This window comes from Eurytemora carolleeae, unplaced genomic scaffold (assembly GCF_000591075.1).
Source record: "Eurytemora carolleeae unplaced genomic scaffold, Eaff_2.0 scaffold238, whole genome shotgun sequence".
Lineage (NCBI taxonomy): Eukaryota > Metazoa > Arthropoda > Copepoda > Calanoida > Temoridae > Eurytemora > Eurytemora carolleeae.
Genome location: NW_019396256.1, coordinates 226089 through 298107, shown reverse-complemented (window position 1 = coordinate 298107; position 72019 = coordinate 226089). Strand labels below are relative to the sequence as shown.

The following is a 72019-nucleotide window of genomic DNA, read 5'->3' as shown; positions in this document are numbered from 1 at the left end:
TAGATCAACCCGCCACAAACTATAGATTAACCCGCCACAAACTATAGATCAACCCGCCACAAACTATAGATTAACCCGCCACAAACTATGGATTAACCCGCCACAAACTATAGAGTAACCCGCCACAAACTATAGATCAACCCTCCACAAACTATAGATTAACCCGCCAATCTGATAGTGTAAAACTTGGATTTTTCAAACTTTGACTGTTTGATTCAAAGCCTGCAACATTAAAGGTTTTAATACGAGTTACAACAACAGGTTTTAAAGATATAAGTGTTTGAAATGTAAATAAGGATAAAAGTAACCAGTTCCTTACATATTAAATCAAAAATATATTTACCTCATCTCTAGATGGGGTCTAAACTGCCAGGCGCCGAATTTGTGTTGTTCTCTACAAAAGAACTATGAGCCCGAGCAATCGTTTTTTCCTGCAAACTTTTCCTGTCTTCGGTTTTCTAAAGTGAAAAGAGGAAAAATAAGAAATCCAAGCTACCCCCACCCCCCACAAATCCCCTTAAACATTCTTGTTAAAAATAAGTAACTTAAAAGGTATATTAAAAATATGCAAATTAACTGAATAACTACATTGTGAAAACAGTAAGCTGTATCATCAGACAAATTAAAACCAATGGAGTTTAAAACATTCAATGATATACCCGAGACCGTAGCCAGCTTTTTATAAAGAAATCCCTTTTTTATCTTCTTAAACTATATTTTGTTTTCTTCTGTTGTATTGTTGGTTGGGGGGTTGTTAAATATAACGAGGGGAAGATATTGGCATTTTCCTTAAATTTTCAAATAGACATTTTAAAAGGTAAAAAGGGGAAGCCTTGCAGATGGAAATTACATTATATTCCAAGAATAAATTCATTCCAGTTCAGATTTTACTTATTCTTTTACAAATTTATTCCCAAAACATCATCGAAATTTATATTGAATAAAACCGTGCACCCCCGTCCCCCACCACCATTTTATCAAGATCAAAAATATTCTTGCGCGGAATATTAATTGATTGGTTTTTTAGGATTATGAAACAATCTTAAACAGGTAATTTTTAATATTATAATCAGTTTTATGCTGTTTAGTAATTTCACAAGGGCATTTTAATTTAGCAAGGACGACTTCCCAAATGTGCAATTCCCCAAGGAGTAACTTCCCAAAGGTTAGGTTAGACCCTTTGGGGCGCGCAGGCTACAATGAAGAGGCCGAGGGTTGCGACTGGAACAGGCTGGGGACCAAGCGCTGTGATTATTATTATTTTTAATACTATTATCATCATTAATTTGAGTATTAGTTTGCAATATCCATACCTATTACTTCTTCCAATTTCTGAACAATCCCTTTAATTTAGAATTTAATATCCGGCACCGGACACCTCGTCTTTTATCCCCCTATGCAGTATATTATTAATCTTAAACTTTCCAGCTTTTTTTTTCAGTGATGATTTTTCACAATATTCTTTTAAAAGATATATTATTATTTTGTAATGAATATGAAAATAATATTTTTATAATCTCTTCTAGGCTGTATGAAAGACTGGAGGAGGAGAAAGGAATATCCTTTGAAGAATTTAAGGAAATTCCAAAGTTGAAAAAGTTTAAAATTTTGTTAAATCTATCTTAAAATATTTCTAATGGGGAAAGAAGCTTATTTTTTCTAACCTTGGTTTGGTTTGGTTCAGGATTTCTGCCAGTTTCTGAATAATCTCGAGGATTTTCAGATTGCTATGCGTATGTACACTTTAGCAGATAAAGCTATTACCCAGGTACAATTGTACAATTATACAGCACTAAGGAAAAATGATTATCGCAAAATATTATTTCTGCAGTCAACTCTCTTCAAGGAATTGTACACGTTTTTGAAAATTACACATAATATTAATATACTAACTTTTGGAATTAGGAACAATACTAAAATATTAAGATAATAAAACCTAATAAATCAATTAAAGATATACGGCAAATACTTCCCGGAATTAACAATGGTGTTATTTGTAAGATTGTCTTACCCCATTCATGAGCATTGGTTTCTGATACTCAGATTTACAATGATTAAATTTCAGTTATTTGTAATTGTACTGTACTGTGTACTGTTCTAGGAAGAGTTTTCACGTGCAGTGTACATATGTACAGGAAAACAGCTGAGTTCTCATATTGTACAGACAGGTAAGTGAAGAACTTGAAAGAAAATAACTAAATCAGAACATGGGAACTTTTGTGTTTGATGCTCATGCATAATCCAGATCCCTGGATGAGGATCTATAAAAAACTATCTTTTCTTTATCTTCAGTTTAGTTATTTCTCTTCTGATCATAGCTTTCTTCAACCCTTGACATGGGTACTATATTACCATGCAGGATCTCGAAAAATAATTGATCTCGATATCTACAAGAGTTCTCAGTTCAGAATCCAATTTAAAAGCGCTCCTTACCCACAACAAAATTTATGAAATTATTAGTGTGACTTAATTTATCTTGCATTCGACTTGAGGCATTTTGAACCAAATCATGTACGAATTATTTCTATTTTAAAGGGACTGTAAACATAATTTAATTCTCAAATGACTCTTCATATATAGGCTGGCATTTGCGACCCTACAGCTTTTTCTAATCAAAATGAACGAGAAAAATTGTCAGAATTTAACACTTTTTAAGTTCGAAAAAGTACAAGCTTTTTGTTAACTTGATTAAAGACATTCCTTCTTATACGGAATGCTAGTTGAAATTACATCCAAAATCTCTTTAAGTAAAATCATTATTCAAGATCTTAAAGCTAAATTATGAAAAGTATTTTTTTAATCTAAATTGTGAAAGCATTTTTTAAGTTCAATTGAGAGAAAAAGTGTTATCCCGAAACTAACTCCATAGTGTACAGTAAATAGATTGATGTCTGGTATTCAGGTTTAGTTTGTTCACAATATACCCCATTAAACAGGTTTTACCTCGATCCTCTATTTGATATTTCCATCCAGGAATTAATTTCTTCCCTTGTTTATAAGAGTTGGTTAAACAAATACTTGCATAGAAGGAATTGTCTTTTTTTACGATTTTACAGGTTGAGTCAAAATAAAATGTGATTAGCTAAACCTTTTCCATAAACATAATGTGTATGTATTGTATTGTTGCTATGTTTTCCATAAACATAATGTGTGTAACATGTGTATGTATTGTATTGTTGCTATGTTTTCTTGTGACTTACATGGCCCCTAACAAATCCGCGAAACTTTTTAAAAACAAATGAGCAGAAAAACATACACGTGAAAAAAGATCTTTGCTATCCAATTCTAAAACTTTATGAAGGTTGGGTTGACCAATCGGAAATAGATTCAATGTTTATTTCTTTATTCAAATGACAGCAGCATATGGTTCACAGGTTGAAAAATCAAGGCCCAGGAAGATTAAATTAGTCCTCCAATACAGACAGCTACATATGACAGCTTGCAGACTTCTTGGCAACATATGTTTGTGGGGGGAGCATCTAAGAAAGGCAAGCGTGAGAAATGGGTCATAAAATATGATCTAATGGTAAAACTGAGGATATCCTCAAGGAAGCCTATCAATAGTTGCTGGAGGAAACAGGCTGTAGAGGGAACGGGGGGCTGGATACCATGCTGAATTCATAGATATTTAAACGTTAAATACTCATGTTACTGAAATATGCTATTTTTTTTTTGCAAATATGGAAGACTATTTTATGGCTACAGGCGCCTAAATCTCCCTCTAAGCCAATGTATTGTTAAGTAGAAGAACAGAATTCCATCACTATCCGCACTGTAAGAAAATCATTCTTCTTTAAACTTTAAACAATGAATGCTTACATAAAAAACTTTTAATCTTTGTCTACGGATATTATAAACCGTGGAAATTCCGTAATTTTGTATGACCCTCCAAACAATGGCATCTAATAAACATTTGTCTGAAAAAAATTATAAGTTTTCTCCGGCTTTTTCTATTTCTATTCAATGCTTTACTAGACAGACCTATTACACTCAATAAACGATGGGTTAGTTGAAAAGCTTCTAGTTACATATTATTCAAAATATCCGGGTTTTTTTTTGAGAAATTTCAAAGCTCATAGAAATAATATATATTAATACTGTTTGTTTTTCTTTTTCAACTTGTCCTAATTGTAGATTTTAAGCATTAATTAACCATAGCATTTTATCATAAAAATTATCGTTTTTATTTTTCGATTTGTTCTATGCACAATTTTGTATTTAGACTTTTTAGCATTAATATAAAACGGATTTTATTTTAGTATTTCAAATATTTGATGATGATGGGGATGGACTGCTGAGCTATCAGGAGTTTGTGGCGATCATGAAGGATCGGATACACAGAGGGCTTAAATCCTACGCCAGGTAATCATGAAGGATCGGATACACAGAGGGCTTAAATCCTACGCCAGGTAATCATGAAGGATCGGATTCACAGAGGGCTTAAATCCTACGCCAGGTAATCTTGAAGGATCAGATTCACGGGGGGTTTAAATCCTACGTCAACTAATCTTAAAGGATTGGATACACAGGGGGTTTAAATCCTACGTCATCTAATCTTCAAGGATTGGATACACAGGGGGTTTAAATCCTACGTCAACTAATCTTGAAGGATCAGATTCACGGGGGGTTTAAATCCTACGCAAGGTAATCATGAAGGATTGGATACACAGGGGGTTTAAATCCTACGTCATCTAATCTTATTGATTGGATACACAGGGGGTTTAAATCCTACGTCAACTAATCTTAACGGATTGGATACACAGGGGGTTTAAATCCTACGTCAACTAATCTTAACGGATTGAATACACAGGGGGTTTAAATCCTACATCCTATATCTGAATTTTTTTTGTTCCGAAATTAATCTGCACTTAAATCCTGTATCCGCCCCTGAGAAAAAATACTATCATGAAGGATCTTAGAATACTTAGGAGGTATCTCACAAAGTTTTTTTTTTAAAATAAAGAAAACTAAATACAAAAATACTACAATTGTTTTGGTGTGTTCCAATGAAACTCGATATCTTTGAGATTGATAATAAATGTCATATTCGATATTAAGTTGTGTCTGACGGTAATAATGAAAACATATTGCAAGTTCTTGTGTAATGTGTATTGTCCAGGGTCCTGGCTTTTTAAGATTAAATATTAAAGCTTCAAAGATTTATGTTTACTGCAGTATTCCACACAGTGAGCCCACCTATACATAAGACTTAGGCTGGTCGGGATTCAAACATTGTATAAAACAAGAAATGAAGAACTAGGCAAACCTGTACAGTATACACTACAAACAACACGTACACTATGTACACAATGTTGGTTCTGTTGTACACTTCAAACCTTATTGCACAAAAAAGGAAAGTAATATTTTGTCCTTTAAATGTGTACGTAAAGTTACTCTGTACAGCAGCGTTATTATTTCAAATATTTTAACATTATGAATAAGTAACTCATCTACGAACATGTTCATGGTAATTCGTAAAACCTAATATTGTATTTTTTCGAAATTTCTCGTTATGAAACCGTATCAACTTTCAGATCATGAACATCATGAACAAGAGATCATTTAATCTCTCTAAATTGACAGTAAATAGAATCTAGTCTTTTTAAAATCTTTAGTATAGTTGTATTGATGATAACAATAAACATGTTTCATGTACTACAGCAGCACATTTAATCAACATTTCAACCGAGGTTGGTTTGTGAACATATTTTACCGTTGCATCTTAGGCCTGCTAAGAAGTAAGAAATAGTTTTATTTAAACAATAACAAATATGGTGAATAAAGATTGGAGTTTTCGCACCTCTGACCCTTCAGTAAAAGTAAATTCAACCTTAAGTCTGACAGCGTCAACCTTGTTCCACCGGCTAGTCCTATTGAGTGTCTGCTTCATTTACCCTATGTCCGGGCGATACAGTACAAACTGGGACCGGAAAAGTTGACCCATCTCGGAAATTCAAATGTACTTCGGCTGCCCGTGGCAGGCATAAATGCCTAGCTTGGAATGGTTATTCAAATTAAATCCGGGTTTATTCTTAACACGTTATAGTTAAATAAACAAACCTTACCCCCCTCTTCTTGGATTTTTCATTTTTTTAATAAGGACTCTTAAAGTCGGGAGCTGTCATTTTCAGCCCTCATTCATCCTTGCTCTACTTCTTGAAATCCCTTTTCAGTAGAAATTTTCATCAAAATTAAAAATTTCCTCATCTCAATGTGTTTCTCTCACTTTGAAGTTTAAATTATCATGAAGGAATATAGTTTATACATAGAAAAAAATTAAAAAAAAAATTCTTTGATTTAAAATTGAATTTATGCCGAAAAATAAAAACAATTTTTAAACCTTGATTGCATCATACATGCAGTTACTCAGGCAGCAAGTGTTGTGTTAAACTATTTAATATAGTTGAAGTTCTAATGAGTCTAATATATTTAATAGGTCTGATCAGAGACAACTCAAGACTTCTCAAAGTTTTAGAATTCTAGAATTCTTCCTATGGGCCACCTTATAGAGCCAATAATTACTAGATATAACTTACCTAAAATGGTACATCAAAGCCACTAAAACTATGTATGAACTAGAATACACATCAACTATACTAAAATGTATACATTTTTTGCCTCATATACAGTGATAGGCATTTATATCAATACAATGAAGACTACTTTTTTCTTCATCAAAGAGAAGCTTTTTTGATTGACGGCTTCTCTTGACTTATATATCTTAATGAGTATACAATATACATGCTGTTTACAGCTTGATAAAAATCAATATTGAAAACCAAAATCGTCTTCATTGTTTTGGTATAATCGCCAACCACTGTAAGTGTGTGTTGTCTATGGTTCTACTTGTTGTATAGTTGCTCTAATATGCTTCAATGCAGCTAATTGCAGAAACTTGGGGATTCTTGTGCACTTCACATTTAGTTCCAAAGTTTCAATGTATTCGGAACAGTGTACATACATGCAAGTTACTGTACATAAATACAGGTTACTGTACATAACTGAGGTTACTATTCATAACTGAAGTAACTGTACTGTGAGGTTACTGTACATATCTGAGGCTACTGTGCATAACTGAGGTTACTGCACATAAATACAGTTCACTATACATAATAAAAGTTACTGTACATAAATACAGCTTACAATACAGAACTCCAGGTCACTGTACATAGAGGTAATTGTATATCCATGCTTAAGTGCAGGTTACTGAACGTAAGTACAGTTTACTGTACAGTACATCCATGCGTATATGCAGGTTATTCTACAGTTCTACAGATTACTTAACAAAAAACAGGTAACCGTACAGTGTTCATTGCGTGCATTGATTCAATTTAAATTGTACACCATTTGGAAGTAAAAAAGACACTGTAAAAACTCAACAACAAGCTTTTTTTCCAAAATCCATTTTTGTCTTAATCTTTTTCTCACTTTATTAATCTCTGAATGTTTGTTAAATATGTTAATGTTTTTCATCACATTTATTGTTATTCTTAATATGTTTATGTTCCAAATCTCTAATGAATAAACTTTCTTAACTCAACTTTATTTAATTGTTCATTTCTTTCAGAAAATAGTTCAGAACTTTGTTACACGAGTTTCACTAAAAACTAATAAGATATTTAAACACTGAAAGGACTACATCTGCAACGTAATTTTTTTAAGAAAGTGAATTTTAAAAACAAAAAGTATTAATAGAAAAGAAAAGCAATTCAACAGTGTTTCAGTATTACAACTTCTTTTAGCCCCTAACCCTTAATTCTATTTTTTTCTTCAGAATTATAGTTTTACTGAAAAACGAAAACTGTTGAATGACTTCATGCAAAGATTGAAATTCACGATTCACAAGGTTACCCTGATAAGCTTGTCAGGAGGGCTCTGCCCGATTCCAAACAGTACCCTTAAACAGTACCCTTAAAAGCTTTAAAAAGTGAATATTTGCAAATTATTTTTTTTCCATCTCATGATCTGAGTTCGTTTCCCTTATGTCCATTTGACAGCCCAAATCTTTGTTTTGAATAATCTTTTTTGTTTGTTTATTTTCTTGTGATTTTTAACAATTTAAAAATTTTTTTTTTTAACGATTTTGATGGTTATTATATCGTTAGAACTGACGAGGGTCAACTGAGACCGAAATATATTTTCAATAAATGTGGAACTAACATCTACTTTTTTTAATCTACAGAGTTTTGGTCCCTCACCATCACCGAATTTTAAATATGAATTAGTGTTTACATTTTTAAAACTGATTACTTTTAATTGTGGTTTTTCTGTAAACATGACTTTCTCGTTTCTCCTGCCGGGAATCTGGGGGAAATTTGGGCCTGGAAAACCTAGAAAAAATGTATTAGCTTCCAGACTATTGATCAAACAAAGGTTTCAAATATAGCATAGTAAATCGCGTAGTGTCACATTCGTGCGTGGCACGCGCATTAAACAGTCCGTTGCTTCGTGTTTTCTCTTTTATTGTTTTATTTTGTCGGCATATGCGTTTTAAGCGGAAAAGTTAAAAAAGACAATTCTTCGTAAGTATACAGGTTGTTGAATTATAGCAACACGCTGATTGAATTCAATTTTAAAAAACTGAATGCATCCCTCGCTGGTTAGTCCAGGTGCTAAAGGTTCACTTGAAATTACGCTTACAGTCTCTTTGTGTTTCTAATTAAAATATTCTTTTGTCTGTGTAGAGACTTCCCAACAGGATTATTTTACCTTTTCTAGGCTTAATGTTGTCACTGTAAACTAAGAGTAATGGTTGAATAAGAGTCTGTATCATTTATCTTCATATAAAGGTAGAACTTACCACTAATCAGAATACAGTATATTGTCTATACAGTATACACACAGAGTTTCATATACACAATATCATGGAAGTTCATGGTTCTTTTAATAATAATATTGTTTAGTCAAATTGTGTAATTAACTGTGTTTATAAAGAGAGTTGTGTAATTAACTGTGTTTATAAAGGGAGTTGTGTGATTAACTGTGTTTATAAAGGGAGTTGTGTAATTAACTGTGTTTATAAAGAGAGTTGTGTAATTAACTGTGTTTATAAAGAGATTTGTGTAATTAACTGTGTTTATAAAGAGAATTATGTAATTAACTGTGTTTATAAAGGAGATGTGTTATTTCCTGTGTTTACGTTAACTTGAGTATATATATTATGTATATATTTCCATATATAATAGTCTGTACTCTGTGGTTTTGTGTTAAGTTTACTTTGGAACACAGATATTATGAAAACAATAGATGAGACAAAACAGGCGTCCCAATCATAACGTACCTTCTTTGTATCTTTAAAATTGACGGAGACAATTGAACAGTTTTGTTGATTTTAATTTAACTGGAATCTGGACAAATTTCCTAATATCTCCGTCAATTTTGAAAGTAAAAAATGGGAGTCCACATTTTGAATAACCCGTGATTAGTAGTTTTCGGTGTTAAATGTTTGAATTGTGATATTAGAAAATCTTATTTACGAATAATGTCTATTGGGACACCCTGTGCAAAATTAACGTCATGAGCGATGATCAAATCAGGGATGAAAATTATCTCAAAAAACATTTTCCCCCTACGATTTAAATATGCTTACACGAAGCGCAACAAAATATTATGTTTGTTTTTTATTTTTAGGGGAAAATGAAAATAAATTTGGGTAAAAAGTATCAAAAGAATATAATAATTTGCAGTTTGATGTCCAATTTTTCATCCCCCTAAAATCAACCCCCCCCCCCGGGGGTAATGCTGAAAAATTACCATAGAACAGTATCTACGCATTTAAATGTATTGTAGATTGTTCTTGCCAATTAACAATGGTACCTACGATTGATAGGGTCTTTGAAATTACTTGTGGATAATGTTTCTTGTCTCCTCTGTTATTATCTCTGGTTAGTCTCCTGTGAGTATATATATAAGTTTGTAAGTGTGGAAGAAGAATAACAATAACATGTTTATTGTTTACACAATACTCCTTCTAAATGGGTTGGCTCCGTGTTCAGAACATTGTTGTAATAATAAAGGATAAAACCAAGATTTAAGAAACTGTAAAGTGCAGAAATTCTCTTTTCCTAAAACCTTGTAAAGCCTGTAAAACTTATAATTTTCTTTATAATTTTAAAATTTCTACAATGACTGAATATGTTCTGTTAAGTATAGGGCTTAGCAAAGTTCTGTTAACGAAAAGAATTTGTTTTTGAAAAATAATTGCAAAAAAGGGAACCCTGTCTAGATATTGTTAAATAAAAGGAGCCCTGTCTAGATATTTATAAATAAAGGGAACCCTGTCTAGATATTTATTTTAAGATCTAGATATTTATTTATGTATCGAGGTTGTTACGAGTTTACAAAATTGTTAATATGGATTTAACACAAAATTTTTTGCGATGTTATCGTGCACATACAATTATAAATTGATAAGGTCAAAATCCAGAATTTTACAGATACATTTTTTTCTCGTTTTTTCATGTCTTGATTGCTGGTAAATTTATATTCAAGTATTGACAGAGCAGCAGTTCAAGAGAAAAAACTACACTATATATTAAAGGATACTTTTTTGAAGTATGACTGGGAGATACTAGAAACACAGTGTGTTTTATCTCTTATTGGAATATGCTACAATTAACAGTGTGCATGCTTTCACATAAACATGCACGGGAACAAGTTTATATTAAAGAAAATTATTGTTAGCTTCATAACAAGGAACATTGACCGTTCCTAGTTAAAAATAAGGCTGCAAAATCTAAGTTTAAGAATAGGGCATAATGATTTAGAGATTTGAAAAATAATATGTGTTATCTCTTGTTATAAAATGCCACAAATAACCTTGTTACATGTTTTAACATAAACATGCTGGGGAGCGAGTTTTTTTTTTTAATATTACAGAACATTGAAAATAGCCTCATGACGAGAAACATTGACCGTTCTTTGATAATATTGAGGCTACATAATTTTGTATAAAATAAAGAGCAGCATAATTTACATCTTTAATAACAAGGAACATTGACGGCTCCTTGTTGAAATTTTGGAAATATATCAACTAGGATAGGGGAAAGAGACAAGATTTTAGTCTCTTCTTGTTCATCGTATCTTGTGAGATCATGGTTCCTCTGCGCTTGTTGCGGTGAAGTTTATCTCCGTTAACTACGAACTCGGGAGGCGTATCAGTTCGGCTCATACTGAATTAATAAAAAGACCTATTAGTTTATTCAAAATCTTCGGTAGTTCTTACATTGAACTCAAAGGATGTCAATTTTTAAAACATAGAATCTCTACTTAGAGACGTATTGAGGAAAGTATCTATATAAAGGTGTTTATAAAAAAATTTCAAATTGGATAAAAATGAACTTTGAAAAAACTTAGAAGACTTCATTTTTTCATTTTTGGATGCAAACAAGCTCAATTCCTGAATTAGAGAACCATACTTAAAAATTTCGTTAGAGGGAAAAGTACAAATTTTTTTCGTTGGAAAAATTTGACGAAAAATCGCCAATTTGGAGTTTGAAAATCTTATCTTGGTTATAATTTAGACAAAATGTGCCACCTTTCGCTAGAAAGTATACTGTACGGTCTTTAATTTTTATTTAGGTTAAACCTTTGCAGTCCTATGTGATCCGTGTTCACAACATTCACCCTCTATATAAAATAATTATAGTATTCGTCAAATTTGAGTAAGTTCCGCCATGCTCAAAGAGATCCCATAAATATTTAAAAATAAAGGGAACCCTGTCTAGATATTTTAAAATAAAGGGAACCCTGTCTAGATATTTAAAAAATAAAGGGAACCCTTTCTAGATATTTAAAAATAAAGGGAACCCTGTCTAGATATTTAAAAATAAAGGGAACCCTGTCTAGATATTTAAAAATAAAGGGAACCCTGTCTAGATGTTTAAAAATAAAAGGAAACCCTGACTAGATATTTAAAAATAAAGGAAACCCTGTCTAGATATTTAAAAATAAAGGAAACCCTTTCTAGATGTTTAAAATTAAAAGGGAACCCTGTCTAGATATTTAAAAATAAAGGAAACCCTGTCTAGATGTTTAAAATTAAAAGGGAACCCTGTCTAGATATTTAAAAATAAAGGGAACCCTGTCTAGATGTTTAAAATTAAAAGGAAACCCTGACTAGATATTTAAAAATAAAGGAAACCCTGTCTAGATATTTAAAAATAAAGAGAACCCTGTCTAGATATTTATAAATAAAGGGAACCCTGTATAGAATTTAAAAATAAAGGGAACCCTGATATAGATATACCTAAATGAAAGAGAAGCATGTACAGTGTAAAAGGATGATATATCAAATGACAGGAAACATGTAAAGGGAGGATGTATTAATTATTCAGTTAGAGCATAGACAGGTAGCAATAGAGGATACAGGATACAAGGACTCCTAGAATACAGGATACAAGGACTCCTAGAATACAGGATACAGGATCTCCTAGAAAAAAGGATACAGTAAATCCTGGAATATAATATAAAGTTTATCAAAAATATTGGAAACACATAGTGTCCAAGATACCAGGATATGTACTTGTGTTCTCACGGTACATCAGGTATTAAACCAGGATATGTACTTGTGTTCTCACGGTACATCAGTATATATAAACCTTCCCTGGGGTCATGTTATTGTGAAGTGCCACACAAAATTTGGGCCCGAACAGATAAGCAAAGTGATTACGAGATAATAATAAAATAGGTTTGAAAGTGATTAAAGCCCAGAAAATCTTAATCAACTTGTACGATCAGTAATACTGTGAACCAAACTATGCACTGTCACTCTCTCGCAAAATTTAATGATGAATTAATTAATTTCTCTGTGCTCAATAAAGCTAAAAACAAGCGCTTGCAGTTTATAAAAAGAATAGCATAAGGAAATCGATGAGGTAACACCAAAGGTGACTCGACACTGTAAAATCGACACGGTCTTGAAACTATTCCTTATCATACGACATAGCACATCGTAAATAATCTAAAAATTGTTAAAAAAGGTTTTATTTATTCTTTATATTTGCTGATAACAAAAAATGTTTTCACATACAATTTGTTTTTTGTTCCAATTATACTTTTTATTAGAAATGACATATGTTTCCTATTGCTCCCAATTATTTAGAAAAGAAATATAAAATCTCTATTTATTTTAAGAAAAAATTCCATTGATTTTATAAAATATTATTACAGGGGGAACAATTAATAGTAAAATTTAAGAGCACAGTGTGAACGTATTTAGAGTACATTTCTTACAATTTATACAATGTTAAAATAAAAACAATAATTTTTTTGCATAAATTGATAATCAGCTTGGAATGATTTTAAAGAATGGTGCGATATGTTATTCTTTTTAAAATTAAATTATAAGAGTCTGAATGTGCCACTTAAAGTTTGTTTTAATAAAAACAAAAGCGAAAACACTTTCCGTTTTTTTTTAATACAATAGATTTTTTTTTAGCATGTTTTGATAATCTACCTGAAAACATTTAAAAACGGAAAAATTCTTAAAAATCGGTTAAAGGATAAAATAAAGTGCTATCAAATCATCATAAAAAACGACGATGAAAAAAATGTCATAAAACTATTATAAAATATGAAATTATTTAGTACAATGAGAACCAGGAAACGTGGAATAGTAAGACGACATTAAAGCAATAATCAGGTGTATTTGATGTTGTTCTATAAGGAAAATAGTTTTACTAATTAATTCACTTATTAAGTGAAAATGGTCCCTTCACACTACACAATTGCTGTGTCTCATGTTCAATAGTCTTTCAAAGACTTAACTTGAGTCTAAAAGTCGTCCTCCTATTCCAGAGTTTTCTAGTTATCACTGTACAAAAAAAATTATCTAAAATTAGTCACAGACTCATAGATCCATATATTGTCGAATTAGCACAAACATTTTTTTTTTTCAATAGATATTAAAAAATGTCCATTTTATCTTGCTTTTATTGGATTCCACTAGACAAGAACCTCTTTTTCATCTAGAGTTAAAGACTCAACATCTCTCACCTACGAATAAAATATATTTATTTGGTTGATATATTTAAATAAAATTGACCTTTAAAGGAACTGTAGTCGTATTTTCAATTAACTCACTATGTAAAAAAAGGCATGTCCGATTTACAGCGGTACCCTGTAAACCTTTGCTTGATCGTTAAAAGGACTGTAAAGGAAAAATGAAAGGGGGTATAGGCTGAAAGCTAATCACTTTAGCTTTTCATCGAGACCCTTGAGACGCCTATCTGAAGTTCCTGACTCGAGAATTTCGACGATCCAACACTAAATCAATTATATCTATTAAAATCAAAATAAAAGTTATGAAATTATAATTGAAGAAAATCAAAGTAAAGATTAGCTTCCTCTGGGATATCTTCGTTTTCAGATTGGTTGCTGTTTTTCTGAACATGGTCTGTTTAAACCTACTATTTCTATACGAAATTGTATATATATGCATTTTCGTACAAGTTTGAAACAGCTTTATATCAATTCTCGAGTCAGGAACTTCAGATAGGCTTCTCAAGGGTCTCTATGAAAAGCTAAAGTGATTAGCTTTCAACCTATACCCCCTTTCATTTTTCCTTTACAGTCCCTTTAAAGTGGAAGAAATTTTCATATCTCTAGCTCTGTAGTTGTTATATGAGTGATTGTAAGTATTGCGGGTCAGAATTATATTTCAAACTATCTTGGAAACCAAACCTTGGCTGAATTGTCCCGTATAAAAGTCCACCCACTCAACTTAGAATTTTAAAACCAAACTAAGAAAATTCCAGTGATTCTCCCAAGTTCCTTAATTTATTGATTCGGTCATGGGAGTCATGAGTTATGATCAATAAAAATTAACCAACATGTTTTCATCAATAAAAAAAATTGACGATAACACAAATTAAGAGTAAATAAGAATAGTATTTGAACATTTTTTTATGAAAAAAAAACTAAAACTCTATATTTCTATACATCTTTAAATGTTAAAATCTCGGTAGTTTTGACTAAAAATAGCTAAGTTTAGCTCATTTGACTCTGTTCATCTATTCAAAAATTTTCCAACTCTCAATTTCAGGCCAAAATAAATGAACTTTTATATTTCTATCTCAACCCCGTGGCAAGTTAAATCAATCCTGAATTACCAGAAGTAAAATTGAGAATATTTTCCAACTCTTTAATTAAAGTTATTCTTCAACAAATCCCTATGGTCAGAAACTTTTAAATTCAGTTTTGTTAACGGAGCCAGACAGTTTTTCAGAGAGCATGTAAAATTTTTCTCAGAAGCCTTTTATTATTTTTCATCTCTCGGAAATAAATCTGTAGAAGCCTATCTTCAGTTCTTTTGGTTCTCCACCAAAGCCAGTTTCGTAGATTTTTTCCGTCTAAAGTTTTCGTCTCTGGTCTGTAGAAACCTGAGGCTTAAAATATTAATCTACTCGAACTAGATTTACAGTTTCAGTATTTTCTTGGAGAACTTAGAAATTCGGATTTTAATGAACAGAACCCTAAACAACTCTTTTCAAACCTGATCTAACTTTTTCAAAAGTTGGGGTTTTAAACTTTAGACATAACTGGGATTTCTTTTTTAGATTCAAAGTTTTTTTTTGAATTTCAGAAACTTCACAAAAATCTAAGAAGTTTTCCTCATTGCAGAATTGTTCAATGTCCAATGTGCATTCTTAAAGTATTTCTTGATAAAATGCAAAAAAAAAACTTACCGATGATATAAGATATAAGATATAAGATATAAGATATAAGATATAAGATATAAGATGTAAGATATAAGATATAAGATATAAGATATAAGATATAAGATATAAGATATAAGATATAAGATATATTTTACCTCTCAAAGAGAATATTTTGCTTAGATTGATAACAAAATTAGAGTTTGTTTGTTTGCATTTCCGATCATAACTCATGAACCCTTTGACCGATTTGTCTTAAATTTTGATTGGGGAACTCGACAGAAAATGTTCTTAGTTTGGTTTTTAGAGTCTAAGTTGAGTGGATCGTCTTAACTAGTAAAAATTTTGCGGTAAACGGCAATTTTAGGTTACCAAACTTTTTTTTTCTAAAATTGCTCAAAAATAATCTTAAGGGTGTATTTTGTATTTTTTTCATTTTAAATTTTAAATTAAAAAATAATTATTTAAAGGGTTTGTTATGCTGAGCTTTTAAAATTATTAAGTTCCATTAATATTAAAGGGACTGTAGTGGAAATTTCAAGAAACCCTTGAATTAAAGTGACGCATTGTCAAGGCAGAAGACTCAATTAAACCCTGGGAAAGTCGAATTCAAGAGTTTCAGGTCGTCTTTTCCAGTCTCATGCTTTGTGGGTAAGCCTGTACGTTCGTTTTCAAAAGTTCAAAAGGCCAAACAGAAAAATTTGAGAAAATTCTGGTCGAAAATGGGTCCAAACTGACATTTCAGACTCTCTGAATGACCGAACAATATTTCAGAATATTTATACAGAAAATCAATGATATATCAATCATCGTTTTTAAAGTTTAAAAGATATCCATTGTGTATCACTTACGGCACTCGTTGATTTTGTCGAGTAACCCTTTAAAATCTCCTTGCAGTAAGATAATGATAAATATGTTTGTATATAAATTACTCTCGGAGCCTAATGCAGTTTTCTTGTAAAACCTAAAAATATGTTTTATGTCTAGTATGCATGCATTTAACAAGGTTATAAATAAACAAGAAATTTAGAGTGCATCACACCTTTCTTTATGAAGTAAGAAAATATCGTAAAAAAAATAATTGGACAGGAGCAACCATTGGACAGGAGCAACCATTGGACAGGAGCAACCATTGGACATGAGCAACCATTGGAGAGGAGCAACCATTGGAGAGGAGCAACCATTGGACAGAAGCAACCATTGGACAGGAGCAACCATTGAACAGGAGCAACCATTGGACAGGAGCAACCATTGGACAGGAGCAACCATTGGACAGGAGCAACCATTGGACAGGTGCAACCATTGGACAGGAGCAACCATTGTAAAACCTAAAAATATGTTTTATGTCAAGTATGCATGCATTTAACAAGGTTATAAATAAACAAGAAATTTAGAGTGCATCACACCTTTCTTTATAAAGTACGAAAAGATCGTAAAAAAAAATAATTGGACAGGAGCAACCATTGGACAGGAGCAACCATTTGTCAGGAGCAACCATTGAACAGGAGCAAACATTGAACAGGAGCAAACATTGGACAGGAGCAACCATTGGACAGGAGCAAACATTTGACAGAAGCAACCATTGGTCAGGAGCAACCATTGAACAGGGACAATCATTGAACAGGAGCAAACATTGGACAGGAGAAACCATTGAACAGGGACAATCATTGAACAGGAGCAAACATTGGACAGGAGCAACCATTGAACAGGAGCAACCATTGGACAGGAGCAACCATTGAACAGGAGCAAACATTGGACAGGAGCAACCATTGGACAGGAGCAAACATTGGACAGGAGCAACCATTGGACAGGAGCAACCATTGGACAGGAGCAACCATTGGACAGAAGCAACCATTGAACAGGAGAAACCATTGAACAAGAGCAACCATTGGACAGGAGGAACCATTGGACAGGAGCAACCATGGGACAGGAGCAAGCAACCATATAAACGTAAATTTTGTGATTGGACTATTTTGTAATAAATACATTTTTTGATGCAATACATTTTTACATATATTAAGTCTGGAGTGGATACATTTTCTAAAGAACACATTTTGTGATGCAATACATTTTGTGATGCAATACATTTTGTCTTGTATATATCAAAGTCTTGAGTGGATACATTTTGTAAAGAATACATTTTGTGATGCAATACATTTTGTGATGCAGTAAATTTTGTCTTGCATATATTTAAAGTCTTGAGTGAATACATTTTGTAAAGAATACATTTTGTGATGGGATACATTTTGTGTTGTATAAATTATGTAAGGAGTGGATACATGTAGTGCTGGGATACATTTAGTAATGAAAAAATTTTGTGTTATATATATATATATATATATAAAGTCTGGAGAGGATACATTTAATGCTGGGATACATTTTGTAAAGAATACATTTTGGTAAAGAATACATTTTGGGATGCAATACATTTTGTGTTATATATATTAAGTGTGGAGTAGATACATTTAGTGACCTGTGATACATTTTGTGAAGAAAATATTTTTTAATGGAATACATTTTGTTTTGAGATATTACGTGTGAAGTGGATACAATTTGTAATGAATACATCTTGTGATGGGATATACATTTTGTGGTGGGATATACATCTTGTGATGGGATATACATCTTGTGATGGGATATACATTTTGCGTGGAGTGGATAAAATTTGTATTGGGGTACATTTCTTTTGGGTACATATTGTTTTATATATATATTATTTGTGGATACATTTTGTTATGAAAAACATAACTCTCGACTACATTTTGAAATGAGATACATTCGTAATGGGAAACATTTATACTAGGATACATGGTTGTGCTGGCTAAAGCATGGTGTGGATACATTTTGTAGTGGGATACATAACTGTGCTGGCTAAAGCATGATGTGGATACATTTTATACTAAGATACATGATTGTGCTGGCTAAAGCATGATGTGGATACATTTTGTACTGGGATACATAATTGTGCTGGCTAAAGCATGATGTGGATACATTTTGTACTGGGATACATAATTGTGCTGGCTAAAGTATGATGTGGATACATTTTATACTAGGATACATGATTGTGCTGGCTAAAGCATGATGTGGATACATTTTGTACTAGGATACATAATTGTGCTGGCTAAAGTATGATGTGGATACATTTTATACTAGGATACATGATTGTGCTGGCTAAAGCATGATGTGGATACATGTGTTGTACTGGGATACCTAATTGTGCTGGCTAAAGCATGATGTGGATACATTTTGTACTGGAATACATAATTGTGCTGGCTAAAACATGATGTGGATACATGATTATGTTGGATATGGCATGATGTGGATACATTTTGTGAAATATGAGTATCTCCGATATCCTTTGTTATCACAAGAAACCCGTGTAAGTAATGGCGAGGTCTCAGTATAGGTTTTCAATAATTAAATCCTATAAATCTCAACAAAAACCGTTAAAACCTTCACATTTTCTATTTTTCCCTCAAGCTTTGCAATATTTCTAGAATATTAATTAATATTATTTATAGTTATTTAACTAGGCATTGAAAACAACTGGATTCTTTAATTAATCAACTAAATCATTATTTAAACAATTATGAACACTCAAACCGCCCATTTAAAGGGACTGTAAGCGTTATTCCATGTGACCCTCCATGCAAGGTTGACAATACATGATTCCCAATAGTACTCTCTGGAAATATTTATCAGTTATATAGTGTGCAAGATATTGTTGTTTTCTGCGGTTAAGAAGTGTTTAATTATGATCATTTCTATTTGTTTCCTGCAGTAGAAATGCTCAAGTCACTACATTTTAAAATAATTAGTTTTTTTTGAAATTCTAAACATAAATATGTATTTCCAATTGATTAGACAAAGCTTTCAAGGATATTTTTGCTAGTCGGGCTTTGCACGGAGAGTCACTTGAAATTGCACATACAGTCCCTTTAATGACATGCCTAGCAACGACTTCGATGTAATCCGTTGGATGTAGATTCATCATCTTCTGGTATTAATTGTAAACAAACAAATGTTGAATAAGGATAAACAATAATATCATGAAACACAACGAAATATCAATAAACACTGCGAAATATCAATAAACACAACGAAATATCAATAAACACTGCGAAATATCAATAAACACAACCAAATATCAATAAACACAACGCAATATCAATAAACACAACGAAATATCAATAAACACAACGAAATATTAATAAACACAATGAAATATCAATAAACACAACGAAATATTAATAAACACAATGAAATATCAATAAACACAACGAAATATCAATAAACACAACGAAATATCAGTAAACACAATGAAATATCAATAAACACAACGAAATATTAATAAACACAACGAAATATCAGTAAACACAACGAAATATCTATAAACACAATGAAATATCAATTATACCTAAAAATGTAAAATTCAAATAAGTTCATGTTCATTTTACATATTTGACATCTCAATGTACGTTTGAGGTATTTAAAACTTGGCTTGTGTTTAGTCCGAACTAAACTAATCCATGAAATCTGCAAAAAAATATTTTCTGCTGAATTAATTATTTGAAATATAAATCCACATGTTGAAGGATCAGAAAGACAACAATTCATAGAAACTGACTAACTAACTAACTAACTAACTAACTAACTAACTAACTAACGAAGGAAATGATTTTTTAGCCAAATTCCAGAAACTCTTATGGATTCAAATTCTACCTTGTTCCAAATGAAAATAAAATGAACTTTCAAGTGAACCACCATCTGATTCTTTGACAATTATCAAGGATGAACTAGTTATCTTACTTATCTACAAATACGCTTGTAATTTACATGTCAGCTGATTGATATTTAGAATATTATTATTTATCCTCTGGAAGTCTCGAAAAATGAAGATTTTCATTCTTAAAAAACGCGATCGGAAATTAAAAATGTGCAAAAGAAAGTGTACATTCCAGTTTCCTGTAATAGGTTTCACACAATTTAATTATGAGGGTAACAAAGACATTCATAAATATGTCAGTTTTTTTCGAAAAATGTCAATTTCAATTAACAAATCATTATTTTTTTCTCCGTATACTTTAATAAGAAAAATAATTATAAATACTTACTTTAGTTTTTCCCTTCTTAGATATAACCAGCAGGGTGGGTTCCTAGACAATTTAATAAAATAACCAGCAGGATAGGTTCCTAGACACTTTAATAAAATAACCAGCAGGGTGGGTTCCTAGACAATATCAATAAAAAACCAACAAGGTGGGTTCCTAGACAATTTAAGAAAATAACCAGCAGGGTGGGTTCTTAGACAATTTAATAAAAAAAACCAGATGGGTGGGTTCCTAAACAATTTAATAAAAACCAAGCAGGGTGGGTTCCTAGACAATTTAATAAAATAACCAGCAGGGTGGGTTCCTAGACAATTTTATAAAATAACCAGCAGGGTGGGTTCCTAGACATTTTAATAATAAAACCAGAAGGATGGGTTCCTAGACAATTTAATAATAAAACCAGCAGGATGGGTTCTTAGACAATTTAATAATAAAACCAGCAGGATGGGTTCCTAGACAATTTAATAAAATAACCAGCAGGGTGGGTTCCTAGACAATTTAATAATAAAACCAGTAGGATGGGTTCCTAGACAATTTAATAATAAAACCAGCAGGATGGGTTCCTAGACAATTTAATAAAAAACCAGCAGGGTGGGTTCCTAGACAATTTAATAAAAAAAACCAGCAGGGTGGGTTCCTAGATATTTTAATAAAAAAAAACCAGATGGGTGGGTTCCTAAACAATTTAATAAAAACCCAGCAGGGTGGGTTCCTAGACAATTATATAAAAAAACCAGATGGGTGGGTTCCTAGACAATTTAATATAAAAACCATCAGGATGGGTTCCTAGACAATTTAATGAAAAAAAACATCAGGGTGGGTTCCTAGACAATTTAAAAAAAAAACCAGCAGGGTGGGTTCCTAGACAATTTAATAAAATATCCAGCAGGGTGGGTTCCTAGACAATTTAATAAAAAACCAACAAGGTGGGTTCCTAGACAATTTAAGAAAATAACCAGCAGGGTGGGTTCCTAGACAATTTAATAAAAAAAACCAGATGGGTGGGTTCCTAAACAATTTAATAAAAACCAAGCAGGGTGGGTTCCTAGACAATTTAATAAAAAAACCAGCAGGGTGGGTTCCTAGACAATTTTATAAAATAACCAGCAGGGTGGGTTCCTAGACAATTTAATTTTTAAAAAAATTTAGCTGTTATTAGAAGCTGAATGAAACTGCTTATACCATGGATTGTAACTTTTCTTCAAAAAGGATTTGGAAAATTAAATCTTTTTAAAGGAACTGTCGACAAAATTTCAATAGACTCTCAATTTGAAGAAGCGTTTCGTGTCTGATTCACACCACTACCCTTTAGCCTTTTAACAGATTAACAGTAAGGAAAATAATGTCGTTTTTCTGTCATAAAAATATATTTTTTTTTATTTTTTAGACGCTTTTTTTTACAAAATATATATTAAGCTACTTTTTAGTAAATATAAATTAAAATAATAAATTTTCATAATAAATTATAAAACAGGGATAAGTTTATACTTTTTTGCTCTTTAAAAAGTCTAAATATTGTGAATCGGATATGCTACTTTTCAAATGGAGGGTCACATGAATTTCGTTAACAGTCCGTTTTTTATACTTACCTCCCTATCAATCAGATTTCTGAACTGCCTTCTAATAAAATAAAATTTGACATCATTATTTCTTATCCGGAAAGTTTAGGAAAATATATTTTAAAATAAAATAAAATTCCACAATGCATCTTTTATTGAATGGTTTTGGGAGGAAAGAGGAGTGGGGGTTGGATCTATTGAGTATAATTTTATTGTATTCAATAATAAATCATGGGCAAAGAAGAAGGAGCGGGAAAACAGAAAGAGGAAACATTGTGATAGATAGATAGATAGATAGATAGATAGATAGATAGATAGATAGATAGATAGATAGATAGATAGATAGATAGATAGATAGATAGATAGATAGATCAAGAAGAATGATCCTATTCTAGGTTAATCGATCTCGTATAAACTCAGAAAATGTGAAACTGAAGGTTTTCGTTGTTTTTTTTCTAATTTCTTCAATTTTCCTTTAAATGTTACATTTCCTGCAGGGCTATATTTTCATTTAAGCCTCGAGCTGCATAATTTTTCCTTACAATCTGCCATTCTATATATAATGTAGAGCTATATTTTTTAAACAAATTTGGTTTTTGGCACTTTTGGCACTCATAAAAAAAATGTGCAGAGCTTTTGTATCTTAACAGTCCTCTTTTTCCGCGTCCCTTTTCTACTTTTTCTCAAATTATCATCGTTGATTTTTTACGGAGTATGTTTCTTTGGAAATGAAAATTCTCAATGTTGTCCTTCATTAATAAAATCCTTATTGAACTTTTGTCGTTGAGAAATCTTTTGTTGTCTTTAAAGAGATAGTAGGGAGGATGGGGGGGGGGTTGAAAATAAAAAATTTGCATAATTGATTTTAAATCCATTTTCCTAATGACAACCAGGACTACAACAAGATAAACCATCAGACAAACACTAAAAATAAAAATAAATAGTTTTTTTTCTTTGTTTTTATTTGTAAACGTTTTGTCTCATTATTTTTTCTTGTTATTTTGTAATGTACTTATTTCACTTTTATTATGTTTTTTTTACGATTATTATCAGTCTTGCTAAGGTGGTAGGCGATTATATCAATATAATGAAGACGAATTTCGATTTAAATTTGATTTATATCTAGCTTTAAACAACATGATTAAACAAAAAATGGAAACAAAGAGATGCTGTCAATTAAAAAATCTCCTCTTGAATTACTTGTAAACTCGTAATTCGCAAAAAGCTTGCTAAAAATTAAAACTTGTTGTTACTCTAAGTATTGTTGTTGACGATCAATTGTTTAATTTGTTCCAACATTTTGAGAGGACTTGAATCTTATGGAGGAAAACATGATGGCAGCTTTCGAACTAATGTTTACATAACGTCTGTATGCCTGTTAGTTAAGTTAGTGTTAGGAAAAAGACGCGCCTGATCGTTCTTTTTTTCAGGAAAGGTTTTTTTGTTTTCTTGTTGGTTAATGGTTAACAATATCAAAATTAATTCCGTCAATTTTCAAAATCAGCCGGTTGTTGAAGGTACGTTGCCCAGCTTTAGTGAAATCACTTTTTTAGCCTATAACATCCCCCGGCCACCCATGAGTGTCCACAAAAAAATTCAGCCCAATCGGTCCAGCAGTTTGGCCGGCCATAGGCAACATATATATAGGAATGTCTTGTTTTATTATTATAGAAATTATTATAAATATGTATTCACACACAAAGATATAAATACATATATAAATGGTGTAGTTTAAATTTGTTTAAATAATTTGAATATATAGTTTTACAAAAGAAAAAAGAAAAATATGCAAAATTATGCACAATTAGGCGACATTTATCATTACTCATTACTCATTACATATTAATCATTTCGTTTATTACTGTAAAGATTTTAGTTGCAGAGAATTGTAAATAGTAAAGAATAGTAAAAAAGCAGACAGTATTCGATATATTCCGTGCAATCGTCTCTGAAGTCTCCCTATATTGGTGCGAAATAATGATAAAAACTCTTTAGTACATATTGAAAATATATTATATCCTATTGTTTGCTCCTATGTTCTTGTGTTTAAGAGTCTGGTTTGAGGATTGAGGATTACAAATTTCAGAAAATTATTTTTCCTCGCAATTTTGAAAAAAAAATTACTCCCGAAAAAAAAACGAAAACCATGTGAAGAGGTGGCACGGATAGCCCGGAATATTCCTTATTGTATAAGTGAAGAAAACTGAATATAATCTTGAATGGATAAATATGTAAAATAATGAAAACAAAGCCATATCATTTCTCTGTATATAAATATATTATATACAGGGAGGAAAGGCTGAGCTTCATCTTTAAATATAAAATAGTAATCTTTGTTTGTCTGTTTGTCTGTTTGTCTGTTTGTCTGTTTGTTTGTTTGAATGTATGATCATAACACACTGATGTGTCTCAAATTTTGATTACTATTACTTGATTTAGAACGCTTCGCGCCCATCTTTATATTTAAAATTTTAGCTGTTTGTTTCTGAGGATTTGTTTCTGAGGATGATGATGAGTATGAGGATGGGTAATGAGGATGAGGATATATGCGGATGATGATGAGGATAAAGATGAGAATGAGGATGAGGATGAAGATGAGAATGAGGATGAGGATGAGAATGAGTATGAGGATGAGGATGAGGATGAGGATGAGGATGAGGATGAGGATGAGGATGAGGATGAGGATGAGGATGAGGATGAGGATATATACCTGATGTAGAAAAGTCTGAGGTCTGAGTATTTAGTTGCTGCATGATGAGGATGAGGATGAGGGTAGGATGAATGAACCAAGGATGCATCAGATATACTCCGCAGAACCAGACAATCACTTCGGAAACAACATTAATACAGAGGTCTCCAAAATAAAGTGGAATACAAAGACAACTATTAAAGAAACTAAAGGGTTCCAATTTTACTTAAAAACTGAAAAAAACTGGCTTTGCCTCATAACTTGATCTGTGCATTTTTCAATCAAATGGATTATCAGAAAATTTATCTAACTTTCGTTTTTTTTAAAGATAAAAAGCTTTAAAAGTTCCTGCATTTAGGGGAGAAAAAAACCAATATATTTAGAATTAAGTTAAAAACAATGCAAAAGTAATATTTAAAATATTGATCTGAAATCCTGATTGAAAATTTAAAAAATGTAAATTATGTATAAAAATTTAAATTATATTTCTCTAAAAATTATTGGCACAAGAAATAAGAGTTAAAAGTAATAATTACGTGTCCAAGCAAGATTGAATTGGAGCCATTTTTAGAACTTCATTTTTCCTCTGAAACAAGAGAAAATTATTTGACAAGAGCACGCTTCAGCATTTCTGTTAAGATTTAAATAAGTCAATGTCAATATGCAATCCCTTTCACTGCAAAGTATAGTTCGACCAGTTTTTTATGTTTATCAATTTGATAGATAATGTTTTTAAACGTTCATTATTGATAACAATTTTTAGCTATTGACGTCAATTTTTTTGAGAACATAACAAAGTGATATTTGTGGCTAAACTTGAGTTTTACAAAGTCAAATTATTTTCTAGTTTTATATATATGTACATAAGATTTTTTGAACGATGATTTTGGTATTATTATATGTTATTCATTTCCATGTTTTCTTTGCAGTGGAAGTGGCAGAACTGTTTGAACCAGAATTGAACCTTTGGAATTATTTTTGGAAAACCAATTTTAAGAAACCATTTCAGAGAACAAATTTTAATGAACCAATTTAAAGGAACTAATTTTAAGTTTTTAAGTTTAATTGCTTCCGTAGAAACCTGAACCTTTAATAACTTCCTCAATAATCCCTTTAATTGGTTTAGAAATCCTTCCTTTTCCTGAGAATTGTATTTTGTTTTTTTTTCTGTTTCCAAGAAAACTATTTCAGAACTTTAATGGTTAAAAAATTAGACTGAGATTTCAATTTTTTAGTTTATTTTACGCGTTTTTAAATTAAGTTTTTTATTGCTGCCTTTTTATTTGTGTTAAAGGACAACTTTAGAAAAAATTTAAACCCAAACAGTTTTTGAATTTATAGAAATCAATGAGAATTTTGCCAATTACTTCTTAAAAACTAAAGCTAGAAACGAATGGTTTTAGAATTCTAAAAAGTAAACGTGAGCTAGTTAGCGCACAGGTAAGACGTCGCGACACTTTTAATTCGACACAACTTTTCATAACATATGGGTTTACCTTAAAGAGTTGATTTTGATCTTTTGTCTTGAATAAAGTGGAATACTTATATTTATATATTAAAGGTTTTCAGTTGTAGAGAACTAAAAAAATAAGTCTGCATAAATTGCGTACATAAATTACGAACAGTGGCCTCTGACGTCTTTTAAGTAATCCTAATATAAAAAGTTTATTTTCGAATCATATTTTGTAATCAATTGTATTTATTTATTTCCATAAAGAAAGATATCAATTTTCAATTAAAAGAATTAACATTATTTTTCATGAATGTGGAAACGAAAGTAATATCTAATTTAGAGGAACGATTGTCCTCTTTGCTTGCTTTTTTATATGTTAATATTTGCAAACAAACGAAGATATAACGCTTTCCATTTGTTGACACTGCATTTTCTTCTTAATTTAAAACTTGTTTCTCGTATACCACTTTTGACCACAGCCTCCCAATAAAAAAAAATTTTAAAATTATTTTAAAAAAAATATCTAAGTCAAATAAGTAATATTTGAATCTTTTGAGTCTTTGCCACAAAATCTGATTTTCTGATTACTATATCTTTACTATGGAGGCTATGGCATTGACCTTAGATATTTCAAATCAAGGATGTAAGGCAAGGAAAGTCATTTCAGAAGTGTACACACCTTTAGTACTGCAGTGTACTGTCTCTGGGCGCTAATGTAAACACAAGACGGATGTCGAATCCTGACATGGGATCCATCATTCACATAAAAAATCAATGAAATATTCTGGTCATAGGAAATTATTATGTGAATTTTCAAAATTATCAAAATTTAATGCTTTTAACCTCCTCGGATACTAAACGAACACTGATGCATCTATTATTGTTTACAAATTCCGCCCAAAGAGAACTGGTTTCAATATGTACGCAGAGTATACACGACCGCAATTGACTTTCCTTGCATTACATTCTTGTTTCAAATTATGAATTCTGTTGGATCAAATAATTTTAGTTTGAAACATCTTTGCCAAATCATTAAATAACCCAGTGAAAGAATATACATTCGCGAAAGAAGACTTTATTTAAACTTGGGATCGTCATATTTGAAGAGTTTCAAGTCTCATCCTTTGTGGGTAAACTGTATGTACTCAATTGTACAGGGTTACCTTAAAGAATGACACTTCATAGACGACTGTACGGAAATCATTTGGCCATTTTTCTTACCTCTGTACTTTATATTTTTTTGTTCCAATTTAACTTAAAAAAGTTAAAAAAGAGATTATTTAACGACGATATTTAAGACAGTAGAGACAATTCGGCCGATAATGACATTAAAAGATTTTTTTGTCTCCATAAAAGTCTTATTCTTCGCAGATAACCCTGCATACTGCATACTGTTATAGTGTATATGCAATGTTGAATAAAAAATGCTTAAATTAAGCACGCTGCAGTATGAGGGAAAATATTAGAACTTCTTGTTGCTAATTGATATAACAAGGAGTTCTGACATAATTCCAGATTAAATTATCCTCCACTGAAAACATAAAATATAAAACACAAATGTTAAGAAATGATTTTTTTGCAAAACGGATATTTTCATTTAAAATCAACAGTGAAGCTTAAAGGGACTGTAAGCGTAATTTCAAGTGACCCTTACTGCCAAGGCAATTTCCGATAAACAACGGTACCTTTTATAGCTTTGCCTGTTTAGGCATAGTTTACATATTAATGCTCTTAATTTTAAAAATTATTTATTTTCAACACTGTGGTTTCTTTATAAAATCTTTCCAATTGTGCATCAGATAAAGGTTTCAAGGGTACCGTTGTGAATCGAGCAATGCTGGTTTTGCATGGAGGGTCACTTAAAATTACGCTTACAGTCCCTTTAATATAAAAAAGTGTCAAGCCAATTTTCCTTTTCTAGTCGCAGAGCTTGGCNATGAGCCCAGGGAAGGTTTATTAATGATCAAAATTTCAAATATTTGTCTCTATCAAAATTCGATCGTCATTAAATTTTTAAAAATTTTGAAAATCCGCGAATTTTTTTGTAAAAATCCGCGAATTATTTTTGTTTTGTTTTACGATGTACACAAAGAGAACATGTTCACAACTAATTTAGACGATGGGCGCGAAGCGCCCTCTAAGGCTAGAAAGAAGGGCGCGAAGCGCCTTGAATTTCTAGTTACTCTAAATTAAAAGAAAAACACAACATAAAGGTCTAAACCTTAAACCTAAGACCTTCTCTTCTTCATGTATGAGATATTAGGCTATCAGAGCGCTTCGCGCCCATCTTTCATTGCAGTTTAACTCTGCGGTAAAAAATTAATACACACATTTGGAAATTTACAATTTTATTCGTTGATTTTCAAAATTTTACGAAAATCGAAATATCTTGAGACAACTTTTTGTAATTCTCAGTATCTATAAAAATTCCCTAGCGCTAAAATGTGAGGTCCCACAAAAAATGTGTCCCGATCGGTTCAGCCGTTTTGACGTTTATCGGTTACAGACAAACAAACACTCAGACAAGACCTTTGACATTTCTCAAATTATGAAGTCTGCTAGAAGTAAAACCAAGAGACTGAAAGACCAACAAAATCAGGTTTCAAAGATGTATACATTAGAAAATTATTGTTCAAGGCAAATGTTGAGTTGTTCTCCAGTGCACGTTTGCTGATTATATACAGTAATAACCAGAAAACAATGGAATTCCAGAGTTTTCTGGTTATCACTGAAGTCATTTCCTGAAAATTGTATATATGCATTATGCATAATGAACCACTGTACTATCTGAACTTTTTTGTCTCTGGTAAAAATATTATGAATGATAATAACAATATTGGTTAATTATGTGGTATAGGGCAAACAAAATTACTAGTAATAAATTGTTATACTTAATATATCTCAAGGGACCATCACAACAAGTCCTTTACTACATAGGGGACACTTCAGCTCTTAGACATTGTTGTGTTGTCCAGGGTTTAGTAATTTGTTAAAGAATTGTGAAAACAAAGAAATGAGCTCTAACGAAAACAACATCAAACTAGCTTCAGAACCCAACATTGCTCAGGCCAGGTACTCGTAGATACTCTCGCTATTTACCCGGGGTTGGTCAAAAATTATGATTTAGCTATTTTCCCGTATAAAATGATCCCACTCAAGTTAGAATCTGTAAACCTCAGAACATTCCCATGGTTCTCCCGAGTTCCCAATCAAAATTCGAGGCAAATCGTTTAAGTGGTTAATGAGTTGTGGTCGGACATACAAACAAACAGAGATTACAACTAATTATATCTATAGAAGACACTGATCATTCATATCCAAATGTCAAGAGTTCGGATTTAATGAAAAGTATTAAGAAGTTGAGCTAGGTATTGCTAGTTCAACTACATTAACTCTTTTCCTTACAAAAGAAGTAGTTCAACTATCGGTGTGTAGTTCAATTACTATTAAAGAATAATAACTTTTAGTCTGAAACTTAGATATGCTTATCTCTAGCCAGTGTTTGCCCATCTGTAGGATTCGAGATGTGCAATTAAACGCAACGCTTCCCCAAACTGTACAGCCGGGACTGCTATATGAGAGGTCCGTTCTCTTCCAAGGGCGGTAAGCAACTGAGGAACACTCAAATAAGGCTAAAAAAGTTGGTTCACTATTTAGTCTAAAATGCACGAAATATACTTGAAACCATGCAGTTTTTTCCCAGTCACTGCACTGCTAGGAATAAGGATGTCAAAGACTTTTCCCCTAGGGTATTTTCCCAAAATTGCAATTATTTGGGAGTTTTTATTTCTATCCTGCCTTGTGAGATAAAAGGGGTTAAATTATTTGTTTTTGTATTTTGAGTGACTTATCCTTTTCCCTTCTTTTATTAGATGAATGATTCTAATGAATTTAAAAAGTGAAAGGAAAAGAAGAAGCTGTTTGTACTCATCCTCAAGATTGCAGGGGAGTTTTTTCGAATTTTAATTTTTAGAAAACTGCAGCCTTTCATGCTTGAGCTTTTTTATCTTTACAGGACTTTACGTCATTTATTTCCCTGTAATAAGAATAAGTATTGGCTATTCCTGATTAAAAAATTTTAGTATTACATTTATTTATAGTTTAACTCAAATCTCTACATCGTATAGCTCCATTTTTTTGTTTTGATGCAAATAGCTTCTCATTTATTCTATCGTAATTAGGAATTGAAGGAACGAAAACAGGCAAAATATCTATATTAATAAACTATAAAGTGTCATAAGTTAAAAATCTAGTTTTTGTCTACATTCATTAATTTTACCCTTATTGAGTTTTTCAGGTCAAAAAAAAATTTCACCTGCGGCGTGCCCCTTTCTTCTATGCTATTTTTTTTCTTCTGTGCCAACCTTTAGAAATTCCTAGCTATGGGCCTGAATTTCCCAAGCAGCAAATTCCCAAATCTGTCCTAGCCGTGGCGCTCGCCCCCCACAGACTTCTATTATTATTTTCTTAATTTCACAAGTTCCTTAACCTGTCACAAACTATTGCAGTTTTACCTAAAGCTAGAGAAATTTTATTTTATTTTCCAGGTGCATCTTGTACGAATCTAACTACAGGGTGTCCCATATCATATTAGATCGTTAATCAGTCTAAATTATGTTTTTTGGGGACTAATAATAAATATTAAGAAGAATATATCATTTCGTAAAATTGAATAAGGCTTATATAAATTTTTCTTGCAGAAAATGTTAGGTTTTTCGAGTATTATGGGTTTAATTTGGCATTGAAGCTTGGAGATAGTCTAATATGATATGGGACGCTCTGTATATAAGCATCACTTCACAAAACAAAATAGGTTTAGTAAAATACTCGAATTTGTGCTATAATTGTATCTTTTTTTAAAAACTTTTCAATAGAAAACAAGTTATAGTCATTTGAATGAATTAATAATTGAACTAGTTTCTGTAAACTATTGCGGAGTCTAATATAAAGAGATATATTTTGATTTTTAGTTAGTTAAGCCATAAAAGATAAATAAGAAATAAATACAGCAAGCAGAGATCAAAATGCGGAGACTTGCAGAGATAGCAAGAGGCACGGAGAATGTTTTTCGGGGCTTGGATGTGATTATGAGTATAGGAGGAGGTCATTTTGCGGGGCTCATTGCGGCTCTGCACCCCCTCCCTTGGCGAAGAAATCCTTTGAACTATTTAATTATTCTAGAACATCTCACATCTCTCATCTCACATCAACATATATACTTATTTATTTAGATTTATTTAACAGGTTAACCAAGCAATTTTGAATCATGGCTAAATTATAAAAAATAGAAAATTCTCTGAGACTAAATTCTGTACTTTATCTTAAAAAAATGTGTGTTTATAATAAGATTTCTGAAAAGAAACTTAATATAATTTTTTTTAAATTTCTGACAACAAACGAAAACTAGTTAATCGATTGACCATATCAAAGCAAAAAACATTTTAAACAATGTTTTCTAAAACTATATTCTTTTTAAATTCAATATTCTTAGGAATCATATCTTATATGATCTTGAGGATCATTTAACGGAACATAATTCACTTCCAGCAACTCCTTTCTTGATACTTTCCCATCCATACTTTTATCTATCTGATAAAGAGACTGTGCACCCCCCTCAGGTCCTTCAGGTATGATCATCCGACCTCCGGGGGCTAGCTGGTCAACTAGATCCTGTGGTAGGTAGGGTGCTGCAGCACCAACATGTATAGCATCGTAGGGGCCTTCATCAGGATATCCTTTCCTACCGTCTCCTGCCAGTAGTAGGATACTTCCGGAGTCCAGCAGAGAACCCTTTCCGTCCCGTCGGATATTCTCTACAGACATCTTCACCAACCCGTCGTAGTGGTCAATACCGACCACCTTTCCGGTGGGTCCGACCATCAGGCCCATGCAGGCTGTCAGAAACCCACTTCCAGAACCTACATCAAGCACTCTCATCCCTGGTTTCAGGTGTTCTCGTAGTAGATCTAAACAACGCGCGTGCATGTGGGGCGCGCTAATAGTTTGTCCGAATCCAATGGTCTGGGGCGCGTCCATATACGAGTTGTGTGGACAGTAATTGGACCGGTCAACCTTCTTCATGATATCTACCACATGTTTAGATTTAATTTCACCTAGTTTAAGTAGATTATCTACCAGATCATTATTATCAACACCACTTGACAACCAGGACATTGTATCTTCTGTAATTTACTTTCCTGGCTTTTCGAATGGAAGTTTTGAACTAAATGGTCAGAACGCTTTTGAGATTGTGATACGTACTCTAGCTTTCAGTAGGGTNTCATTAAATCATTAAACAATTACGCTGAAATTTGATCACTTGTCTAGCTATACTTAAACAGAATTTTTTTATTAAATAATAAATTCAATTGAAGAATTATTAAAATATATTAAAACTAAATCAGAGTTTAAATCTTCCAGAAAAAAAATCACAATAATGGTAAGCAAAAAGCAAAAAATAACTGTTGACCAAATACTGCTAACTCGTCTTTAGAGGATGTATAACCGAAAACCCTATTGTTGAATAATAGTCGGCTGGGTTGGAAAAGTTCTTTTAATAAGTAACAGAAAAACTTCGAAAACGAACAGAAAGACCAATATAGGGCATTGTTTAAATCGAACAGAGAGACCGTTAAGGTATTGTTTCAATCAAATAGAACGAATCGTTAATTAGATAAAAACTAAAAACTTTGTTGAATTATAAAAGTATTTTGTTGTTTGTTGTTTTTTGTTGTTTGATTTTGTTGTTTGTTGATTTTTGTTGTTTGATTTTGTTGTTTGTTGATTATTGTTGTTTGATTTTGTTGTTTGTTGATTTTTGTTGTTTGATTTTGTTGTTTGTTGATTTTTGTTGTTTGATTTTGTTGTTTGTTGTTGTTTGTTGATTTTCCTGATTTAAGGAATTGAGTCTTTGTTACAAACTATGATTTACTTATCCCTCCCTATATATTTTCCACCCAGTTTAGTAGACCATAATTTTAGATATTTAAAGACAAACCAATGTACTCTATCAGATTAAATACTCTAAGTTTGGAATAAAATTGGTTTACATCATCAGGTTGCAAAGGTATACTGGTACATGAGCTGTGTTCTTTATACCTTTACTCTAGGTTTTTATACTGGTACATGAGTTGGGTTCTAAATATATGTACTCAAGGTGCATATACTAGTACATGTGTTGGGTTCTAAATAACTGTACTCTAGGTACATATACTGATACATGAGTTGGGTTCAAAGTAACTGTACTCTAGGTACATATACTGATACACGAGTTGGGTTCTAAATAACTGTACTCTAGGTACATTTACTGGTACATGAGCTGTGTTCTCTATACCTGTACTCTAGGTTCATATACTGGTACATGAGCTGTGGTCTATATATACCTGTACTCTAGATTCGTATAATGGGTTCTAAATAACAGTACCTTAGATACATATACTGGTACATGAGTTGGATTTGGAGGTTCTACATTAAGAAGGAAGAGTACGGTAGAGATGAACAACTCCATCTGATTAGGAAGCTGATGGGGGTCAGCCAGGAACAGTTTAATAACATGGAGATCAAATATTTTATCCGACATCTATATATATATATACTTTGCTTGTCTGGGTGTCTCTGTTTAATTATTTGTTTATTTGTTTGTTTGATTGTTTGTCTCCAATATACGCCAAAACTACTAAAGCGATCGGACTCGAAGAGCTTTAAAAAAATTGTGCTTACTTACCATTGAATCTAACATATTTATCATATTTATAGAAGGGCCGGGAATATATTATATCCTGTATACGCCCTTGTCCTGATGTGGATGATATGAAGTGGAAGATATGCTTGTGAAAGAATTGTGGAAACCAGATAATTTAGAGAAATATAAGACAATTAGACAATTAGATGCGGCATTTTGTTTGTAATATCTACAATCTAACGGACCGAAAAATATTCGAAATTATGATAAAAAATATCTTGATTGATTTCAGATTACAGAAAAGTTATTTTTCAATTCCTTAAAATTAGTTCCTTCTACAACATCATTCAGAAGATTAATAAACTCGTGTATGGCAGTTTCTCCCTCAAAGAAACTACTGACGTAACTAACTTTAATTTACCATATTATTCAAAGATTTGCTTCTTTTGTTTCGGCAATATATGATGGAATTCATTTAAAGTTGTGGTTCAAGCAAAAGGGGTTTACGAGTTTACGAAGCAGAGATTTCTTGAAGTAAAGGGACTGTAAGCTGAAAATTGAATCCACAAAAACCATCAAGACAAATTTTAAATATTCTTTGATATTTCCTTTTACAAAAAACATTGTATTTGATATTTTCATTTTATTTAATATTCAAACTATCGATTAATAATAATCGATTACTTTAGTTTGTGTCATGTCACTCGAAATTTGTATTTTCATCATTATATTTGATGTTTTTATTGCCTGCGCTATTTCGCTTCTATATATAAATAAAAATAGAAAAAAGAAGAAAACAAATTTTTTGTTAATCTTTTACATTTTTTTAAAATTCAATGATTCTACTTAGCAATAAAGATCAAAACCAAGATTCACTTGCGAAACTCCAGTCAAAACTTTAACACTCCTCTTTTGTAATTTACAAACAATGGTTTAATAGAAATTACAATCCTGTTTATAAACCACCTCATCTATAGCAATAGCAATAGTTATGGTGGAGATTCTGCTTGTCCACTCTCACTTTCTTGGTGCTCCAGTATACTCTGTTTATTGTTAGGACTGTTAGCAGTCGTCTTCTTTAGTATCCACAGGTATGAGTATTATCTCTGTAGCTTTAATCTTCTCTTTTTTAGGAAGAGGTTTTTAATGATTATGAATTTCTAATGAGATCAGGATAAAAACAAGGAAATACTGTTTGGTTTTTATTATTTGTTTGAATAAGAAAAACCTTTAACCCTATCCCCGCTGGGGTACTTGAAAACCAGGATACGCTGGGGGGGGGGTAATTTTTCCCCCCCCCCTCTAAATCCCATGTTTTATGTCCAAATATGACAAATGATACATCATTAGAAAGCTCTTGTGCTCTACTTTTAGAATCTGCAAAAAAATTTGAAAAATTTGCGAAAATTAAATTTTTTATCGCAAAATCCAGTTTTATAGTAAAAATGTTTGCAAAAAAAAATTTGTCCAAAAAATGACAAATTATACATTTTTGAAAAGCCCTTAACCATGCCATTTCAAATATGCAAAAATTTTTGCAAAATTTTAAATAACCTGATTTTTAATAAAGAAAAACTAAAAATGTGCAAATTTTCTTTGACAGGTTGTTTGCAAAAAATTTGCAATTTTTTTTTCGCAAAACTTGGGCAATCCGTTTCCTTATGTCATAGGCTTTCCAAAAAGCTAAATTTTATCAAAATCTGACAAGTGAAAGTGGGTCAAAACAAAGATTTAGTTTGCTACAGGCAAAAGCAGTCATTCAGGCAGTGTGCCTAAGGACTCAGGCAGTTAGTATTAAAGCCCGGTTTTAGGCCTAAAGGGAGGGCTTTGGGTATGTAAGAAAAGTCAGAAAATTTCAACAGCCTCAGACCAATACTTTTTGAGTTATGTAAAAAAAACTACAGGGGGGGGGTTAAATTGACCCCCCCCCAGCGGGAATAGGGTTAAGTTTGTTTGTTATGACATCAAAGAGAATTGTTTAGATTCTAACCAAAGTCAAAAACTTAGTAAAGTCAATGTTTCCAAACAGTATCATTTCTTATGAAATTACGTCAATTAGTTTTAATTTTTAGATTGCTGGTTCGCTAGAGAAGATATTGTCACACAATTGCCCAAAAATTCATCCACTTCAAAAACAACTAATTAAAAAAATTGTAAGGTATGTAAAAAGTTAAAATTATAGTTATTTTGTGCACAATTCAGGCTGGAACAATGTAAATGTAAATGAAGTAAAGGGACTGTAAGCTGAACATTGAATGCACAAAGACCATCAAGACGAATTTCAAATATTCTTTGATATTTCCTTTTACATAAAACATTGTATTTGATATTTTCATTTAATTTAATATTTAAATTATCGATTAATAATAATCGATTACTTTAGTTTGTGTCATGTCACTCGAAATTAGTATTTTCATCATTATATTTGATAACGCATGTTTTTATTGCCGTTTAAAGCAATAATGAAATATTTCAAACAAAATAAGCACATTTTTGTAATACTAAAGGTTTTATAACATTTCTCTCACATTTTTCTCCAATATTGTCGTCTTTACATCCTAAACAATTGATTATAATAAGGGTTATCAGGGGTCTTTTTGTTGAAAAACCCTTAAAAAAGTTAAATCTCTATATTACTGACCATTAGACTTTAATGGTTTGAATTTTACATCTTTAAGGTTTTAGCAAAACATACTAACAAGGAAATTTTCTTGAACTTGGAAATGTTTAAATTTTAATTGAATTTTGTTCCAGATATCTTTAATAGTAAGACAATACATCTTGAAACATTGGTCCAAATATTTTGAAATTTTGGCCAAGATATTTTGTATCTTTGGTCAATATTGCTTGCATCTGTTATCAATATATCCAGAATTTTTGATCAATATATTTAGAACCTTTGGACAAGATATCTTGATACTTTGATCAATATATCTAGAAACTTTGGACAAGATATCTTGATACTTTGGTCAATATATCTAGAAACTTTGGACAAGATATCTTGATACTTTGATCAATATATCTAGAAACTCTGGACAAGATATCTTGATACTTTGATCAATATATCTAGAAACTTTGGACAAGATATCTTGATACATTGATCAATTTATCTAGAAACTTTGGACAAGATATCTTGATACTTTGGTCAATATATCTCGAAACTTTGGACAAGATATCTTGAAACTTTGATCAATATATCTAGAGACTTTGGACAAGATATCTTGATAATTTGATCAATATATCTAGAAACTTTGGACAAGATATCTTGATACTTTGATCAATATATCTAGAAACGTTGGACAAGATATCTTGATACTTTGATCAATATATCTAGAAACTCTGGACTTGGACACGATATCTTGGTACTTTGATCAATATATCTAGAAACTTTGCCAACATATCATGAAACTTTGGACAAGATATCTTGATACTTTGATACTTTGATATCTAGAAACTTTGGCCGAGGCATCTAGGAACTTTGGCCGAGACGTCTTGATACTTTTGTCAAGAAATAAACGTTGACCCACGTATTTTGATATTTTGGCCCAGATATCTTGAAACCTTGGCATAGATATACAGAAAAATATATTTTAAAATTACCTTAAAGACTTTCCTCACATTTTCTGTATCCGTTGCGCAAGTGTTGTGAACAAAAACAGTTCTTGTTCTTGTATCTAAATATGTTTGTTTTCTATAAATAAACAAATCTCCGAATTTCTAAAAGTTCTGCATCTGCTTAACCAATAAATGGTTTTATTGGTTAAGCAGATGCGAAGAAACAGATTTACCTCTTTTTTATCACTTCAATTTCATAATTCAAATATTAAAATAAAACATTGGGAGAGTGACATTTTTTATCTGACTTGCCATAAACCACTCAAACCTGGGGGTCACGTTAGGTAGACATTTTTTATCTGACTTGCCATAAACCACTCAAGCCTGGGGGTCACGTTAGGTAGACATTTTTTATCTGACTTGCCATAATATATCCAAATAGAAGTATGTTTTACCTATTCCAAAAGACCCATCTGGGTTCTTGAAGTTTAAAAACTTATCCTAAAAATAAAAACAAAATGTATATTTCTGAAGACGACATCAAAACAATTAAAAAGCAATTTAGCTTAACACAAATATTATACAGTATTCATGATAAGAATTTAGTATAACAATTTTTTTGGCTTGCTAAGAGATAAAATGCAATAGCTCCAACATTTAAACTATTACATTTTTTTCAAGCTTAAAAAATATCATTTCTAATTTCGAACGAAGACAAAATTTAGATAAATTCTAGAATTAAAAAAGTGATAATTTTATTGGGAACAAAAACCTTACCCTTATAAACGCTATTGCAGACTTAAAATCCCGATCTTTGTACTGTTCGAAATCTCTGAACCTTAAACAGGATTGTTATGTAAAAATGGTTGGTTACAAAATAGCGCCATTTTGTTTAAATGAATCCACTCAGAAATGTTCGGTGTTCAATAAATATATTACTATAGGAAACCCCCACATCAGGAATTAGTAGTTTCATTTATTGGCTTTAGAAAATATATTGGATTTATTTTGATGTTTTGTCTTTAATAACAAAAAGTTCAAACCATTTCTGAAAAACAAAAAGAAAAATTCAAACCCTGAATAAAAAAATGACTTGGAATGTTGGAAAATGGCAAGTTTTGAAAAGAAAACAGATTTTCATAAAACTGTTTGTTGACCAAAATAAAAACAAATTTGCTTACTAATTATCAAAAAACTAGCCTTACTATTGCTAAACACGAATATTAGTTTTGAATTTATGCAAAAACCTAAATTTTCAACAACAAAAAATATACATTCTTAAAATATGAAGTACAGTACATTATTCCTCATTCTTGATTCATATATTTCTTGATTTAGAGTTATGTACACCCGACACCGTAAGAAAAAGTATTACATCAATAAAAGAAACGAAATGGCGTCATTTTAAATCAAATCAAATCCTGAATGGTCGTTGTTTAAGAAATATTATTGCAAGTAATTTAGTGTGAATTATAATGTTTACGATTTTTGCCAACATATCCCTCTAATAACAACAATAAACTAATCTGTCAATAAGTTTGTTTATATTAAAGGGATTGTAAACATAATTTCAAGTGACCCTCAATACAATGATGTCACTGCCCGATACAATAGTACCATTAAAAACTTTGTCTGATTAAGGATTTCAATATTAATGTTTCTTTTATCTGTTTATTTTTATTCTGTGGATTCTGTGTGAATGTGACTTTCGCATTTTTTGTTTTCAAGATGCAAAGAAGAAACTCACAGAAATAAACAATTTAAGAGTTAGAAAAACGACGGTATCTTCCACATGATTGATCAGATAAAGGTTTAAAAGGGTATCGTTGTGAATTGGGCATTGTCATTTTTGCATGGAGGGTCATTTTAAACTACGCTCACAGTCTCTTCAGGACACTCGTTGTTAACTAATCTTAAAATATTCCTTTTGTCCTTTTACATAAAACATTGTATTTGATATTTTCATTTAATTTAATATTTAAATTATCGATTAATAATAATCGATTACTTTAGTTTGTGTCATGTCACTCGAAATTTGTATTTTCATCATTATATTTGATGTTTTTATTGCCTGCGCTATTTCGCTTCTATATATAAATAAAAATAGAAAAAAGAAGAAAACAAATTTTTTGTTAATCTTTTACATTTTTTTAAAATTCAATGATTCTACTTAGCAATAAAGATCAAAACCAAGATTCACTTGCGAAACTCCAGTCAAAACTTTAACACTCCTCTTTTGTAATTTACAAACAATGGTTTAATAGAAATTACAATCCTGTTTATAAACCACCTCATCTATAGCAATAGCAATAGTTATGGTGGAGATTCTGCTTGTCCACTCTCACTTTCTTGGTGCTCCAGTATACTCNATATATATATCACATGATTAAGCTAATCATACTACGTATTCATTTGAAAAGTATTTTAGATGAATAACGGTTTTCTTACGTTTAAGTTTACAAACAAAGATAATAATGTACAACGTACTGCAGGTTTACAGAATATCGTTTTACCCAATATATGTATTGCAGATACCTGGCGCTTAGAAATACACTTGCACTTTAGTCTAAATCTTCTGTTAAAAGTTTGTGGCAAATCATAAGCATATATTGGTATCGTAAATCTTAAAAAACGAAAATTGTAAACATGGCCAAAAAGATCCGTAAAGAAAGAGTTTTTAAGAATTTTTTTTTGGTTTAAATTTTGTTTATACATCAAAACGGTTGAACTAAAAATGTCCAAATTCTTTTTGATAAAAAAAACCAAAATATTAGAGATTGAGAGGTGTGAAGCGTTGAAATATCTGTAACCTGATCGTATTCGCTTGCAGCACATAGGAACATGAGAAGAAGAACGTCCTCGAAACAATGAATCCATTTCTTCCTCTCCGACCTTTGACCTCCAACATCTATCTAAAAATAAGAAGTACTGCACCGACTTATATTTATAGGCAGCCTTGTGAAGTAGTACAGTAATGACAGAGTACACTAAATGAATAATTATCTTTTAACGAGATTAAAGTAGTATGTGCGTCAGGATTTCCCCAATTAATTAAGTACTGCATGTCCATGGGTAAAAAAAGTGGTGGCTCAGGAAGGTTAAACTAAAGGCAAAGGCGTTGCTCATTTGATCCTCTACATATTTGATACCCTTTCTTCTTCCTTTGATCCGATGCTCTCCTTTCTTTGATCCGATGTTCCTTCCTTTGATCCCCTGCTCCTTCCTTTGATCACCTGCTCCTTCCTTTGATCACCTGCTCCTTCCTTTGATCCTCTGCTCCTTCCTTTCATCCCCTGCTCCGTCCCTTGATCTTCAGCTCCATCCTTAGATCTCCTGCGCCTCCCATTGATCCCTTGATTCTTCTTTTGATCCCTTGCTTCCACTTATGCTCCATTGATATCATACTCCTTTGCTCAANCATATCCCAGCGGAGTCCCCCAGCCTCTGTTCCCCCCTGTTCCTTACCATTATAATCTCTTTTGAACTAGTTTTGAAAGCGTATTCCACTACACCAGTTGTCATCACTCTGCAACAAAAATTAAAATATATTTTCTGAATTATAATTTTTTTTTCTGTCCTTTAACTTATTCATCTTTTAGTTTTGCTTTTAAAAGATTTATTTAAGCATGATTCTACTAATTTTATTATTTTACAGATTTTGTGTGTTTTTATGTTCAATGATAACCATTAAACTGTGGAATAAGAAAACGACTTTATGACACTTCAGTTGTGCATTCAGTAAAGACCCATTTTAAGTTCTAAGTTCAAGCTTTTGGGTAAAATTTTTCCTTTATAAAAACATCAAATGCGCATAATATTGCTATACAATGTCGTCATCCTCTTCCACAACTTTATAGTTCTCACTGTTTAAAAATATTTAGAAGAAAAACGACGACTGTAAAACAAGAAGTTCTTACTACTGCCCAATAAAAACTGTACAGTTGGACTAAATTGTAGTTCACAAGTTGGCGTTAGTTTTGATAAAATGGCAGAATTACTCACCAAAGATGAGACTGTAAATACGACTTGAAATATGACGATCACAAGAAATTGAATTAAATTTTCTGCAGAATAAATAAAGTCTTCAATGAATTTTTTATTAATATGACGACGAAAGAAACAAGATTACAGTCACAAGAACTCATTAATATCAAGAACTTTTAAATATAAATTCCATTCAATCGTCTCCAAGCCTCACCCTTAGTAACGCTGTAAATCTGACGATTCCCTAGGGCAAAACTCTTATCAAGGATATCCTATATATGATGTATAGCTTCAGTAACTGAACTTGAGATTCACTATGCAAGCTTTTTAACTGGGGTTTTTTACTTTTTACTTTTTAACTGAGGTTTTTTACTTTTTACTTTTTAACTGGGGTTTTTACTTTTTACTTTTTAACTGAGGTTTTTTACTTTTTACTTTTTAACTGAGGTTTTTTACTTTTATCAAACTTAGCAATATCTGAAAAAAAATAAAAAGTGCAAAAACGTTCTGAAAACGATTTTTACGACATTTTCGTTTTCGCATCGTTTTTGAATCGTTTTGGGGTCGTTTTTTGCCAGGGTCTCCCAGGGTCCAAATTTGACATTGTAAAAATTTTTTTAGAATTAACAGTTAAAAATATTTGCTTTTCTTGCAGCGTCACATTTTAACCTAGAAAGAAAATATAAAGAAAAATAAAAAAAACTACCAGAAAACAAGCTACCATGAGGGACACATCACTATTCACTATGCTGAACCGCTTAAAACGAACCGGATGAGCGCTAGAGTCAAGAGTTTGAGAAATACAAAAGTACTTCACCGTATTATAAACTTCACCTGATTTGAAGAATATCTTGATCTGTCGGTAAATAACCCTGACTGGTCACCCTTTAAAGATACTGCAGTTATACAGCTTCACCTGATTTGAAGAATATCTTGATCTGTCGGTAAATAACCCTGACTGGTCACCCTTTAAAGATACTGCAGTTATATAGCTTCACCTGATTTGAAGAATATCTTGATCTGTCGGTAAATAACCCTGACTGGTCACCCTTTAAAGATACTGCAGTTATACAGCTTCACCTGATTTGAAGAATATCTTGATCTGTCGGTAAATAATCCTGACTGGTCACCCTTTAAAGATACTGCAGTTATACAGCTTCACCTGATTTGAAGAATATCTTGATCTGTCGGTAAATAACCCTGACTGGTCACCCTTTAAAGATACTGCAGTTATACAGCTTCACCTGATTTGAAGAATATCTTGATCTGTCGGTAAATAACCCTGACTGGTCACCCTTTAAAGATACTGCAGTTATATAGCTTCACCTGATTTGAAGAATATCTTGATCTGTCGGTAAATAATCCTGGCTGGTCACCCTTTAAAGATACTGAAGTTATATAGCTTCAATTCCTGTATGTTTTCTGCAGTAGAAAATGCACAAGTCACTTTTGCACAGAAATCACAATTGAAAATAATCACAGTGAAAACCAGAAAACTTTGAAATGGGATGACGACTTTTAGAATCAAGTTGTAAGTTTTAAAAGTCCCATGAACAAAACCATTCTATACTAAATTATTGATTCAATAAGTGTCTAATAAAACTATTTGCTTTGTAACAACATCAAATACACTTAAAGGGACTGTAAAGGAAAAATGTAAGGGGGTATAGGCTAAGAATCTCAGTATCTGATTGAGACCTGCAAGAGTTCTTTATGATGTTCTTGTCTCGAGAAATCGATATAAAACTGTGTCAAAACGTACCAAAACGTATAAATGTAAGATTTTGTATAAGATTAAACAGATATTCACAAATGCGCAACCAATCTGAAAACGCAGATATCCCAGAAGCTTCTCATATCCCAGCGGAGTCTGAGAAGCTCAGGTTTGCTCCTATTATCATTGGAATTTAATACTTTTTAACTTTTAATAGATATTATTGATAATATTATTTATACCAGCACTCCCAGTGCAGTATTATTGTCATATGTCTCCGTCTGTTTCACGTGACCAGTTTACTGCACTGCCATTGGAGGGAGTTCTGGTCACGTGATACAGACGTATATCTTACATATATACGTTTTAGTATAATTTTGACACAGTTTTATGTCTATTTTTCGAGACAGGAACACAAGTCTTATAGATATGGTTCTACTCCTAAAATTCTCCGGTTTCCGCTTTAATGTTGCTTCCTATTCCGTTTTTTTTCTGGTTACCTCTGTAGTTTTTGAAAATTGTAAACATTTGATTTCCTACTCATACTTTGCATGGATGGTCAATTATAATTAAGCTGATGATCCCTTCAAAGTATAAGAAAAAATGAAAATCGTTTAGAAACAAAAATATTTCAATTATCAATTTTTTTAGTTATCTTAACTTATGTAAATATTACATAAAAATTTAATACATTAAAACGTTTAAATAGTATAAAAAATATATTTAAACCTTTGAATATTGTCTAGAAAATATGCGCAGCAGTCTGGTAGATCAAATTCTCTTCTTCTTCTGTACACTTCCTTATAATAATAAAAATAATTGGAACCAAATGTTGTAGACCTTAGATATTTCAAACTATGAATTCTGTTAAATCAAATAATCAGAGTTTGAAATATCGAAGGTTTGCAACATCGGGTTCTAAAGATATCGGGGTTTAAATATTTAATTTTGTTACAAAGATTCAATTCCTTTCCAATTTATTATTTATTATCACATTTCGAGATTTACATCAAAAATGAAACATTTTTATTGAGATCAATTAAGCTTAAGTATCTTATCGGTAATTAAGAAATAAACAATCAAGTCGCTGTCCAATTCACAATTTGAATAGGAATTTAAACTGATTACCAATAAAAACGAATTTTCCATAATAAACAATATGGAACATTTTTGCCTTTTTAACATTTTACATTTTTACATTTTAATAAACTTTTACAGTGATAACCAGAAAACTCTGCAATAGAAAGACGACTTTTAAACTTAAGTTAGGAGTTAGGACTGAAACTAGTTCAATGAACATTAGACATAGAAATTGTACAGTGTAAATAGATCTTTTCATTTTAATTGTTCTTTGCTAAGTTACTAATAAAAATGTTTGCTTTGTAACAACATCAAAACACTGTTCACTAAAAGATCAGAGTCCAGCAGATTACTGCAGTTCAAACCGAAAGCTTAGTTGAGGGTGAAGTATTGCTATAATGTCGTCTTTTTATTCATTTGTTTTCTGGTTATCACTGTATAAAATATTTAACTCAACACTGTCCCTCCTGGGGTACTTGAAAACCAGGATATGCTGGGGGGGGGGTCAATTTGACCCCCCCCCCCCCTCCAAATTCCATGTTTGATGTCCAAATATTGCAAATGATGCATTATTAGAAAGCTCTTTGCAAAACAAAAATAGATTTTTTTTGCAAAATCCAGTTATAAAGTTAAAATGTTTGCAAAAAAATGTCCAAAAATTGATAAAATTTACATTTTTGTTAAGCCCTTGACCATGCCATTAAAATATGCAAATAATTTGCAAATTCTTTAATAACCCGATGTTTCATTAAGAAAAACTAAAAATGTGCAAGTTTCTTTTGCAAATAATTTGCAAAAAGTTTCTTTGCAAAACTTGTGCAATCCGTTTCCTAATGTCATATGTTTTCCAAAAAGCTAAAAGTTATCAAAATCTAATAACTGAACTTGGTTAAAAACTAAAATTTAGGTTGTTCCAGGGAAAAAAATTACCCCCCCCCTGCAGCAGGAAAAGGGTTAAGGATTCTCCTTTTTTCCCAAGCACTATTATAACAATTGCATCAGACTCTTAATTCAGATTTTTTTATTTTCAAAGACCATTTTTATTAAACAATAAAAAGGTGTTTCTGATTTTTCAAATGTTAAAAAAGAAAAATAATTCAAAAATAAAAAAATAATCATTTTATAATTTCCTTTTTTAAGAGAGAGATATACATTTATGATTTATGATTTATGATGAGACACACGACCAGATGGCATGCATATTAGCATAACTATATATAGTATATCTAATATAAAACAACACATCATATATATGTTGCCGTGGGCCCAGGCCCCCACCCCCCTCTCTAACGCCTCTGCAAAATTAATATTTGATATTTGGTAGTTAAAGAAATAATTGCGTTTGTGTACAGTGGCAAGCAAAAAATAGTGGATCGAATGACGTTCGTTTTCAACCTTTAAATTAAGCAATAAAGAATTCTATAAAAGTTTGTAACTAATTTATTTCTAAAACTTTGCATCGAATACTTTCAGAGATATATTAATAGTAATACTCTAAAAAGTCTTCAGCGATATTTCTCAAAGGAAGGATGAAGGCGACTATTATTTACAAGTTTATGGTTATCTCTGTATCTTGAAAATATATTTTCTGGTTATCACTGTATCTTGAAAATGTCGAAAATTCGAAATTTCGGTAAGTTTGTGTATGCTTTAACTAACTGCAACTGGAAAAGACAAAAAATTAAAAAAAAACATGTTAAACCAAAACAATATAAAGTATTAATTGAAGAAAACTTTACACTTGACATACATTGAACTTTCTTTTATAAATTGATGATAACTGCCGACTAATTAAGTGGAAGACGACATACTACAACAACAAAATTAATTGTCTTTACTCTTTACACTTTACAAAGATACTTGACTTCATTTCATAAAACCATAATAATTAAAAAAGAATATTTTCTCCTTTAAATAACACTTTTCATATATTAGAAATTATCATATCATATATAAAAATTTGTTAAAGATTAAAACTTCTACCTGTGCTGAAAAAGTCGATCTTGATCTTTAGGATTTTCAGCCAGCAGTTCCATCAGCTTACTGATTTTAAAAGAAAAAATAAATTAGTTTGACCATGTATATAATATATATATATAGATCTAGAGATTTTTTAATAACTAGAATTCAAATATAACTTTATAACTCAAATTCAAAATTTACATTAAATATTACCGCAAAAATGATGTGCGCGCTCTCACGCAAAAATCGAGTAATATTTTTCCAATTACGCATTTAAACTTATGCTAAAAAGAAGCTTGCTTCATTTTTTGCATCCTAGCAATATTCTGGTATCCTACCTAGCAATATTCTTATCCTACCTAGCATTATTCTGGTATCCTACCTAGCATTATTCTGGTATTATACCTAGCATTATTCTGGTATCCTACCTAGCAATATTCTGGTATCATACCTAGCATTATTCTGGTATCCTACTTAGCATTATTCTGGTATCCTACCTAGCAATATTCTGGTATCTTATCTAGCAATATTCTGGTATCTTATCTAGCAATATTCTGGTATCCTACATAGCATTATTCTGGTATCCTACCTTGCATTATTCTGGTATCCTACCGAGCATTACTCTGGTATCCTACCTAGCATTATTCTGGTATCCTACCTAGCATTATTCTGGAATCCTACCTAGCATTATTCTGGTATCCTACTTAGCATTATTCTGGTATCCTGCTTAGCATTATTCTGGTATCCTACCTAGCAATATTCCGGTATCTTATCTAGCAATATTCTGGTATCCTACCTAGCATTGTTCTGGTATCCTACCTAGCATTATTCTGGTATCCTACCTAGCATTATTCTGGTATCCTACCTAGCATTATTCTGGTATCTTATCTAGCAATATTCTGGTATCCTACCTAGCATTATTCTGGTATCTTATCTAGCAATATTCTGGTATCCTACCTAGCATTTTTCTGGTATCTCATCTAGCAATATTCTGGTATCCTACCTAGCATTATTCTGGTATCTCATCTAGCAATATTCTGGTATCCTACCTAGCATTATTCTGGTATCTTATCTAGCAATATTCTGGTATCCTACCTAGCATTATTCTGGTATCTTATCTATCAATATTCAGGTATCCTACCTAGCATTATTCTGTTATCTCATCTTGCAATATTCTGGTATCCTACCTAGCATTGTTCTGGTATCCTACCTAGCATTATTCTGGTATCCTACCTAGCATTATTCTGGTATCCTACTGAGCAATATTCTGGTATCCTACCTAGCATTATTCTAGTATCCTACCTAGCAATATTCTGGTATCCTACCTAGCATTATTCTGGTATCTTATCTAGCAATATTCTGGTATCCTACCTAGCAATATTCTGGTATCGTACCTAGCATTATTCTGGTATCCTACCTAGCATTATTCTGGTATCTTATCTAGCAATATTCTGGTATCCTACCTAGCAATATTCTGGGATCCTACCTAGCATTATTCTGGTATCCTACCTAGCATTATTCTGGTATCCTACTTAGCATTATTCTGGTATCCTACCTAGCAATATTCTGGTCTGGTATCCTACTGGTAGATCTTCATTATTTTGATTCAGTAGAATTTGGATACATTGTATACAGTTCCTCAACACATCTGATCTAGAAAATAGATTTCCATGATAGTCGTAGTTTTGAATGAAATAGTAAACCAATTGCTGGGTAATGATGTAAACAAACTTTTAGGTCAAAATGTAAACATATAATATGGGTTGAAATCTTAACCAACAATGTGGGTTAAACCCGTTAAATGTAAACCAACAATATGGTATAAAATGTAAACCAACAATATGGTATAAAATGTAAACCAACAATATGGTATAACATGTAAACCAACAATTTGGGTAAATTGTTAACAAACAAATGCATACTAACAATTGGGAAATATTAACACAATGTGGCCGGGAATGTAGACAAATAATTTCGATTTTGAATTAAACAAACTTTGTTGGTAAAATGTAAACAAACAATTTATATTATGTAAACAAACAATGTTACCTGTACTGTTTAAGCTGCTCATCTGTCCAAGGACTCTGATTCTTCTCAGCGTGAATAATTCTCATTTGTTTGATAAAGGTAGACTTAACAATAGTAACAGTGTTAATGTCAAGGTCATTGTCCAAGTCAAGTGCAAAGTCAAGTTCAAGGTTTAAGTAAAAGTTAAATTAAAGATTAAGGTAGTGGATAGCAAAGGCCATATACAAAGTAATTGAGTTTTTGCCACAAAGTTCTAATTTTCACATCCCTATATCTTTGCAACCCGCGATGTTGGAGATTTTTTATTATAAATTATGTTAGAACATATAGTCTAAGTTTGAAATATCAAAGGTTTACACCATCAGGTTGCAAAGATATAGGGATTAACGAATTAGAGTTTGTGGCAAAAACTCAGTTCCTTTAAGGCTGAAGTCAGTGTCAACTTTAAGACTAAATAGCAATGTAAGGTCAAAGTCAAGGTTAAATAAGTTAAGGCGAGTTTCCTAATCAAGGTCAAGACCAAAATAAAAGTTTAATTTATGGTCAAAGTAAAGACAAAAAAATTCAATTTCATGGTCAAAGTCAGTGTTGAAATGTTTATTTTGCTTTGTGTTCAAAAAATTAGATTAGATACGATAGTTTATAATTTATTTGATCTTTGTTCTAACATCAAAACTTTTTTCTCTGCAAACCCATTTAATATTCTATTAAGAAACTATTATTTAATGCAGAAATCCAAAACAAATCTTTAGATCGTTTGATTGAAAGAGTTTTAGGTCGTCTTTAAAGTTACTTTCTTTGTGGGTAACCCTGTACTCTGTAGGGTTAAAATTACCTTCCCTGCCTCCCCACAACCCAGCAGAAGAATTTTGATTCTATTTTTCATTTTCTTCTTTTCTATTCTTATCTCTTCTTCTATTTCTTTATTTGTTTTTATCATCTCTTCCATGGACTAATAAAAGAATGTATTCATATTTTTGAGAATTTGTTAGATTTTCATTTGATCCATTTATCTTTTTTGATTCTTAGCTATATAAATCTTTAAATAAAAAAACATTTTGACATGATATTCTAAATAAGATTGCACCGTGTCCCTGCAATCATAATGATAAAAGTTGAAAATGTTTTGGCTAAGTATCTAGTAATTGAAACTACGACCAAATGATTAAAAAATTTGAAAGGTTGATTTTGCAGACCACATTTCGGAAATCCCAAAGTAATGGAATCATGTGTTTAAGAATCTCTTTATCGTAAATAGAAAACGATTTGAAAGTTTCTCAAATTGCTTAACCCTGAAAAGGCTTGAGGGAGGCGGGTGTCTTACTCTTTGTAACTTGAATACATCCATGTTTTATGAAATTCCAGCCTTTTTAGGGTTACAGCTAATCTGCAAAAAATAATGAAATTTTTTGGACAATTACCTCTTTGATGCATGCAAACCCAGCTCCATTGTTGCAAATGCCTGACATCTTTAAAGGGACTGTAGACGTAATTTCAAGTGACCCCACTTACCCTGGACTCCAGTGGACTAGCCACTTACCCTGGACTCCAATGGACTAGCCAGGTTGAGATGTTTTTGGTTTCTTCTATTTCAATTTCGCGGGTTTTGTCTTGAATTCCCCAATCTTTGAACTTACTGAGTTGCCTTAAAGGGAGTGTTCGTGAAAAATGAAAGGGGGTATAGGCTTACTGCGATAAAAAAGCGCTTTTAATCGCTACTAATCTTACTTCTATCTGTTGCGTCTATAAGGAGAAACTTGTTAAAGACGTCTCATACCGAATAACTTAGCGCCCAACAAAATCAGAAAATTGCAACATACAACTTAGACCGTAAAAAAATAATTTTAATTTCAAACAAATCATTCAGATATTAAAACCTATAGTCATCGATTATCTTTCGCCACATTTGTATATAGTTTATATTAATATTAATACATTAATTGTCTTAACCTAACCTAACCCAAAATCCAAAATAAGATGAGAGACAACATATAATTTAACATTAAAGATGCCGCAGCGCTCGCCCCCCTAGCCCATCCTAGCTGCAGCACTTGGCCCAGAACTTGTCTTAACCCGACCTAACCCAAAATACGATGAGATCACAGCAAATTTATTAAAATAAAAAAAGTAGATTCAACTTTTAAAACATTACAATAGAATGAATTTTAGGACGCATCAAATTTATCCTCTCTCTGTAATACAAATTATGTAGAGCGCCATTGAATTGTAGGACAAATGATGTTTCTCTCTCTCAGTAGGACAATTGATGTGTAGGACAAACGATGTGTAGGACAAATGATGTGTATGACAAATTGTGTAGGACAAATGAGGTGTAGGACAAATGATGTGTGGGACAAATGATGTGTAGGACAAATGATGTGTAGGACAAATGATGTGTAGGACAAATGATGTGTAGGACAAATGATGTGTAGAACAAATGAAGTGTTGAATAAATGATGTGTAGGACAAATGATGTGTAGGACAAATGATGTGTAGAACAATTGAAGTGTAGGACAAATGATGTGTAGGACAAATGATCGCAGGACAATTGATTGTAGGACAAATGACATAGCGCCGTAATAAAAGTATAAGAAATTCAAGGCAAAAAAGCTTTGTTTAACAGGTCAAATTGGGATCGAAAGTCACAGCTTGCTGGGATAAGGACCGAACTGTTAAATCCGCACTTTTTAGAATGTCATGTCCAATTCACAACTATACCTATATACGCGTTACTGATTAATAATATAATAAATAAAATATTCATAAAATATACATCATTCAGAAACCATTCAGGAAATTGTGCTAATCGAACACTGTTAAAGCTAGAAAACGACTTTGTCGTTCAAATTATTTGAAAGATGAAGGTTTAAAGGGTATTGTTAAAGGGTACTGTATGGCTCTCTTTAACTGGAGGGTCAAGGGAAATCACAAGAACAGTTCCTTTACTTAGTTGAACCAAATTAATTGTTTGAGACTATAGAGACATATCTGGTGTCTTATCAAGCCGGGGTTCCTCGGCATAACTTCCTATTCTTACATTACCATATGTATGGATGATACAGGGTTCTCAATCAACATGACTACATGTATGGATGATACAGGGTTCTCAATCAACATGACTACATGTATGGCTGATACAGGGTGTCCCAATAAAAATGATCAGATGTATGGCTGATGTAGGGTGTCCCAATGAACATTACCACATGTATGGCTGATACAGGGTTCTCAATAAACATGACCACATGTTTGGCTGATGCAGGGTGTCCCAATAAACATGATCACATGTATGGCAGATACAGGATGTCTCAATAAACATGACCACATGTATGGCGGATGCAGGGTGTCCTAATAAACATGATCACATGTATGACTCATACAGGGTGTCTCAATAAACATGACCACTTGTATAGCTGATACAGGGTGTCCCAGTAAACATGACCATGTATAAATATGATACAGGGTTGTCTCAATAAACATGAACACATGTATGGCTGATAAAGGGTGTCTTAAGAAATATGACCACATGTATGGCTGATACAGAGTGTCCTAATAAAAAAACATGTATGGCTGATACAGAGTGTCCCAATAAACATGAGCATATGTAAAGATGATAGAGTGTGTCTCGATAAACGTGGCAATATATATGACTGATACAGGGTGTCACAATAAACGTGACCATATGTGTAGCTTATACAGGGTGTACCAATACACATGACCATATGTATAACTGATACAGGGTGTCCTACAAAACATAACTATATATATAGTTGATATAGTGTATCCCAATAAACATGAACATATGTATAGATGACGCAGGGTGTCTCAATAAACATGACAGTTGTCAGACAACTAAAAGATCGCCTTTGATCTTTGATATCAGTATCTAAGGCTGATCAACCTTTTTTTACAAATCCAAATTACCCCTCATTAATATGCCTGGATTGATACGGGTTTGAGAACATTGAGCTATACCTGGATTGATACGGATTTGAGTAGGGCATTTACTACAGTGTAACCACATGAAACTGAGGCGGTTAAGGTGTCTTCTAACTGTTTTTTTAAGTCTAATTTTACCAAAGTACTTTAAAAGTAAAATTTATGTTCGAATACACTTTAAAAATATTTTTATTTTTTTTAACTTTTTAAAACATAAGTGAAATGTTGACAAATATGATGACGGAAAATAAACGAAAATGCGCGAATTTTTATTTGGTAAATATGTGAAATTATATCAATAGTTTCAATGCGTGCCGCGGGATCGCGGTTAAATTGCTCCCCTATCCCTTTTTTTTGTTAATGAATCATATTTAATCATATTTTAATTACATATGCATTATATTTCAAAGCATTGAGAAGTGAGATAAAATAAAAAAAACCTTTGACCAATAATTTCGGGTTTACGACCAACCCCCAACGCCCGTGGCCTACTCACTCACTAAACCCACCCAAGGAAAAGTGTTAAATTTAGGTTTCTTTTCTTTTGACCAATGTTTGTAAGAATGTTGAACTGCGCCTTAAATTCATGAAAGTTTATATTTACGCAGATACACCTTTTAGGTTTTAAATATGGCCGACAAATTCTTGCTTTAGAGGAGAGTGAAGAGAGGGGAGGTGTTGGTAAGGGGAAGGGATTAAGGTTATGTGTATAAATATATTATTTATTTATGCAGATTGCAGAAATATTAAATGTAAATACACCTCGAAACTTCTAAGAAATATCTGGATTTAATTATAATGGACATGCATTGGTACAATAAACAGTGAACACATATATAGTAATTCCAGTGATATATATTAGGTAAACATTTTTTGAGGGGGGGGTGAGGTGGGGGGGGGGAGAAGGGTTTAATATCTTATCTTATACCGCGGCGCGTAAACCAAATCTTATCTTATACCGCGCGTAAACCAAACCTTATCTTATACCACGCGTAAACCAAATCTTATCTTATGCCGGGTGTAAACCAAACCTTATCTTATACCGCGGCGCGTAAACCAGCTGTTAGCCATATATTTATGACTTGGTCAGCAATTAACATTTAACACTTTCAAACAGACGAGTTTTTAGAACATTTTTGTCAGATGAAGATAAAAGTAGATGATTTATTTTTTGTCAATCCAATTTATTTCTAATCCATGGATTCAGATAGTACAAACCGATCCTTGAAGCAACTTTGTGTTACAGTGTTACCTCTTATATGGGGAAGTTGCTTAAATATACACCCGGCCTTTATTAATTTTGTGATCAAGTTGCAAAAATATAGGAATTATAATTTTGAGATAATGTCGAAATCAGTTGTTTTGAAGAAAAACAATCATACAAATCATAGTTAACAAATTGGAAAACTTAGCTTGAATCGAAATTATAAATCAAAAAGGTTTATTCTTAAAGGGATTGTAGATTTAACTAAAGACGGACACATGTCATGTCGGATTTAGAATGGTACCCCTTAAACCTTTATAATCTAAGCAACAATGTGGAAACTTTTTTTGATTGCAAACTTTTTTACGCTAAATATTTTTCTATGATTCTGAAGCAAGAAATACGCAAGGCGGGGTTGTAGAGAAAGCAGAAATGAAAATAATAAATTAGTAACCGTATCTTGAAATTACGTTTTCTAGCTGTGATTTAGCTGCGACTTCCTCGCCTAGCCAGCCTGGGAAATCGCAGCTAACCCACAGATGGAGATTGTTTAACGAATCGGATAAAAGATTTAGTATTTCTAACCCCCCCCCCCCCCCCTTCCCCGTCAACCAGCGTATACGGGTTGACCCATAGACATTGCAACTAAGAAGTATAAAAGTTCGAAACATGTTGTCAATCCTAATCAGTCGACAGTCGACAGTCGACAGTCACTTCGAGTTTGCAACAGAGCTAACGTGAAAATATAGGGTGTCTCTGGGTGTCTCATATCATATTGAATCGAAGGGAAAGCTCCATATTGGAATTTTTGGGACATCTATATATACTATGCTCGTCCATGGGTGTTCGTTTGTTTGTTTGATACGATCGGGTCCAAATTTTGTGTGGGACTTTACATGTCCCCAGGGAAGGTTTATGAATGATCAAAATTTCAAAAATTTGTCTCCAGCAAAATTCGATTTCTATTAATAAAAAAACGAAATTTTTTATAAAATTCGCAAACTTTTTTTTTTGGTTTTGTATTACAATGAATACAAAGAGAAAATGTTCCCAATTGAAATATACGATGGGCGCAAAGCACCCTTAAAGCCTAGTAACAAACAATTTAAAAAGATTAAAACAAAGTTTATTTTTACTGGTGATTTCAAATTAGCAGATATAAAATACAAGGGCGTTTGAGCAATATATATAGTTTCGCGTTTATTCTTTGAGATTATCTAATATTTTTTGGAACACTTTGTATATAATGTGATCAAAGCAAATTAAAAATTCAAAACCTATAAATTGGAGCAAAATTGGGATTTTTGAAGTGAACATTTTTTTTAGAAAGGGGGGTTCGTTTGTTTGTTTAATAATAGCTGTCACTTGTCATGGTCATTTTAATACATCGTTATTATAAACTATAATTCGTTATAATCCTCGTTTATCAGCTAAAAGGATAAAATTATGTAAATAGATGATATAAAGTGTATTAATCTTAGACCATTTCAGTCTTGCAGAATGGGAAAACAATTTATAAAGTTGCAAAAATTATCAGCATATTCTTGTTCATCTTATCTGAAAACTGATAAATTTATGTTGTGGTTTCTTTATAGAAGTTACTGAAGTTACTGAAGCTTACGAGGGAGAAAATAGATAGAGTTGCTGCCAGAGAGAAAACGACGATATTTTCCACATTGTTACTCCAAAAAAGGTTTGAAGGGAACCTCTGAAAATGAGGTAGTTAACTCTGAAAATGAGGTAGTTAACTCTGAAAATGAGGTAGTTAACTCTGAAAATGAGGTAGTTTACTCTGAAAATGAGGTATTTAACTCTGAAAATGAGGTATTTAACTCTGAAAGAATGAGGTGGTTAACTCTGAAAATGTGGTAGTTAACTCTGAAAATGAGGTAATTAACTCTGAAAATGAGGTAGTTAACTCCGAAAATGAGATACTTCCCCTGAAAATGTGGTAGTTAACTCTGAAAATGAGGTAGTTAACTCTGAAAATGAGGCAGTTAACATCTGGTATTGGACGTATTCGCTCTACAGTCTCATTAATAAACATTTAAATTACGATGATTGAAAGCTTTGAATTCAATTTTTTTACGTTTTACACTTAGCCCACTGATGATACAGTTAACGCGTAAATTTAAAACTATTCACCAACTGTCATGTTTTATGGACACCCTGTAAGTAATTAATTCAATCATATTTCTCTGTCACATCCCCGGACATTTGAGAGTTTTTTAACAAACTTTTAATTACCCCTTTCCAATGTACGCTTCATATTCATATTATGTACTGTACATATTAAAAACGAGTTATTTTTTCTTATTATGTACACAAATTTACACTTAGTTGACTAAAGTCAGTAGATCAAAGTTACTGGCTTGAATATTGTGAACATTTTTGTTGATTCACATTTTTCGTTTTGTTTATTCTATAAAGTTCTAACAAAGAGAAACAGAATCTTAATGCAGTTAATGATTCAATTAAGAAAGATTAAGTTATGTCACAGGTGTCCTGTATATGTTCCTGATTAGTCTGATTACAACCTGATGTGCAAAATTATCCTCCTTTATCCTTAAACGCAGTATAGGAGAACAGTACCTGGATACTCCGCAGACGGATTGGGTCTCCTAGAGATTATCTGAACTAATTCCAAACTTAAATCCGTCCTAAAACCAAAGTCTATCTGTCCTGAAACAAGTGTTCATCCGCCCTGAAACAAACCGAGTTCATCCGTCCTGAAACAAGATTTGATCCAACCTGAAACGAGAGTTTAGTCGTCTTGAAATAAGTGTTTATCCGTTCCTAACACTAGGTTATCAGTCCCTAACACTAGTTTATCCGTTCATAACAGTAGTTTATCAGTCCCTAACACTAGTTTATCAGTCCCTAACACTAGTTTATCCGTTCCTAACAGTAGTTTAACTGTCCTAAAACTAGGCTATCCGTCCTATTCCTAGTTTATCCGTCCCTTAACTTGCGTTTATTCGTTCTAAAATTAGGCTATCCGTCATATAACTAGTTTATCTTTCTCTAAACTAAGTTTATCCATCCCTAACGCTAGTTTATCTGTCCCTAACACTAGTTTATCTGTCCCTAACACTAGTTTATCTGTCCCTAACACTAGTTTATCTGTCCCTAACACTAGTTTATCTGTCCCTAAAAGTATTTTATCTGTCCTAAAACCAGAGCTTATGCATTCTATAATTTCACGGTATTAAATCCATTTAAAAATTTAGATTGAATAAAAATAATTTCAGAAAAGTAATGGCGCAATGACGAAAACATAGTTGGGATAAAAGAAGTGAACAAATAGCGATCTCTAAAACTAATATTACCGAAGAATCTGAATCTGATTTACTGTAAGAACCGACAAGATCAGCCAGTTAAAGATGTACGAAAGAAACGGCAGCCTTTCCAGGTAAAAGAAAAATAATAGACACTCCTATTTCTGTCTTTAGTGTTATGTCTAGGGTTTCTAGCGAACGAAAACTTTTGAGAAAACATGCAAAAAAATGCAAAATTTTTTTTTTCGTTTTTCGCGAAATTTCGCATTTTTTCATGAAAGAAAAAAAACTCCGCGAATACCTTAGGTATTGTAGCTGCAACGACTAGATGCGCATAAGAAGCTCAGTATCAGAAGTTTTCCTTTATCATAATTGCCAATTTCTCACTTTTTACTTTAATAAACGTTTGGTGAAAATTTTCGCATTTTTCGCTAGCTAACGAAATGCGAAATTTTCGGCGAACATTTTTTATATTCAATAATTTATGAGCTTTCAATCGGGGTTTCCCGGTAAAGTGACTTGCGGATTTCGGCTTCAGAGAAAGTTGAAGATTTTGTCAGAATCTATAAAATCTTACACTTTTCTATCTTAAAAATGACGATACTTTCCGAATCTTACGTTATATTCTGGGTACCATTGTGAATCGGGGCCTGCAGCCATTTTAATTTAATAAATGGTCACTTATAATTACAACCAAGGCACTTCTATACTCTATAATGTGAACATATTCTTCAACAGTTTTACTTAAAGCTGAGTTTTAAAATATATTTCGTTTTTTGCTCCCATTGATGAATCTTTTACTTCAGGGTTTACCAGACCTCCTACCCCCTGGCGGTGAGCTCGTATATTGAGGACGAGGAGAGCCCGGAGCAGGATGTATTCCAGGACCTGGAGCAGGAACGGTTCTTTAACCTTATCTCCGCTCTCAAACAGTCCGTGTTTAAACAGGTAAGTTTACCGCGCACAAATCGTTAAAATGTAAAGTGTTTACAATGCATACAACTAAAAACAGAACCCTGTACAGTGTACAGCCTGAAGGGTAGCTGAGTCTATATTCGGATAAATTAAATCAGTTTCTTTTTTGTTTTCGTTCAAACAAATTAAACTTGACATAAATGTAAAAAATGTATTCACGTAAATATATCAAGCATTAACCTCACTAATCACTGACCAGTGGTTTTATAATTGACGAGAATTTTTTTTTTTGTCAAAATGAACAAAAAAAGAACAAAAATGATCAACTCACTCAAAAGAAATTAAATTGCAAAATTATAGTATATACAGGGTGAGTAAAAAAAAGTGATTAGGGGCGTCTGGTGCAAAATTGTACGTTTTTTTGTGCAACTTTCCTGTACGGTATATTTTCTACATTTTTTGGAATTTTCTTTTGGTATTCCAATGGCCATAAGAAAATCCGCGATACTTGTTTTCTCTTAAAATCAAAATTTTATAAAAGCAAAAATGTGAATATATATTATTTCTATCTAATTCTAAAATTTTATAAATAATAAAACGCAGAATTACAGAAAATTCGCCAAATAATAATGAGAAAATTTGCAATTTTAGTGCGGGTCTAATTTTTAAGGAAAAGTTTTTTTTTAATGGCTTCTCAGTTTCCAACTGAACAGTGCATATTTATAACTTTAGAATATAGGAAGAAGAAAGTAACTAGAACATTTAAATAACTTTTCCTTATAAATTAAAAATTGCGAATTTTCTCATTACAATTTTGCGAATTTTCTATGTTCCTGTGATTCAATTGATAAAGTTTTAGAATTTTAGAAGTAATATATATATACACTTTTTTGCTTTTCTGAACTTTGATCTGAACTTTAATAACACACTTTTTTGACTCATCCTGTGTATCTAGGTTATCAAGAGCTTGGAGAAGGTTCTCGAAATTGATAAAATCCTTATATCACCGCAAACAACTCTCCAGATATTAAAGGCAAGGATTATCTTTAAGCTGACCGATGAAAGACGACATTTCAAGTTCTTTTTATTTTATTTGATTTTACTAAAAACATATTCTTGGGTTCTTAACTTGTCATTGTTTTAAAAGAGATAAGACTTTATTAAATCCACTTTACCCATATTTAGAGGAAATTGGAGAAGAAAGGTTATAGTAAATTATTTTCAATTATGTTACTTTGAAAGACGACATCTAGAACCTTGCGTGAAATTTTGAATATCTGTTTGTGCAGGAAATGGTTTATCAGGGAGAGCGTGAACCTTGTGGGGTACGTGGAGGTACTTTGGTAGTTCTTTTCAGGTATATTGTAGTCTTGGTTCAAGTATATTATTATTATAGTCTTGTTAAAGTATATTATAATCCTGTTCAAGTATATAGATTAGGGTCTTGTTCAAGTATATTATATATGTCTTGTTCAAGTAAATTACAGTCCTTTTCAGGTATATTATAGTCCTGTTCAAGTATATTATAGTCCTGTTCGGGTATATTGTAGTTTTTGTTTAAGTTGATTATAGTCTTGTTCAAGTATATTATAGTCCTGTTCGGTTATATTGTAGTCTTTGTTCAAGTTGATTAGTCTAGTTCAATTATTTTATCGTCCTGTTCGGTTATATTGTAGTCTTTGTTTAAGTTCATTATAGTCTTGTTCAAGTATATTATAGTCCTGTTCGGTTATATTGTAGTCTTTGTTCAAGTTCATTATAGTCTTGTTCAAGTTGATTATAGTCTTGTTCATGTATATTATAGTCCTGTTCGGTTATATTGTAGTCTTTGTTCAAGTTCATTATAGTCTTGTTCAAGTATATTATAGTCCTGTTCGGTTATATTGTAGTCTTTGTTCAAGTTGATTATAATCTTGTTTAAGTTGATTATAGTCTTGTTCAAGTATATTTTAGTCTTGTTCAAGTATATTTTAGTGATTATAATCTTGTTTAAGTTGATTATAGTCTTGTTCAAGTATATTTTAGTCTTGTTCAAGTATATTTTAGTCTTTATTAACGTAAATTATAGTCTTGTTTAAGTATATTTTAGTCTTTTTCAAGTAAATTATAGTTCAAGTATATTACGGTCCTATTCGGGTATGTTGTAGTCTTTGTTTTAGTGACTATAGTCTTGTTAAAGTATATTATAGTTCTGTTTAAGTATATTATAGTACTGTTCAAGTATAGTATAGTCTTGTTCAAGTATATTATAGTCTTGTTCAAGTATATTATAGTCTTTTGTTCAAATATATTATAATTTTGTTCAAGTATATTATAGTCCTTTTCAGTTATATTATAGTCTTGTTCAAGTATATTTTAGTCCTGTTCAAGTATATTAAAGTCCTGTTCAAGTATATTATGCTCTTGTTGAAGTAAATTATAGTCTTATTTAAGTATATTATAGTCCTGTTCAAGTATATATTATAATCTATGTTTAAATTTATTAAAGTCTTGTTCAGGTATATTATAGTCCTGTTTAAGTGTATTATAGTCCTGTTCAAGTATATAATAGTCCTGTTCAAGTATAGTATAGTCCTGTTCAAATATATTATAGTCCTGTTCAAGTATATTATTGTCTTGTCCAAGTATATTACAGTCCTGTTCAAGTATAGTATAGTCTTTGTTTATGTATAGTATTGTCCTGTTTAAGTATATTATAGTCCTGTTCAAGTATAATATAGTCCTGTTCAAGTATATTATAGTTCTGTTCAAGTATATTATAGGCTTTTTCAAGTATATTATAGTTGTTGAAGTATGAAGTCTGGATAGCAAGGACACTTCTCTCCACAACTGAGTGGAAAGCGTGACTAATCCCGAACAAGATATAGTAATAAAGATGAATACAGAAGGAATACAGAAACTCAAAACATCAGGGATGAAGTACACGCTGATGCAGGTTTTAAGGGGGAACAGAGCCTTTAATAGACTTTAAATCAAATACCATAAACTGGTTTTTCACCCTTCTCAAAATGGAAACTGGATTATTCATGGAAGACCTCTGACAATGATAGGCAAAAGACACACTCCCCGTGTTTTAAAGTTATGGGACAGCATGCTTAGCGGGTTATTTTTCTTTAAAAAATCTGTCCACGTGGGAATACACGTTAAAAGTGAGGACTATGGTATATCTCATACCTGTTACCCTAACACCCCCCATCCTCATCCGCCTACCTCCTAAATTCTAACCTTATCCTACTTCACGAGCAGATATAGTGGAACTCAGAAACTGCTTTGCTGTGGAATCTTAATCAAAACTTTCTGAGAGAGATCATCATTGGTATCATGGGTGTTCCTGTCCTAGGGGGTACATCTGAATCACCTTGAACCTGGCCGAATGCAGTTAAGGCTAGGAGGTCTTTTAATTTCTTTCTAACTTACTGCAAGACATTGATACATGTAATGCAGCTGACAAAGGGAAGTTCTCATTACAACAATGTCAGCAATAAACCTGCATAGATGGCTGATATCAAAAACAACTGGAATAAATATAGAAACTCAAGAGCTGATATTGAAATACTACAAATTGCCTGATCAGCTCTCGAAACTGCATATTAACCCTCCTGGGGGGCGGGGGTATGCAGCTAATTGAATGCAAAACAGGACAGCCAGGAAACGAGAAGATTGGAAAAATGAGTATCTGCATTCTGCATTAAATACATGTATCAATTATTTGTTTCATAAAAAAATTATGAATAAAAAATTGATAAAGTTAAAATAGTTGTTGAAGTATATTTGTTGACTTTAAAAGTCACTATAATAAAATAAAGAGATCTAAAATGGATATTTCTAACATTTTAAGTATATATTATAATCTATGTTTAAATTTATTAAAGTCTTGTTCAGGTATATTATAGTCCTGTTTAAGTGTATTATAGTCCTGTTCAAGTATATTATAGTCCTGTTCAAGTATAGTATAGTCCTGTTCAAATATATTATAGTCCTGTTCAAGTATATTATAGTTCTGTTCAAGTATATTATAGGCTTTTTCAAGTATATTATAGTTGTTGAAGTATATTATAGATCTGTTCAAGTATATTATAGTCCTGTTCAAGTATATTATAGTCTTGTTCAATTATATTATAGTCCTGTTCAAGTATAATATAGTCCTGTTCAAGTACAATATAGTCCTGTTTAAGTACAATATAGTCCTGTTCAAGTACAATATAGTCAGCTGTTCATATTTATTTTAATTTTATTCTTGTGTGTAGCCCTGTTAAGAATTTGTTGTCATTTTAGAATTGCACATAATACAGTGAAACCCTTAATATAGAATACATCGAAAGAATTCATCAAATGTCGTATTCTTCACTCTCTGATAATGGAATGTTGCAGATATTTAGTGTTTTAATTAAATGATTATATGGAACTCTTTAAAACTGTTCCTGCATATTCATGGCTATTTATTTATTTTCGCAAACACTGAAATTTATGTAATATAGAATAAAACTCGTTGAAAAATTGTCAAGACGACATTTGATAAATTCTTCCGATGTATTCGTTATTAAGGGTTTCACTGTATCTATCCCAAAATAATCGTGTCTTAATCTATAAACTGGAGGGTTATATGTGTTTTACAAATTAGAACATTTTTAGTACTATACATAAAGGGGGGTGAAGGCACGCCGTCGCACCCGAGTTTCTTCCTTTCTGAACAAATTACGTCACAAAATGGATTTTGCGGCAGCGCACTCACCCATAACCCTTCTTAACCGCACCTGTTTTGTCTTCCTTATCCTAAAATACAAACCTTAATTTTTCTTGTTTAGGGATCGTAGTGGACTAGAGAAGAAGATAGGTCGGTTCCCCCTAGACTCATCTACCACTCCAACCTACCAACTCATACTTACACTCATAGAAGCAACCAATCTCAAGGTAAAAGAATGTCAAAAATGTCACCGATACCGATTTTTGTTTGGTAATATTTTGTTTTCTTTCGACTCAAAAATGTACATCGATAAGTCACATTTTATTATTTTACAAAAAAAATGTTGTGACAAAATATAAAATAAAAACTACTTTTTTCCTGAACCAAATTGATGTACAAGGTTTTCCTCTAAGATATTGATACCAAAATTAGGATTAATTTTACGAATTTTTCGAAAATATTGATCTACAAGTCTTTATAAAAATGTCATTTTGTTCAAAAAAATGTTTTTAAATGCACCCTTAACCTTATTTGTAATTAGGTTTCATTTGAAAACTTACTGAGACGGTTTTCTGGGCATGGTGCCCTCAAGTTTCTAGGGAGCAAATTCAGGTATAAGAAAGATGAAAGCTTTCAAGAGAATTATTTATTCACTTTTTTCCTCATTATTTTACATTTCACAATTCACAACAGTAACTTTGTAAGGTTTGTCTGATCAAGATTAAAGAATGCATGACATGATTTAAATATTCGTTTTCTCTCAGGGGTCCATATAATTCCATTTCTGATCCCAAATGGGATCAGGGTTTAAAGTACATTTAGGGGCATGGAAGTACACTTTATATGTCATTGTGAACTTTGATAAGTTTTTGTGTACGTGTACTACACAGAAATGTGTACTGCATTTGGGGTGTTAAAAGAAGTAAATATTAGTATTTAATATGAGAGATAAATTATAATATACAGAAAAATAAACACTCCCTTGCAGTACACATTCTGCAGTATGGCATTTTTTCTACAACTTGACATTATACTTCCAATTGCTTACAATAACAACATGGTTTATTTCTGCCCCTAATACCAATCAATGAACATTTGGGATTGATCTGATGGAATTATATGGACCCCTGTTTCTCTTCTTTATATATCCATTTTCTCTTCTTTAAATATCTATTTTCTTTTCTTTAAATATCCATTTTCTCTTCTTTAAATATCCATTTTCTCTTCTTTAAATATCCATTTTCTCTTCTTTAAATATCCATTTTCTCTTCTTTTCTCTTTTTTAAATTGAAGCCTACTTGAAATCACAACCGACCACCGTCCCATTGTTTTAAGTTTTCCTTTTTAGATTGGAGAAGAAGAAACTTTATAGATCATCCACCAGCTCAACCGGATCAATCTAGATCCGGTTTTTGAAAGATCCGGATTCATCTAGACCATCCGACATCCAAATGCGTGTTTTTAAAGTATACCATGGACTCTATGGTAGTATTTTTCAAGTAACCGGATCCTATAGCACAATTACCGGATCCTATAGACGATCTAACCGGATCCTATAGCACAATTACCGGATCCTATAGCACAATTACCGGATCCTATAGCACAATTACCGGATCCTATAGCACAATTACCGGATCCTATAGCACTTTTACCAGATCCTAAAGACGTTCTGATTATCAATTACCGGATTCTTTAGATGTCTTCATCGGATCTAGTTCCTTTGAACCGGATCTTGAGATTGTGGGTTTTCTTTTTATCTCATAATTGAAAACTCTTCGAATTTTATCCGGCTGACGCCATTTTTCATTTATTCAATAACACTCGCTAGTAATCAGGCAATTTATCAAATTTGAATCTTTTAACTGAATTGACTTATTTATTGTTTTACCCCCTGATGGAACTGGTTAAACGATTTTGATAAATTTCCCGATTTTTGGCAAATTAGCGATCCTCGTTCCCAACATTCGGGCAGAGTGACTTCCACGCGATTTAACTATTTTAGTAAATTATTTTCCGTTTAATTTTGATGAAACCTACATACTGTGATATGGAAACAGTACATATATAAATAATATATAATATAAACATAATGACCAAGGAATATTTTCTCTAAAATTTTACCAACATTTTTAAGCCTTATCGATTCTTCAGAGGTTGGATTTAATGAATAGCGATTAGCGACAACTAGCTAAACCAGATCCACTTAGTTAAACTTAACTTCTTTAGTTAATCTCGTCGGCACTAATAATTTATTATTAATAGGAAGATTTAGATCAACTATTTGTCTCTCATTCATCAAATTCTGACTCAAGAAGTTTTTTTTGGCTTTGGATATGGAAAATGATAAAAATAATGAAAATTACGTTCGCAAATATTTTTTAGAAAATATTCCTTATTTTCAGCTTTATATCTCTGCTTTATATAAACAGGCTGTGATTGATTTGAGTATAAATATTAAAAAGTTTTAAAGGAACAAAACTGTTAACAAAATATTAGATTTTTTCTTTTGTTCTTGATAAAACTAAACGTTAAATTCAAATCTGACAACCCCAGTTTAAAACTGTTAAAAAATGCATTTTTACATTTCCCCCCCCCTCTCCATTGATATATGTGGTTCTTGGTTCTTTAAAAACAATTCATATGTATCGAAAAAGATTTTATCAATGGCCCTATAATTTTGATATAAAATGTTGAATTTTGTTATTTTTCTATGACTCGACGCTCTACATTTTTGGTCTAAAATTGTTAAATTTTGTCATTTTTTCTCATTTTTATTGTATGTTGTCAACATTTTGTTTTTAGATTTTAATAATTTTATTTCTTTATAAACTTCTGGTTGCAATTTGTCCAAGAGATTTTTATCCTTTGTATTGTCGGGGCCTGTTCAGGATTATTACCAGGGTTGGTTTAAGGTTATATTCAGGGCTGGATGTTAATAATTGAGGCCCCAATCATAAATTTTTTCTCTCAATTTATAGAAGCAATCGTATGATTAGTTAAACCCTATACTGTATTTTGTTAAATAGTTAAATATAATATGTATTTTTTCTTGCAAGAACATATACTAATAAAGATTATCAAGTTAAATGTTTTTTTTTTCCTCCTACACATATACTTAGAAAGAAAAATAATTTTTTACAATTTTTTCTTGTTTGTGATTAATCCCGTTTTCTGCATTATTTATATAATAACGTTTTAGAATTTAAATGCTGCTAAAATAAAATTATATATCTATATATAATAAATTGATGATTGCATTAAAAGCAAGAAACAATTTGTTTTTTTTATTCAAATTTAACACGTTCCCTTAATTGGATGAATAATTTGATTTTATTTAAGTTAGTTTAAAAATATTGCTTTATGAACAGGTAATAAAGGGAAAGTTTTAGGAAGCACTTAAACGTATATACATCTCTGACTCTCTGAGTGATTAATATAACTATACAATTACAGACGGGTTTACACAAAAATCAATTCCTTCAATATCTTATTATAATATTATATATTAAATTATTTAACAACAATGTTGACCAAGGGAGGGAAGGCTGCACGATATGTAAAAAAAGATACAGGGGGGGGTCAATTTCCCCCCCCCCTCTGAGTGAAATTGAGGGGGGAGGGGTGTACCATCCCTGAATTTTTACAAAGTCATTTCTCATTTAAACTATAATTTTTATTTATATATAAATAGTAAAGATTACTTGAAAGTGAGAACTTTGTAAAAATAAACATATAAATATATCCATAAAATATGAATTCAAAAATCGCGCAAAATTCTTATCTGATAGATAGATAATTTATACGAGAGACATCTACCGGCCAAACCCTAAAGTACGGAAACAACACGAACATTGCTTGTACATTATTAGGAAGAGAACGGCCTCTGGTAAAACTATTGCTTTGCAACAATAAGAAATACACTTAAGTATTGCTATAATGTCGTCTTCCAATTCCATTGCTTTCTGGTTATTACTATATCTATCAGATAAGAATCTCGACGTGAAATAACCTGCGGCCAAACTATCGTATAGGACGGCCATTGTTTTTATTATTTGGGACACAATGTGGTAAATAACGACGACATTTTGATGCCTCTGTTATAGAGTATCATCAACTCTTCCTGCCATTCTCTGTCTCTTGATATTTCTGAGTTTCCTGACTTGAAACGATCAATCAGTTTAATGTTTATAATATCCTGACAAAACAGTGATATTTAGACAAGTAAACTTGATTCTTTGACAACAAAAAGTTTCCGTTTTGGTTTCCATCCATCATAGTTAATTAATTTTTTGCATTCCTGTGGTTGGCAAAGTAGACGTCTCTGATCAGAATTATTAACCACGAATACCACGATGTGCAAAAAAATTGCAAGCATGATGGTTTGCTCGCATTTAAACGGATTATATCTTTTTCCCTCATTTATATGTACTTTTAATAATAATCTAATAAGCTGGTATTTGTGATTTTACTTATTAATTTTGATGATTTATGAACCTATACGTATACAAACTTTACAGAATTAAACCATACAGGATGTATTCATAAATAGAATATACGGGGGTCTGTATATTCATGAATATAATTACGTACTCACTATACAGGGTGTCTGTATATTTATAAGTATTACTATGTAAACAGGGTGTAAATGTAAATATATGAATGTAACTATGTATACATGGTGTCTGTATATTTAGAAAATAAATATGTATACAGGGTGTCTGTATATTCATGAACATTACTATGTATAAAGGGTGTCTGTATATTCATGAACATGACTATGTATGCAGGGTCTGTATATTCATGAATGACTATGTATACAGGGTCTGTATATTCATGAATGACTATGTATACAGGGTATATATGGTTGAGGATATGAATATATATAAACATATTATACAGGGTGTTTATATTTAGAATCTTATTACCGAATATGTGTCTCTAGAGTCTCTAGAGTGTTGTATTTGCATATTAAACTCATCAAAGGATATATAGAACAAGATGGAAAATACAGGAAGATACACATTGCTACAATCTACGTATTCATACAGGGTTTATCACTAAGGTTGAAACACGCTATCATACAGGTATGCCCACAAAGGTTGAGAATTCAAAGATTATTGCACGGAATTTATTCAATCATATTCCTTTAATTTTTGTTCTGTTTTTGTAGTTTTTAGAAATTAAATACAGGGTGTCCCACGAAACATGACAGTTGGTGAATAATTCTTCCATAATTTGTCAAGTTCTTTATTACAAAAGAGATTAATTATCATTAATGAGAAATATATCATGGCATATAGTAAAATTGATTTCATAGTAAAATATATTTAAATAATAGATTTTGCTAACGAGATAAACTGCAAAAAGTCTTTAATATCTAAAATAATATGTGGAAGAAGACATTCAAAACCATTCGCCAACTGTCATGTTTCCTGGGACACCATGTACTACAGGGTGTCCCAATAAACATGGGAATTCAGTGACGAATTCGATATCGTCTTTTCAAATAATTCTTTGATTTAGTATAGTGATACCAACTGAGAAAGCTGTAATCTGTAAGAGTTTCGTCTGCAATGTTCACATTTTGTTTGTTTATGTTTTGACTGCACACGGTTGTACTTAGTAATACAAGAAAATTGCAATATACAAACAGAGTAAACTTGTCCGTCTTCACTGTTCATCTAGCGGAGACATTATAGACACATCTTTTCAGTCTTTTACCCTTGTCATAAAATAAACTCTAGCAGACATAATAATATTATGGCTTTTGAAATTAGGTATTACAATGCTAATTCATAACAAAGACGATATCGAATTCGTCACTGAATTCCCATGTTTTTTGGGACTCCCTTTACATTCTAATCAAATCTAATCTAAGATGAGTAAATTGCAAGTAAGAGAGTGTGTGAGAGAGTGAGTATTGGTCTTAAAACCCCCCAAAAAAACATAAATGCAAACTATTCATCAATAGATTTTTTTTATCATCTATATAATAAAACAAGACGTTCGTATATATATATATGTTGCGTATAGCCGGCCAAACGGCTGAACCGATAGGTCTGAAATAGGTGACTCGGGAGTGTTAAAGGCTAAAAATTGTTTAAAATTTTTTATCCACGGGCAACGCCGGGCCCTCCAGCTAGTCTATTATATTACTAAAGTCAAATTATTTTCCTCTAATTTTGTATACCAAATATGACAGCAAATATGACAGAAAATATGATAGCAAATCTGACAGCAAATATGTTTTAATGCATGGGAGTTTAAAAAGAAAATTACATTATGACTTATAACTGGAGTTTATTTATAATGCAAAATAAGATAAAGTCTATTTTACTGCATTTCCAGAAATGTGTCGAGTTTTGGCGGGAAAATAAAAAAGTTAGAAAACAATTATGAAATCTCAAAATGTTGAGAAAACTGGTTTATGAGGTGTTAACACGGCATTATTAGGTTTACAAACATACTGCTTTAGTTGTATAATTGATTATCAATAAGCCAAAATACGTGCTATTTATTCATATACAATTCAACTTACTAAAAAACTTCTGGCTTCAAGTTGCCCCAATTATTCCATTTTTATGTGGAGACCTCTGTATCCTGGGAATTAAAGGCGACAAAAGTATTCCATTTTTATGTGGAAACCTCTGTATCCTGGGAATTAAAGGCGTCAAAAGTATTCCATTTTTATGTGGAAACTAGAAAAGAGAGAGAGAGATGCTGTAGAAGATCTCTGCTGGAAATATTTGTAAAGATTTAGGGTGATAACTTAGAGTTTTTAATTTCTTTTGGTAACAAAGTTGTATCGCCCCTTTGATTATAGTCTTGTGGTATATTTAAGTAAAATATTGTCTCCCTTGTCACTGCAAATACTTTTCATTCACAATTTATTATTTTACCATTATCAAGGATACAGAAAGTTTTAATAAAATGGAGAATTTACTAATTTCTTGCAGCTGTGTGTAAATAAGATAATTACTTACCGAAATTACTTACATATACTTTACTGTACAGAAGAGTAAAGTACAGATCTTTACACTGTACGCTGTACACTGTACGGTGTACACTGTACACTGTACACTGTACACTGTACACTGTACACTCTACCCTCTACGCTGTATAGTTATGGAATATATAAATCTAAATAGAATATCATCTAAGCTTAGTAATGATTCCCTGTCGCCCATATCAGAGCAGAATCCAATCCTAGAAATGGATTTAAAATCCTTCCTCCCCCCCCCCTGCCTTACCAGTTACCACAGCTCATGGATGAAATAATAAATTTGTGCCTGGCATAGAATTTATATTTGTCGAAGGGAATACAGATAATACTGGGAATCACATCAAACGGATTTTCTTTTATTGAAATGTTTCTTTTATTATACTCTCAATTCCCCTCCATTGAATTTTATAACTTTTGTAAACATTTCAGAAAAATCCCAATTTTAAATGTGAATATTGGCAAAAATAAAAATAGGGATGAACCAGCCAAAGTCTAATTATAAATCAATTGTTTATACTTTTTTTAATTCAAACAGTAAAGCACCAGCATGCACATCGCCAACCAACTAAATTAGTCTGAAAAAAGAAGTCAGAAATAATAAATATCTTTGCTCGTCTAACTCAAGTCTTAACTTTATATAAAAAATTTCAGAAAAAAAACATCAACCATATCCTAACCTGAAAACATCAACCATATCCTAACCTGAAAGCATCAACCATATCCTAACCTGAAAGAACCATATCCTAACCTGAAAACATGAACCCTATCCTAACCTGAAAACATCAACCATATCCTAACCTGAAAGCATCAACCCTATCCTAACCTGAAAACATCAACCCTATCCTAACCTGAAATAGGTTCGCTTAAACTTCTTAAACCTTATAATTGAAAACTAATTTTTAAATTTTTATAAATAAATCATTTTTAAAAGTATTTTTTTAACCTCCATATTAACTCAAATGTTCAAGTTAAGGTTAAGAAAAGTTTAAGAATTGAATTTGCCAACCCTTTAAAGGGAACTGTAAGCGTAATTTCATGTGACTCTATGCAAAGATGGCAATGCCTGATTTACAACGGAACCTTTGAAATCTTTTTCAGATCAACCATTTATTAGATATCATTGTTTTTGTTTCTTGCAACTGATTATTTTCAGTAGCGGGTTCTCTGCGAAAGTGATTTTAAAGAAGCAATTGAGATACTCACACTCCTCACACTTTTCGAGTCAGAAAGAAGACGGTTTTTTCCATATTTTTGATCAGATTAAGGTTTCAAGGGTAGCGTTGTAATTCGGGTATTGCTATCTTTGTACAGAGGGTCACTTGAAATTACACTTACAGTCCCTTAAAGATCGGAGCTAAGAACAGACAACATATACATATTAAATACATTTATATTTGTAAAGGAGTGAGTTATATTGTAAATACAGTAGCTACTGAATTTACCCCAGGTCTGTGCCTGTGTCGGTGTTCAAGTATCATTTATAACCAACCTAGCTCACATCATTTATCAGCTTTATATTAAATCATTTCTTTTATTTTATCCCAGACCATTTACATCTTTTGTTTTCTGTACGTTTATTTATTGCTGTACTCTGTACAGGATAATAGTTATATTCACAGTTATGTACACTGGTTATTATGTTTTTCTGTATATACAGGGTTACCCACAAAGAATGAGACTTCAGAGACGACTTTACATAATTTATACTGTTTCCTAATATTCATGGTTCTCCGCAATTGTAAACTCGTTTCTTTATGTTGTCAAATCATTAACTAAACCATTAAAAGACTATACTCAAGGAAAAGACTAAATTTAACCTTGGGATTGATATTTTAACAACAAAAAATATACAAGGTTACAGTTTCAAGGAATCAAGTATATAAGGGAATTGAACAAATGCCAAACAGTCATCTCTATCTCATCCTTTGGGGATTACTCTGCATCATTTATAATCACAAATAACAAAATAGTTATCTGGTGATCACTATAAATATATTTTTTATGTATTTGTATAAACAGGTTTACAGGACGACTGTACGGAATTCATACTGTCTGGTTCTTTATATTTATTATTTCCTGCAACTTATAAACTTGTTTCTTTCTTTGCAAAATCATTAAGTAAGCCACTTAAAGACCACATTCAAATCAGAAGACATAATTTAAACTTGAGAATGAAGTTTCAAGTCGTCTTTACAGTCTCATCCTTTGTGGGTAACTCTGTAGTATTTTGGAGTTTAATATTGTAAGCAACTAAGCTTGAGTAGTGAGTTGGTGTTAAAAATAGAATAAAAAGTATTTTTCAGACAGATGTTACTAAATGCAAATATGGTGGTTGCAACTGCAAGAGAGGGGATGGGGTATTGTACGCAGGGGAGAGGAGGGGGGATAAGGGTTTGACGAAAAAAGATTATAATAGAAGATAGAGGGTGGGGGGGTTTACGGCGAAGGATGTTTAAGAGAATGAGGCGGCGATGAAAAGGAGCGAGAGGGGGGGAGGGGGAGATGGAGGGGGAATGATATGGGATAT

The 72019-nt window shown here is 31.9% G+C and overlaps 4 protein-coding genes, 3 long non-coding RNA genes and 1 pseudogene across 8 annotated transcripts in view; 3 read left to right on the top strand and 5 right to left on the bottom strand.

Moving 5' to 3' along the window:
• LOC111699482 (calcium uptake protein 3, mitochondrial) overlaps window positions 1–4391 on the top strand; it is a 15943-nt gene extending 11552 nt beyond the window's left edge. Inside the window, exons 13-17 of the mRNA XM_023470174.1 lie at window positions 1028–1050; window positions 1527–1578; window positions 1685–1768; window positions 2102–2168; window positions 4260–4391. Of these exons, the coding sequence (XP_023325942.1) occupies window positions 1028–1050; window positions 1527–1578; window positions 1685–1768; window positions 2102–2168; window positions 4260–4366 (333 nt within the window). The 3' untranslated portion in view covers window positions 4367–4391. The remainder of the gene's footprint in view (window positions 1–1027; window positions 1051–1526; window positions 1579–1684; window positions 1769–2101; window positions 2169–4259) is intronic.
• Window positions 4392–13841: 9450 nt separating this feature from the next.
• Window positions 13842–25618, bottom strand: LOC111699499 (uncharacterized). Of its 2 annotated transcripts, none has more exons than XM_023470187.1 (6): window positions 25552–25618; window positions 25037–25153; window positions 23206–23250; window positions 22357–22387; window positions 20771–20812; window positions 13842–13995 (listed from the first exon to the last, which is right to left on the bottom strand). In XM_023470187.1, the coding sequence occupies exons 1-6, from the start codon at window positions 25578–25580 to the stop codon at window positions 13945–13947; spliced, it is 315 nt and encodes a 104-aa protein (XP_023325955.1). In that variant the 5' UTR covers window positions 25581–25618; the 3' UTR covers window positions 13842–13944. The 2 variants fall into 2 exon arrangements, with proteins under 2 accessions (XP_023325955.1, XP_023325956.1); XM_023470188.1 differs by having other exon boundaries at window positions 22357–22384.
• Window positions 25619–31917: 6299 nt separating this feature from the next.
• On the bottom strand, window positions 31918–32698 carry LOC111699496 (protein-L-isoaspartate(D-aspartate) O-methyltransferase pseudogene; annotated as a pseudogene).
• Window positions 32699–36553: 3855 nt separating this feature from the next.
• Window positions 36554–38584, bottom strand: LOC111699488 (uncharacterized). The gene is made up of 4 exons (XR_002764763.1): window positions 38482–38584; window positions 38160–38205; window positions 37750–37823; window positions 36554–36707 (listed from the first exon to the last, which is right to left on the bottom strand). It is a non-coding gene; the product is annotated as an uncharacterized LOC111699488 (long non-coding RNA).
• Window positions 38585–40493: 1909 nt separating this feature from the next.
• On the bottom strand, window positions 40494–44202 carry LOC111699487 (uncharacterized). The gene is made up of 4 exons (XR_002764762.1): window positions 44132–44202; window positions 43015–43065; window positions 41170–41230; window positions 40494–40616 (listed from the first exon to the last, which is right to left on the bottom strand). It is a non-coding gene; the product is annotated as an uncharacterized LOC111699487 (long non-coding RNA).
• Window positions 44203–46136: 1934 nt separating this feature from the next.
• Window positions 46137–50192, bottom strand: LOC111699480 (guanine nucleotide-binding protein G(q) subunit alpha). The gene is made up of 7 exons (XM_023470173.1): window positions 49894–50192; window positions 49308–49424; window positions 48494–48576; window positions 48028–48097; window positions 47931–47953; window positions 46466–46525; window positions 46137–46146 (listed from the first exon to the last, which is right to left on the bottom strand). Exons 1-7 carry the CDS (start codon window positions 49939–49941, stop codon window positions 46137–46139), a joined length of 411 nt encoding a protein of 136 aa, XP_023325941.1. The 5' UTR covers window positions 49942–50192.
• A 6649-nt stretch (window positions 50193–56841) lies between these two features.
• On the top strand, window positions 56842–64543 carry LOC111699485 (uncharacterized). Its single transcript, XM_023470176.1, has 7 exons — window positions 56842–57024; window positions 57697–57838; window positions 58761–58838; window positions 59095–59162; window positions 62611–62716; window positions 63031–63101; window positions 63838–64543. The coding sequence occupies exons 1-7, from the start codon at window positions 56996–56998 to the stop codon at window positions 63890–63892; spliced, it is 549 nt and encodes a 182-aa protein (XP_023325944.1). The 5' UTR covers window positions 56842–56995; the 3' UTR covers window positions 63893–64543.
• A 419-nt stretch (window positions 64544–64962) lies between these two features.
• Window positions 64963–65576, top strand: LOC111699486 (uncharacterized). Its single transcript, XR_002764761.1, has 2 exons — window positions 64963–65041; window positions 65292–65576. It is a non-coding gene; the product is annotated as an uncharacterized LOC111699486 (long non-coding RNA).
• The last annotated feature ends 6443 nt before the right edge of the window (window positions 65577–72019 follow it).

Bases quoted from the DNA above. Each gene is read 5' to 3' on its own strand.
- LOC111699499 (XM_023470187.1), bottom strand. From the start codon at position 25,580: ATGGCTCCAATTCAATCTTGCTTGGACAC. The intron at 23,251-25,036 runs GTATATATCCTC...TTTTATTTTTAG, and splicing joins CTCAGACTTTTCTACATCAG to TGTTTGTCTGATGGTTTATC. The intron at 22,388-23,205 runs GAAAATGGATTT...TTATTTTATTAG, and splicing joins GTAGTCCTGGTTGTCATTAG to AAGGCAGTTCAGAAATCTGA.
- LOC111699480 (XM_023470173.1), bottom strand. From the start codon at position 49,941: ATGTCAGGCATTTGCAACAATGGAGCTGGGTTTGCATGCATCAAAGAG. The intron at 48,098-48,493 runs GTAACATTGTTT...TCTATTTTCTAG, and splicing joins GAGCAGCTTAAACAGTACAG to ATCAGATGTGTTGAGGAACT. The intron at 47,954-48,027 runs GTAGGATACCAG...GAATAATGCTAG, and splicing joins AAAATAATGAAGATCTACCA to GTAGGATACCAGAATAATGC.
- LOC111699485 (XM_023470176.1), top strand. From the start codon at position 56,996: ATGTACGAAAGAAACGGCAGCCTTTCCAG. The intron at 58,839-59,094 runs GCAAGGATTATC...CTGTTTGTGCAG, and splicing joins CAACTCTCCAGATATTAAAG to GAAATGGTTTATCAGGGAGA. The intron at 59,163-62,610 runs GTATATTGTAGT...TTTCTTGTTTAG, and splicing joins ACTTTGGTAGTTCTTTTCAG to GGATCGTAGTGGACTAGAGA.